This window comes from Sorex araneus, chromosome 7 (genome assembly GCF_027595985.1).
Source record: "Sorex araneus isolate mSorAra2 chromosome 7, mSorAra2.pri, whole genome shotgun sequence".
NCBI lineage: Eukaryota > Metazoa > Chordata > Mammalia > Eulipotyphla > Soricidae > Sorex > Sorex araneus.
In genome coordinates, this window is record NC_073308.1 from 34730630 (window position 1) to 34799688 (window position 69059).

Here is a 69059-nt window from a genome sequence, read left to right on the forward strand (position 1 = left end):
TACTTCTGCTGCAGCAAGTCCCTTCTGCCACTGGCCCCAGATGGGCGAGCCCCGGGGAGCCGCGGGCGCCAGGACGGCTGCGCACAGCGCCGGCCACCAGGGGGCGCCCGTCCCCGCCTGCGCCCCACATTCCCACGCCCACAGGCTGGCCGCGCCGGGACCCGCCCGAGTGGTCCAGGAAAAGGGAAAGGAACAATAGCGTGATTGAGGCCAGCGCTCCATGAAAGACAAATTGTTCCGATGGAGCGCATTCCAGGCCCCGGCCCAACGCCCAGGGTGCATGGAATTTCAAGAAAAAGCTGAGTCGATGGGGGCAGTGGGACCGGGACCCTGCGCGCGCCTCCGTGACCGGGATGGTCTTGGGCTGGGCCGGACTCTGCGGGCCAAGGGTCGGGGCCCCCGAGCTGGTGGAAGGAGGAGAGGAGCAGCCCCTGCTGCAGGGCTGGCCCCGAGAGCGCCGACGCCCACTGTCCCGCGGCCTCCGCGCGCCTGAACCCGGTGCGCCCTGAGTCAGCATCCCGCGCCCCACCTGTCCCACCCCCGACGCTGGGCTGAACGCGGGGACTTCCTCTTTCTCTCTGGGTGGCCGCGGGGAAAGCCCTCCCGCGCTTTGAACCTCTGAGTTCTCATCTGTGAAACGGTACTAATCACCCCTTCCTCGCCTACCCCCCAGCGCTGTGCGAGGATCAAATGGGAACCGTGCGGCGCGCACGGAGGCTCGGGCCTCGCTGGTTCAAAGGAGGCCACGCCTCTCGCTCCGCCAGAACCCCGCGGGCAGCCCAGCCCAGCGCCCGCCCCGCTCCAGAAACCCACCCGCGGTTCCCCTGCCCCACCCCTGGCTCCCCGGAGACCTCCAGCTGACCCCAGCTCCAGCACTGGCCCTGAGTGGGCGCTCCCGGCCTCCTCCCACCCCGATCGGAACTTCCGCGCACCCCCAAGGCCAGGAGGGCGCGCCAGGATCTGAAGCGGGCACAAGGGCGCCTTGTCCTGCTCTGCACGCTGCCACCCGCCCGCGCTGTCCCCAGGACGAGCGTCTCTGCACTATTGTCTTGTGGCTGGGGGAGGGGCCGGTCGGGACCCAGCAGTGACCGCTCACACCTCAGCCCATCACCTGGGTCCTTCCACCACCAGGCCCGGGCTCCTGGTTAGTCTCCACTAAGCCCCTGGTCCTTCCATCCCCCTTGCTAACTCCTCAGTTCCACCCTCCTTCGCAGCCTCCCTCTGCTGGGTCCCTCCTTTGTTTGTTCTGCATGACTGAATTCTCACTCTCTTTCCTTTTCCTTTTCTTCACTGGGGCGGGGGGGAGGGTTTGGGGACACCCCTGGAGATGCTAGGGCTTACTCCTGGGTCTGAACACAGGAATTAGTTCTGGCAGGGTGCAGGAGACCATATGGAATGCCCAGGATAGAACCCAGGTTGGTCATATTCAAGGCCAGTGCCCCACGTGCTGTTCTGTCACTCCTGTGCCTCGCTCTCTCTTGCACTGTGCAAACGCAGTTTAGTTACCACGAGTAACTGCGCTGGTAGAATTCACCCAGACTCTTTTTGGGTTTTTGGGGGGCAGCGGGGGCACACCTAAGGATGATTAGGGGTTACTCCTGGCCCTGTGCTCAGTAATTACTCCTGGCAGTGCTCAGGGGAATATAGGGATGCCAGGGATCGAACCCGGCTCAGCAGCATGGAGGACAAGTGCCCTCCCCCCGTACTATCACTTCAGCCCAGAATCTACCTACACTCTCCCATGGTGCCGGGACTGGAATCTGCTCTCGCTCCGCCACCACAGCACCGGAGGTGATGCTTGGTGCCACGGGCACCTTCTCCGGAGAACCGCAGACCCGCTCTCGGAGTGCATTGCGGTTAGTAACGAGCTTTATGCATGAAGACTCAGCTTCCCACCAAATGCTGCCACTGCCCCCAGTGCCACCCAAAGACAGCCAGGTCTGGCTTCTAGAACCTCTCCTCTGGACCTCCTGTCCCAGGGTCTGCTTCCTCAGGACAGCTGTGCCATGCACGCCCCCCCCCCCCCACCTCCCCGCCGCTCCAGCCTAGTGTCAATCCCACTCTCTGGATTTAGCAAATCACTTAATGGCATTCCTAGCAGGTTCTTGTTGGTTGACTTGTTAGGGTTTTGAAGGTCACACCCAGTAGTGCTCAGCGCTTGCTCCTGTCTCTGTGATCAGAAATCACTCCTGGCAAGACTCAGATGTGGTGCCAGGATAGAACCTGTATCGGCCACATCCAAGACAAATGTCCGAGTCCCTGTACAACCTCTCTGGCTCCTCAATTCATCTCCTCCCCCAACAACGGCCACACCCAGAGATGCTGAGGGCTCGCTCCTGGCTCTGCACTCAAGGACCACAGCTGGCAGGGTTCAGGGGGCCGTATGTGGTGCCAGGGATCAAACCCAGGTCAGCTGTATGCAAGGCAAGAGCCCTATCTGCTGTATGCCCTCTCAGTCTACTTTTTAAAAGTATTTTGTTGTTGTTGTTGTTGTTGTTTTGGGTCACACCCAGCGATGCTCAGGGGTTACTCCTGGCTCTGCACTCAGGAATCACTCCTGGCAGTGCTCAGGGGACCCTATGGGATGCTGGGAATCGAACCTAGGTCGGTCGCGTGCAAGGCAAATGCCCTACCCACTATGTTATCACTCTAGCCCCGACTTTTAAAAAATATTTTTATTTCCAGAGTTTGATAGTGCAGTGGAAAGGGAAGTTTTCTGGCATGCAAGTCAACTCAGGTTCAATCCCCAGCACCTCATATGGTCCCCCAAACCCCACCAGAAAGTGACCCCTGAGAACTGAGCCAGGACTAAGCTCTTAGCACAGTCAGGTCTAGCCCCAAATCTCCCCCTTCCAACTGTCTATTTCCCCTCCCCACCCCCGCCTTCTGTGGGTCATACAAGCTTGGTTGTGGAGCTTGGTCACAGAGCTGGCAAAGGCCACACTCCTCGGCTTGCCGTGTCTGCACGCATGCTCGCTGGGGGATTCCGCTTTCAACTGGGGGGCTTGCACACCTTTTTATTGGTGGGTCTCCCAAGGGCTGGCACCCAGAAGCTGCTCGCACGCACCAGGTGGCCGGAAGTCCATTTAAGCACCCAGGATCTCAGACAGCAGAGTCGCCAGGCTCCGCAGCTGCTGGGAGCATGCCTGGCACATGTTGTGTCGGGCATGTGTCGACTTCACAGGGATTGATTTCACAGCCTCACGCCTGGCAAGGCAGGTGCCCGCGCCACAGAGCCATCTGCTGACCCCGAGTCCTCCACGTCTCTGTCTGCAGGGTAAGACAGATCATCTCTGCTCCCGGCAGTGGGGCCGGGCCAAGAACAGATCACGGAGGCCCCAGGAAGTTTTATCAGCAGGCCGCACAGCAGGGCGAATGTTGCTGTGTCCACGCTCTTTCCCACACGCCTGCAAGTGTGTCAGTGCACTCGCAGCCTGCAAAGCCTCCCCTGGGCCCGGTAGCATCGCAGCAGGCCGGGCGCTGGTACTATGAAGCCTTCACCCTGCAAACCATCCTCCCTTCCGGCAGAGGAACTGGGAGGGTCCTTCGACCAGCTGGAGACTTCCGCATCATCTGGTCCTTGATGCAGAGTTTATTATCTGCCAGAGGTAAACAGAGCCCCTCCCATGACACATGCAAACACTCAGGAGAGAAGGGCGTGTGCAAACAGCCAGATTCCAACTGCCAGGCCAGCCACATGCACTCCTGGGTCCACGGCATCTCCTGTTGCCATCCGGCCTTTGGACAAAGGCCTTTTGGAGGCTGGTGATGACCCCAGGGAGTGTCAAGGGGCCCAGCAACACCCTTCCGGTCTAGTCCCTGCCAGCCTCATGCTGGGGGCTGGGGCGGGGGGGGGGGGCAGCCAGGCCCAGCCCCTTCCTGGCTTGTGACCCAAAAGACCTTTTTAAGTCCCTTGACAAACAGTACCAGGTTCATCTGCCAGCATCACACTCAGGGGCAGATGCTGCCCTGGACTCAGGCACACCAGCCCCCTGCCCTGCACGCCCAGCAGTGGTCAGCAGACCTGGAAAGGGTTAAGCGGACAGGATGTGCCTGCGCCCAGCTGTTCCCCGTGGGTGGAGGGGATTTACAGCCCCCAGCGGGCGCGCGGGCGCACACACACACACACACACACACACACACACACACACACACACACACACACACACACACACACACACACACACACACACACTGGTCGTGCTGCCGGGTAAAGATGCAAAGTCCTCATCACTCGGTGACCAGCAATCTTGTCAGGCCGCCAGCTCCTCCCACGCAGGCGCCAGCGGGCAAGTTCGGGTGGGTGGAGGCAGGAAAGAGGAGCAGGATCCGGGGCAGACAGGACCCACTCCAGACACCGGGAGGCCCGGGCTGTGCTGCCTCTCCCGGCCCGGGCCTCCCCGCATCTGCAGATGTTGTCAGTGCTGGAGAGATGGGTCCGGGAGCCCCATCTCAGGCTTCCAGGCCAGAGGAAAACAGGACGCTCTGCTCTGTGCCTCCACCCCTCCCTCAGGCCCTCTGGCAAAGGCTAGAGTGCACTGGTCGCCTGGCATGCCCACACACGCTCACACTCACACTCACGTGCTCACACAACTTACACACACACTTATACTCACACTCACGCACTCATGCACATTTATACTCATACACTTATACTCACACACTCATGCACATACACTGTCACACACTCGTGCTCATGCACACTTATAATCACACCCCCTCAGACACTTTTACTCACTCACATTCACACACATGCACACTTACACTCAACTCGCACACACTCATACACTCACATGCACAACACACACTCGCATGCATACTCATTCATGCTCATGCGTGCTCATATACTCACAGATGTGCATTCTCACACACAGGCACTCAAACACGTGCACTCATACACAGGCACTCACACTCAGGCACTCGCACACACACACAGGCACTTGCACACACAGGCACTCACACACAGGCACTCACACACACATACCCTCACACAGGCACTCTCACACACACATACCCTCACACACAGAGGCACACAGGCACACAGGCCTTCCATCACAGGCATCTTTAAAAGCAACTCTAGGCAACCCCTAGAGTGAGTCCAGCAAGGAAACTGCTGCCCCCTGCAGCCCCAGCCTAGGTCAGTGCACGCGGGGCAGCGTCCTTGGTGCCCAGAGCCCGCCCGGGAGCTCCAGAGCCACAGGGCAGATCAGCCACTGGCAGTGTGGGTGAGAGATGCTCTCACCGCAAGGCGCGGGCAGGACACACCGTGGCACTGGAAACCACGGGCAAAGCAAGATGGACTCGGGGCCTTCCGAGGTGCCCCTTGTCTTGTCATTACCCTCTCCCCAGGGTGGCTCAGCCCAGCCTGAACCCTGGTTGGACATGCCAAGGTGCGTGCCTGGGGGTGGGGCCCGCGTGCTTCTCCCTGCAGAGGGGCCATAAAGAGGGGGGACCCTGCCTCAGAGCAGAGAACTGACTCCCTCAGCCATCTATCTGTGTCTATGTTGGGGGCTACATGTGAGGGGCACGCAGAGGCTCCTCTCCGCACGGGGCTCGGGGAATGGGACTGGGGGCCCCCAGCGTGCCAACCAGGCACTTTCTCCCTCAGCGCCGCCTCCCGCCCTCAGGCTCGCCAGCTTCAACCTGCCAGCAAATAGTTCCCACCCAGCTCATGGGCCGTGAGCATTCTAAGCCAAGATCAGATCTAAGGTGTTTGAGCATCAGCGCCCTGGACGAGCATCTGGGGTGAGGACAAAGGTCGTGGGAAGGGTGGGCGGGGAGTGGGGGTGGGGGACCTCTCAGGAATCTTGCCAGGAAGGAGCTAGGTCTGGCCCTGCTGTAGATGTAGGTAGACCCTTCTGGGCTGGACCTGGGCTGGGGGGCCACCCAGACTAGAAAGCCAGCTGGCTTGCAAGAGCTTGGGAGGGGGCGTGGGCGGTGCCAAGCCCCCCCTTGGTGAGATGAGCTCAAACTCAGGAGACCGGCAGAGTCTAATTAGTGGGGCTGTTGGCCTGGGTGTCATTCTGTGCATCACCTGTCTAAGCTGAGCTCTGGGTGAGCGCGGGGGCCCTCATCCCTCTCGATGGGGTGCCAGCCAAGGGCTCCCCAGGGCTGGCCTGGGCCAGACTCCAGCTCTCTCTCTCCTGATGGTGAGTGACATGCTCTGTGAACCCAGACACATCGTGCAACTAATTCGTCTTCTCTCCCCGGCTGGGCGACGGGCCTCCCTGCGTGCAGAGGGCACTGGGTGCTGGGCCTGAGCCCAGTTAGCGGGGCCGGGAAAGATGCTCGACTTCAAACCAGGAGGTACAACTCCAGGGAGCCAGGGAGACTGGGAGGGGCCCTCACAGGGGCCTGTGGGGCTCAGCTTTCCCCTTCTCTTGGAGGGATGTTTGTCTCACCCAGAGGCGGCCAGGCCAGCGCCGGGACTGGGAACCGTAATGCGTGAAGGCTCTGGAGAGCGTTACTAATTTAAGTTGTTAATTATACGCAGCCTTCTACCCGGGGATTGGGGATTAGGCGTAGTAGCAGCAGCAGCAGCAGTGAGGTGGCTGTGAGGATTATTACACTCCTGTAATAACAAACATTTATTGTGCACTATCTCTGCGCCTTATCTACTTTACTGGCTCTCTCTCAATTAATTCTCACAATGATCCTAGGAAGTTAGCTATTACCACCCCTGTTTTAATAGGGTGCTAAATAGCCTAGCCAGAGAGCATGGACAATGAGCGAGACTACAGGAGAGACGCACACTCAGGACCGTGAGGAAGGGCCCGCTTTCCAGCGAGCTGTCCCTGAAATTTCCAAACCTCCAACTTATTCACATGAACTAATTCACAAGGACCTCCCACTTGCTCCCTAAATCCCACCGACCTCCCCAAAGCCTCCTGATTCATCTCCCGGCGGCCATGTGCTTCCTTCTCCCTGGAACCCAGCGTCCCACCTCTCCCCGCGTCCCCCCTCCAACCCCTCTCCCTCCAGCAGACCCCAGCCTTTCCTTTTACAAACTCTCCCGCAGGGATGGCTAGAGGGGCCAGGTAGATGCCCAGCAGGCCGGAGTGCAGACACTGCATGCGGGGGCTCCAGGCTTGTCCCTGGCACCACATGCTCCCCTTAGTACAGAGCCAGGAGTAGACCCCAGCACTGCTGGATGTGGCCCAAAGTCCACACATACTTAGGGAGACAATCCCTCACCTTCCTGGGGTCCCCTCCTCCCCGTCCGTCCATCGCCAGTCACCTCTCCATGCAGCCCTCAGACAGGTTTTTCTTTCTCTGTCTTCACTGAGCCACATCTTTCAACTGAGCCACATCCCCGGCCCCTCTTTCCAAGGCCAAGTTCTCACTCTCTGCCCTCTGACTCCTTTCTCCCAGCAAAACCCGTCATTCACTCAGCCAGTAAAAATGAATGCACTTGGGGACAGACACTGAATGATCTCTCTCATGTGTGGTGTATAAAGAGATACACTCAGGGAATCACACATGCCCAAAGGCAGTGGAAGCAAAGAGCAGAAGAACTGGTTTGCAGTAGGGGGCTGGGGTGGTAACTAGGTCAGGGAAGGGAACAGTATGACATTGGTGGAAAGAAGGGGTCACTCAGGAGAGTGCTAAAAGGAGGTATAAAGTGTCTGCCGTAGAGGCAGGTTGGAGGGTGGGAAGGAAACTGGGGGCATTGGTGGAGGGAAGTGAACGCTGGTCAAGGGACTGTGTTGAAACATTGTAGGCCTAAAACTCAATCGTGAGGGCCAAAGAGATAATACAGCACGTAGGGTGCTTGCCTTGCATGTGGTTGGCTGGGAGTTCAATCCCCAGCACCCCATATGGTCCCCTGAGCTCACCGGGAGTGATACCTGAGTACAGAGACAGGAGTAAGCCCTCAGCACTGCTGTGTGTGACCCCCAAAACCAACGAATGAAAGAGAGAGAGAGAAAGAAAGGGGAAAAAGGAACGAAGGAGGGAAGGAAGGGAAGGAGGGAGGGAGGGAGGGAAGAAGGAAGGAAGGAAGGAAGGAAGGAAGAAAGGAAGGAAGGAAGGAAGGAAGGAAGGAAGGAAGGAAGGAAGGAAGGAAGGAAGGAAGGAAGGAAGGAAGGAAGGAAGGAAGGAAGGAAGGGAGGGAGGAAGGAAGGAAGGAAGGAAGGAAGGAAGGGAGGGAGGGAGGGAGGGAGGGAGGGAAGGAGGAAGGAAGGAAGAAGGAAAGAAAGAGCCAATACATAACTCTGTAACTGTAATTCACAGCGATTCAATTTTTTAAAATAACAATTTTCAATTGTAAAATTATAACAAATGTACGTGGAATAAAGAACACCTACCTGGAACCCACCTGTGGAGTAGCACCGTGGCGCTCTGTAACCCCAAATAAGTCCATGGGCCTCTCTGGTCTTCAGCTTCCTCGTCCCTCCATCTTTCCTTCCTTGCCTTGCCTTGCTGGGGCTAGAACCCAGGCCTCATGCCAGCAAGGCCTATGTGGCTGAGCCACATCCCCAGCGCGCTGGGTGCTGTACTAGCATCACAGGGTGGAGGCTGGCAGGCTCCGATCATGGCACCACTCTCAGCCCAGTGCCTGGCTCAGGGAGAACTCTGCATGTCCCCTGCTTGACTGTCTCTGCTGTCCAGAATCTGTGCTAAGGGGCTGGAGTGGGTGCAGTGGGTCAGGCCGCATGCGTGAGAACGGCTGTAGTTCAATTCCCGAGAACCCCATATGGTCCCCGAGCCCCTCCAAAAGTGATCCCTGAGCACAGAGACAGGAGGAAGCCCGGGGCACCACGGGGTGCGGCCCCCAAACAAACAAACAAATAGATAAATAAAAAGGAAGCGCAAGCAGTTACTCACTGAGGGCCAATCGGCAGCGCAGGGGGGCGGGTCTCAGGGGGCAGTGAGCCAATGGGACAAAGGTGGAGGAGGGGTGGGCGGGGCCAGCCCGGAGCAGGGAGGTGGGAGAATGCGGGGAGCTGGTAGGGCCACCCCGGGAGTGGGGACTATGCAGGCAAATACAGAAAGGGCCCAGACTGGAAGATCGCCCCTGTCCACGTCCACGAGGGTTTCTCCCTCCCGCTGCAGTGGGGACGCTTCAGGAGTTGTAAGCCTGGTGATGCAGCGCATCTGGGCAGGAGTCAGACCGTCGCTCAGAGCCGCCTCTGGTCACCGAACCCAGCAGTCCGGCCAGGGCCTGGGGTTCTGCCCAGCGGGGGCACTGTCCGTGGCCCCTACTCCGCGGCTAGTCGTGGGCATCGCCAGATGTCAGGGTGAGGCCGCAGCGTACCGAGAGCCCCGGGCCACCCCCCTCCCCCCACCCCGCGCCTGCCCTGCTGGAACTGTGCCACACTCGCGTCACATTGGCTCGCTCATGCCCCCGCCAGCTCCCAGCCCCCAGCTCACCCTGACCAGGCGAGCCCAGCCCTTCTCCCCACGGCTCCCTGCCCCTGGCCTCGTCGGACTCCCAGCGGCTCGGCAGGGACTTGCCCCGCTCATATTCCCATCCGTGACTCATGTGGAGGGCGGGGAGCGAGAGGGCCCCTCCCTGGCCTGACCGCGTCCTGGGCCCAGCTGAGCAAAGAGTTTCCATCTCATGCATGTCTGTGGGCACTGTCGGGGCCTGCCTGTGCCCCCAGAAAGGCCTTGACCCCTGTCTGTGATCCAGGCCAAGACTGGCCCAGGAGCCCCTGGTTGAGGCCCAGGCTCCTAGTTCGGAATTCAGGGCCAGGAGGGAGCCCTTCAAAGCAAGATGCAGGACGCCCCTTCCCCAGCAGAAATGGTGACTCCAAAGGTTGCACACCTGTAGGAAGAGGTGTGTGTGTGTGTGTGGGGGGGGGGGGGGGTCACTGGATTGCTGGGGCGAGTGAGTGCTTGGAGCCTGCAAGCATCTCCACGTGCTCACTGACAGTGGTATAAACACATTATGGGGGCTGGGAGGGGGGGGTGCTAGGCACAGGGGCTGTGCTGGGGCCTCGAAAGGAAACACACCCCTCAGAGGGGCTAGGACTTGCCTGGCAGAGGGAGCTGCCGAGGCCAGGTTCAGGCAGGAACTAAGGCATGCTCGGAGCCAAGAAGGCGGAGCGCTCCCCATAAGAGGTTCCCCTCCACCCTGCGTCACCTCTGCCCTCGAGACACCCCCACTGATTATGCCCCCCCCAACCTTTGTAGCCACATTCCAGAACAGAGCCTGCAGAGACAGTACAGAGGGTGTTTGCTTGGTACACACCAACCTGGGTTCTATCCCGAGCACCCCTCTCGGTCCCCTGAGCCCCGGCAGGAGTGATCCCTGAGAACAGAGCCGGGACGAAGCCCTGTGCACAGCCAGGTGTGGCCCAAAACAACAACAAAATTAAAAGAAAATATAAAATTCCAGAATGATCTTCCCGGCTCTGCTCAGGCCCACACGCAGCTGGCTTGAGCGTGAAGTGCCCGGTGCTGGCCCAGCTGCTTGGGCCTGGCTCTGCAGGTCTCCACGGGGCCCATGGACACTGACTCTCCGTGTGGTGCTCCCGGGACAGGATCAGATGGAGGCCCTTTTGTGCGCACAGCACAGCCTCAGGAGAGGTGCTGGGTGGATTTGCTGCAGGGGCATGTGTGTCCCCTCCAAGATTGCCTCTTTCCACTGTCTACACCCAGATCCCCAAGCGCAAAGAGTCCATTTGAAAGTCTGAGGTGAGCCAGAAGAGAGACACGAGCTATTCCCTGACCCCAGAAACTTGCCTTGAAGAAACAGGGGCAAGGTTGGAGCGAGGGCCCAGCGGGTAGGGCAACTGCCTTGCGCGCAGTGGACCTGGGTTTGATCCCCAGCACCCCGTTTGATCTCTGGAGCCCTAACAGGTATGGTCCCTGAGTGCAGAGCCAGGAGTAACCCCTGAGCATGGCTGGGCATGGACCTCACACCAAAAAATAGAAGATAAAAGAAAGGAGGGCAAACACCATTTTTTTCTCCCCCCATCCCAAAAGTAAGTGATGCTGCCTTCCCACTGACCAATGCGCTAAAGCTCAGAGGACCCCAAACTTATTTGACCTCCCAGCCCCTTTCCAGAAAAAAATTACTCAGCACTCCTTCCTTAAGTGAATAAACAGTAATCACACACACCCCCACCTCCCCCGCCCCCCGAGTTGCATTCGAGGCTTCTACTGCCTCCTGGAATGTTCCAGATTTCCCACGGGGTATCACCCTTTCTGGGACACACTGCTCCAGAGGACCCCAGGTTTCCCTGGCACCGAGGGGCAGGGAACAGGAAGGCTTATCTGCGCAGGATGGCATTCTCCCAGGAGCGGGCACACGGCCTAATGAGATAATAAGAGCTATTTGTAAACATTCCTTCCTAATTGGTAAATTCTTTTTTTTTTCCCCCCTGGGGGCCTCCCAAGTGCTACTCAGGGGCCCCGAGAACAATTTTCAACCAAACAGGGCTGCTGGTTCAGTGAAGGGTCTGAAGCCGCAAGGCTGCGTGGGCCCTGTGGTGTTGGGATCCCTGGGCTACCCCTCCAGTGTGGGGGGCCTCCAGCAAGGTTTGGGGGACCATGTGGTTCCAGAACAGAAACCAGGCTGGGCGCATGCTAGGCAGGTGCCCTACCCATCGTGCTGTTTCCAGGCGTTTCTAACATACACTCTCAGTCATGGGCGAGACAGGGTTCCTGAGGGAGAGGCGCGAGGCCTGGGGTCTGGGACAGAGGACACGGGGGCTTAAAAGTGGGTGACAGGAGGAATCGGATGGCACACTGAGCAGGCTAGAAACACAAAGAGGGTCGTGGAGCCATGTCAAATTGCTGACACGGGCACCCAGCCTTGCCTCCTTCCAGAGCATCCGAGCCAGCCAGAGAGGGGTGCATGGCTGACCCAGATGAGGCCAGGGTGGGGGTGGCCAGATTCCTAGCTCCTGAGTAACTCCGGGCAGCTTACTCCTGCTCCCCAGGGATGCAGGCCTGCCCGCCTCGCAGCAGAGCAGAGAGGCCAGACACCTGCAGGAAGCGGGAGGCCCCAGCCATAAGGGGACTCCTCCCGTGGCAGCCACGCCCAGCCCAGCCCAGCCCAGCATCCTTCCCCAGCCCAGGCCTCCACACACCCCAAGTGGCCAGGTACGCCCTCGTCCAGACCATGTCCCCGCCCCTTCTTTCCAAGGGTCACAAAAACTTTGTTTTCTGGGGGTGGTGGCGTCTCCCCTCCCAAGCAGGCTGGTGATTTCAGGATGGGCCGGGCAGGGAGAGCGACGTCTGTCAGACAAAGAAACTCACGCAGCAAACGGTGTGGTCACTGCCCTTGGCAGGGGACTTCATTCGGGGCTAGGCATGAAATGGTAACGGCCAACCCCCACCCACCCACCTCCAGGCCTAGCACTGCAGGGGCGGGGAAGGGGGCAGGAGGCGGGGAAAGAGTGTGCAAAGACAGGGCCCGCATGGCTGGGGGTCCCAGAAAGACCGAAGCAGCAGGAGACCCCCAAATGTGGGCATGAGGCCCACCAGCTCCCCCACACCACAGTGAGTCCAGAAGGGGGTGGCGGGGGTCCCGGGGTGCTTCCTCCTCTTGCTCCCAGGCTGGCCTCCTGAGTCCCCAGGCCTCTGCCGGACATGGCACCGAGCCCGGGATGAACCACAGTCCGCAGGATAGACGGCAGCCTGCCCGGGCAAGGGCATGGGGATGCCAACTCCCTCCACGGCCCATGAGGCCAGGCCCTGAGCTGGGCACATCCCGAGAGTCTGGGAGTCGCCGGGGGCTGAATCTTCATCCTCAGCCCCTCACAGCCTTCGGCCCTTCTCTCCAGGCTCTGTCTACTCCTCCAGCTCCAGCGCCGCCTCCGCGTGTCCACAGCCTCCGCTGTGCCCGACAGTTAGGGCCCCGCGTGCCCAAGGGGACTGGAAAGCTGCAAGAAAGAGCAGCAGTGAGAGCGGGCAGTGGGAAGGAGACTCCAGCGCAAGCCCAGTGCTCGCCCATCTCCCCACCTCGGGACAAACACGGAAGAGCATTGGCCAACACATCAGTCAAGGGGGGGCGGCTTCCTCCCAAACGCCCCATGGCTTGCTCTCAAGGTGTGGGGGGGTTTCTCAGCCCAGGCCCCCTCACTCTGCCAGACAGCAGTAACTCTGGGGCTTAGGGAGGCTCTATGTGGGGGCTACTCCTTTCTCTGCTCCCCCCTCCCCGCTTTCCTCCCCTTCGTAGCCTTGCTCAGCTTTTCACACAAACGTGGGGCTTGCACACATCGGGCTGCTCTCCGGCATGGCACATTTGAGGTGCAGGACATGCGCGCGCATGCACGCATACACACACACACATGCACACACACACGTGTTCACACACACGCATGCACACACACATACACACACGCACGCATACACACATACACACACGCGCATACACACATACACACACACACACGCACACACACACACACACTGGCTCTGCCCTAGGAGTGGCACGCCCTGTGGGGTGCCAGATGTCCTTGCTGGCAGAGCTGTGGAGCCATGCTCAGTGCACATGGGCAGCACAGAGGGCTGAATCCTCTCGTGGCTGGTTCTGTCTCATTGAGGCATCTCCGGGGTGAAGGTGGGGGGAGTACAAGGCACTGCCAGGCAGGGTGGGTGAGGCAGTGTGGGAGCTGGGGGCGGGGGGGGGGCCGGCGGGTGGAGAGGTAACCCCACATGGCACAGCCCCACAGGAGGCGTGGTATTAGGGAAGAGGGCATAGGGCTGGGAGCCAGGGCTTCGAGGTTCTATTCCTGTCCCTCCCCTGGGCCTTCGTGCTCACAAATCCACCCTCTGCCCCCTGCCCTGGTACTCAGGGAGGCTGAAGGTCCCCCTAGTACCCAACCCTGACCCCCATCCTGCACCCATCCGCCCACCCCGTCAGGGCTCCAGCTCCACTGCCCACTTCTCCAGGAGGCCCAGCTGGCACTGGCTGGCACTCAGGGCCAGGCAGGCAGCCCACCTCCCTTGGCATCAGCAGCCTGGCCACTGGCCAGGCCTGACCACCCTCCAGCACCCCTGCTCTGCCAACAGCTCAGCCGAAGGCCTAAACTCACAGTGAAGAATGGACAGAGGCGCCCCTGGGCCCAGCCAAGCCCTCTGGCGGAGCCCCAGGGTGGGGGAGACAGGGGAGGGGTCTTGGTCCTATTTCCTCTCCATCCCCCCCCACCTTCCTTACCCTCCCCACCCTCCCCCGGAGCTGAGAGCAGCTGCAAATTGACTTAGTTCCAGGAGCAAAGGTCCCTAGGACAATGTCCCTCCTAGCAGGATGGCCAAGTCTCAGCCATGTTCGAGTAAGTCCAGGAGCTGGGCCCGGTGGGGGTAGAGGCCCAGACACAGGAGACCATGTGCCAGCCAGCTTCCACTGGAGTCAGAGCAGACCCACCTGGCTAGGGGAGGCCAGTCCATCCACGTACTCCCCAAGCCCGGGTCACCACAGCCTGGTACCCCAAGGGAAAGTTCTTTTCTTGGCCCTGGATCTATCCCCCAACCTGCGCCCCCCCCCCCAAGCTCAGATACCCAAAGTCTGAGTTGCTGCTGGTCCCAAGCTGGCCCGATTTTGTTCTTTTTTTTTTTTTTCGGGGGGTGCTCAGGGATTGCTCCTGGCTCTGCACTAGGGAATTACTCTACTGGGGACAGTACGTGAACCCACATCAGCCACATGCCAGGCAAGTGCCCAACCCACTGCACTATCTCTCCAGCCCCAGGTGGCCCGGATTTGAAGGAGCACATCAAGGCTGTGGGTGGCTCTGGAGGGGAAAAAAGTGGGGGGGGACTCAGGGCCCCAGCCTTACCCAATGTTGCTGGCCGCCGGGCTCATGGACCCCTGGAAGCCTAGGTCAGGAGTGAGTCTTGGCACAGGTTCTGCCGCAAGCCCACAAACCGGAGGGCTTGCTTGTTCTTGAACTTGACCAAGCCCAGGGTGATCTGGGCGTTCCAGCCCGGGTCCTCGAGGGGGCAGCGGAAGTCGATCTCGCCGCCATCCTCCGTCACCAGCGTGAAGTAGATGTGGCGTCCGGTGCTCTCCACGCATTCCACGGCCCTGATGCGCGCGAAGCTGAGCTCCTTGGGCCGGCCGCCCGTGCCCTTGGCCTCGAAGAGCTGCAGCCCGTGCTCGGTGAGCACGCAGCGCTTGCGCTTCCAGAGCTGCAGCAGCCCGCCGCTGCGCTTCTCCAGCACGCCCTCCTTGAGCACCGTGGCCGCCGTCATGGGCGCCCCGAGGTCCCGGGAACGCAGCGGCAGGCTGCCCGGGGCCGCTGCCCGTGCTAGCGGGCCCACCCGCGGCCCGCGACCCCGCTGTCCTCCGGGACCCCGCGCCCCGCCCGCTGCCCCGCTGCGCCCGCCGCTCGCTGCCCGGCGCGAGAGCCCCGCTGCCCGCTGCCCGCTCGCTCGCTCGCTGCCCTGGGCTCGGTGTGCGCGCTGGGCGGCAGCTCGCGGGATGTGCCCTTACATGTTCCGCCGCTCGCCTGCTGCGCCGCCCGCCCGCCCGCCCCGCATTCCTGCCCCGGCCGGCCCTCCCCTCCTTTCCCCTCCCCTCCCCTCCCCTCCCCTCCGCAACGCGCACCCGCCCGGGCAGGGCCCGGGAGGCGGGGCCGCGACTCGTCACCCGCTGCAGGCGCCGCGCCGCGGGCGGGGAGGCTGGCACTGCCAGGGCGCACCTTTCCCAACAGCCCCGGCCTCCTGGCCTGCCATCGGCCGCTGCTGGGAACCGCGGCGGCGGCGGCTCCTTAGGGCTCGGACGCGAGGGGGGCAGGGGAGGGGGACACCTCCTAGAAGTGGGGTGAGCTCTCCCGCGGTCGCGCTGTGCCACCCGTTAGGACTTGCACGGTGGGCTCAGAGCGCTGTTGGATGCTTCCCAGGCCACGGAAGCCCTGCCCTGCCCTCCCGGCTCTCCTCCCCCACTCCCCAAGTCTCTGCCCCTGGTTCCTAGCTCGGCCCGCTTCGCTTGGGCATTGTGCAATGTGAGAAATACTGAGGACGATATTGGAGTCAGGGCGTGGGGGAAGAAGGGGTCAAACCTCCCTGGGGTTGTTCCGCCCTGGACAGATGTCAGTGTCGGGCCCAAGAGGGGAACCACAGCCAGCTGCTCTACCCCCCATCCAGTGGGAAAGAGAAGGCGGGATCCTACGGAGGCCTGGAGATGCTCTTGGCACCACTTGCAGACACCCCTGGCTCAGGCCCAGGGCACCCGCTACCTGGAGAGTGAGCCCCTCACCGCTCCTCCTCCTGGTCCTCCCCAGACTCTGAGCCCGTGAGAAGGCAGCCCCACCCCCTTCTCTGCTTCCAGGGCCTTCCGGGAGAGGCTTCAGCTCTGCAGCACTGAGCCGACCTCAGCTCCCTCCCCCATGGCCATGCCCTGGCCACCCTGTGTAAGTTTACTCTCCTCCTCCCATCCCCTGCTTGTCCAGGGGGCCTGCAGTTTTCCTCTCTGGGAGTGACTGGGATCAAATAAGTCAAATAACTCTGGTGAGCCGGCCTGGACAGGGCCTGCCAGTACCGAGTCTCGGTGCCGGCTCCCCTCCTCCTCCACGGTGATCGTCTTTAGAGAAGAATGGGAACCCCCAGACTGAGCCGGCTCCGGACCACGGCTCTCCTAAGCCTGAATTCCGCCCCCATCATGGTCAGCTTCTTCAGGCCCACAGATTCTCAAGGGCCTATTCATGGACATGTTAATAATAGATTATTATGGGAATAATGATACGTAATAATACCAGTAATAAGACCTCTTTGTACCCACACCCTGTGTTTCCAGTCTCCTGCCCAGTGGTGCAGACAGCCTAGCGGGCACAAGAAGGGGCCTGTGTGGCCAGCAGAAGTGCCCTCCCTGCCACATGCATGAAGGACAAGGCAGCCCGCACCTCTCCCGCCAGGCCACGGGGAGCACAGACCCAAAGTGTCCCTCCAGGAGAGGGCTGGGCAGCGACGCCCAGAAGGAATCCCTGGAGCCCCACGGTGGGGAAGCTGGGTTCCACAACCCTGCTAGGGACCCCCAGGACCTTAACCTGTCTTGCTATTTATACTCTAGGCAGGACTCTCCCGGGCACCAACCAGGCACAGCCCCACTTAACCCAAAGTGCTCCATGGCAGAGGCGGGGCCTAGCCAGGCTCTACTCTTGAGTCTCTCAGCTCCTTCGTTCCTCCTCTCGCCTTCCTGCCCCTGCGTCTCCCTGCTGTCCCCTCCACTCCAGCCTCATTCCCAATTGGTCCTTAGACCCCGCAGAGCCCTGTCTGTTGGTCTGGAGTCTCAGGATAGACAGGCATGACTTATACTACTTCAGTGCTCATTTTGCTCAGGAGAAAGATGAGATCAGAGAGGTCCAGCAACATGGATGAGGTCACAGAGCCCTGTGAATGGCAAGGCTGGGATGAGCGTGCGGATGGCTAAGAGGACTCAGCATCTTTTTTTTTTTTAATTTTTTTGCTTTATTTTGAGTCATACCTGGCGAAGCACAGGGGCTACTTCTGGCTCTACACTCAGGAATTACTCCTGGCCATGCTCAGGGGACCATATGGGATGCTGGGAATCGAACCCCAGTCGGCCGCATGCAAGGCAAACGCCCTACCCGCTGTGCTATTGCTCCAGCCCCGAGGACTCAGCATTTTTTAAAAACTGTTATTATTGACCTAGAGGCACACGCAGCTGTGCCTGGGCTGGAAGCTGGGGCCTCGTGCATGTAAGATGTGAGGGGACACTCGAACCACATCCCTGCCTGCTCTGGGATCTTTAGGTGATGCCACATTGCCTCTGCAGAAGCATTTGAGCCCACAGAGGTCCTAGGAGGTGCCTCCCCAGCATCCTCTCCTCTCCGTGTTACTGGCGGGAGGGGTACCAGGCTTCTGGATCTGGCAAAAGGAAGAGAAGATGAACTGGCAAGGGAAGTGGGTGAAGAAGTCACTGGAGGAAGTCAGAAGGACAGCGTCTATTCTAGAAGAGTAAACATCTAGTTCCCAGCACCCCATCTCCCCTGTGGCCCTGGAACGGTGGCAGTTCTGGCCTTCCGTCTCATGCCCCGGGGTCCGGGGTGATGATTCATTCAGAACCTTTCCCCAGGATTGGCATCTCGCCTGGCAGCCCCATCTGGGAGAGACTTGGGCCCGGATTGAATTACTTGGGCCATCCCAGAATGCAGGGGCTGGTGCTGGCGTGACCTTCTTGCCAGGTCACCCTACACCACTCCTGGGAATGGATGTGTCCAATGTGGCCTTTTTGGGGCAATTGGCTGGGACCCTGGGGGTGCTGACTTCTCAGGGACGTGTTGACTCCACGTGGAAGGCCTGGACAGAATGTGCCCAGGGAGCAGCCTGGGGCCGGCGCCTCCCTCCCTCTCCCCAGTGGGAAGCTGAGCTGCGCTCGCTCGGTCCTTCCAAGCTCTACAGGACAGTATGCCCCAGGGGAGCACGCGCTCGCATCCCTGCTTCTGCCTCCTGCAACATATACTTAGCCCGGTGTGAAAGTCTGTTGTGTGGGCATGGAGTATCAGACTCAGTCGATAGAAAAACCGTGAGCATAGGAGATCATTTAATCACCGTCATGAAATGTATATTGACATGGCCCCCAAAAGTCTTTGAGTGGGGTCACCTCTAAGCAGTGCCTGGAGGGGAGTCAGGGCTTGCTAAGGTTCCTGTATTCCCAAGGCTACAGCCAGAGATGTGCTACTGGGAGGGCCGGAGCCCGTGTGGTGCTGGGCATCAAGCTCAGGGCCCACCACGTGTATCCTACTACTGAGGCATCTCCTCAAAATGATTTGGGGTCTTGGTTTGGGGGCCACATTCGGCACTGCTCAGAGATTACGCCTGCCTCTGCACTCAGAAATTACTCCTGGTGGGGCTGGAGCAATAGCACAGTAGGGAGGGCATTTGCCTTGCACGCGGCCGACCCGGGTTCAACTCCCAGCATCCCATATGGTCCCCTGAGCACTGCCAGGAGTAATTCCTGAGTACAGGGCCAGGAGAACCCCCTGAGCATTGCTGGATGTGACCCCCCCCCAAAAAAAAGAAATTACTCCTGGTGGAGCACCATATGGGGTGTCCAGGTTGGCCACATGCAAGGCAAGCGTCCTTCCCATTCTCCAGCCCTCCCCCAAAATGTGTAAGTTGAACAAAGGAGAAGGGTGTGGCTCCTTGGGTACGTGATGCACAGAGCCTTCACGAGTTCCTCTCAGGAAAGCGAGAGGGAGTGGGCTGCAGGCCTGCTCTTGTTTGGGGTCACATGGCTTCCCATGACTCCCCGCCACCACACCATCCTCTTTCTTCCCCCTCCCCACCTCCCACTCCTGGCCATCCCAACAATGAGGCAAAGCTCCCTCCACCGAGCCTTGCTCACCACTCAGTTCCTTCCCTCACCTCCTTCTGTGTACCTCTGCAGTCAGCTACCCGGTAAGCCCCACTCTGCCACCCTGTCTAACCCTGCCCCGTCCATCACACTCACACCTGCTGGGCCCCTTGCTCCCCTGACCTTTCACAGGGACACATCCGACTGTCTGGAATTCTTGACATACTTCTGGTCTATTCATCTCTCTCTTCTCTCGGAGGCCTCCAAGGTCCTGGCGTGGCTGCCCCAGGAGCTCCCGCAGCAGGAATGCTGCCCCACATGACACGGCGGGTCCTCCACAAATAGAGCGAAAGATGTGACTTCAATGGAAATGCAACCTTCGAAACTTGGGAGGCAGCAGCAGGCCAGGGATGCAATGTAGGTGCTCGCTCGGCAGGTAAGAGGTTCCATCTCTGGCACCCTCTGGGCTCACAGAGTTTTCTCAGAAAATATGAGAACAGGGCCGGAGCGATAGTACAATGGGTAGGATGGCTGTCTTGCTGGCAACTGACATTTCCCAGTACCCCTAACAGTCCTCCCATTGGACCCAGGAGTGAGCCCTGAGCACAGAGCCAGGAGTAAGTCCTGAGCCTGCTGAGTGTGCAGGCTCCAAAGATAAAATAAATAAATATATCTGAAAATACCTGCGTTGGCAGAGTGGCAGAGCATGTGTTTTACAGCCAGAAGGCCCTGGGTTCTATCCCCTGAACCATAACAACAAAATATGGGCAGTTAGGAAAGGATAAAGCCATCATTTTCCCGCCTTTCATTATGAGGAGTCACAATAAATGCCAGCTAGAGTTAATGGACTCATAAAGACAAGTCTGTCATTTAAAATAATAGCGAAGGGAAAAACACTGCGGTAATGATAACCATTCCGTGATCTCGGGGATCTGGGGGAGTGATGAAACGATTCTGTAACGGTGGCTGCCTGATATGATAAGGTGCATTTGTCAAGTGGTACAGAAGTAACCCCCAGCACCAGGATGGAGCTCAGACTTGGGCTGCTGGGAATCGGAAATGGGGGCCTTGCTCATTCATGGCAGCAAACGGAACCCCAGTCCTGAACACACACACATAGACACACACACAGACACACACAGACACAGAGAGACACACACACACACAGACACACAGACACACACACATACACACACACACACACACACACTCAGAGAGAGAGAGAGAGAGAACCAGGGGCTGGGAATTGCTGCAAAATTTGCTGTTTTTCTCTAAGTCCAAAACTTTCTAATAATCAAGTTTACTGACTAAAAAGCAAAATGTTATGTGAGCAGAAGTTCCTCCGGGGGAGAAAGGGAAGAGGAGACTTTCTCCTGTTCATCCTTCGTTGCGGCCTGGCTTTTGTGCTTTCCTGCCTACCTAGGCCTGTCTTGCTTTCCTTAAATATCTAGTTACGGAGCTGGGGAAATAATCCCAAGTTAAGGTACTAGCCTCGCAGCTGCTGGTTCAAATCCCAGCACCCATATGGTCCCCCATGCACTGCCAGGGTAGGCCTGGGCACCACCAAACATGGCCCCTGAGCACAAGTGGCCTCTGAGCAGAGACCCTGGTGTGGCCCCTGAGTATAGCGCCAGTCACGGTCCCTGAGAACCGTTGAGTGTGGTCCAAACGTCCTCCAAAGTATCTTTTTACATGGACACTACACAAATGTTTGACACAGCAAATCAGTTAAAATTAACAAAACGTGGGGCTGGAGCAATAGCACAGCGGGTAGGGCGTTTGCCTTGCACTCAGCTGACCTGGGTTCAAATCCCAGCATCCCACATGGTCCCCTGGGCACCGCCAGGAGTAATTCCTGAGTGCAGAGACAGGAGTAGCCCTGTGCATGGCCCGGTATGAGCCAAAAACCGGAAGTAAAAAAACAACAACGTGAGGCTGGAGCGATAGCACAGCGGGTAGGGCGTTTGCCTTGCATGTGGCCGACCCGGGTTTGATTCCCAGCATCCCATGTGGTCTCCCGAGCACCGCCAGGAGTAATTCCTGAGTGCATGAGCCAAAAGTAACTCCTGTGCATCGCTGGGTGTGACCCAGAAAGCAATAAAAACAAAAAAACAAAAAAAAAACCCACACCTACAAGTGCTACTTGAGAGAAAAGTCTAGAATAGACTGTTCAGGGGGGAAATCATTCTGGATAGTAAACACACCGTGGTGTAGAATATGCTCCTGTTGTGTTCCAGTCCACCTCCCCCTGCTCTACTGCACAGCCTCCGTCCAGAAGGAGTCATAGTAGTGTGCTGCCCAAGGAACGTTCCAGACATGGGCCCACAGTCGAAGGGGGCTTATTCCTTTGTACACCCCCTGCTACATGGTTAGGATGTTACATGCATGTCTGACATGTACTTAAAAAGATAAGACATGTATTCGCATATTTTTTAATGTAAAAAATAAACCACGGCAGAGCCTGGCAAGCTACCCGTGGCGTATTCGATATGCCAAAAACAATAACAAGTCTCACAATGGATGGAGACGTTACTGGTGCCCGCTTGAGCAAATCAATGAGCAACGGGATGACAGTGAAAAAATAAACAAGTGGGGCCAAAGAGATAACACAGTGGGGAGGGTACTTGAGTTGCATGCAGCCACCCCGGGTTTGACCCCCAGCACCCCATATGGTCCCTTGAGCCCAAGAGGAGACAGGAGAAGTCCTGAACACCACTGGGTGTGGCCCAAAAACAAAAATAGAAACAGGTTGCCTTGAGAACAAGGGTTGCATAAGAGGCGGGAGCTGTCCATTAATGACCATGCCAGTCCCAGGGGACCCCGACAAGCCTCCTGGAAAGGGGTTCGGACTCTGCAGCAATCAGCTCTGGGACTGGCCCTTCTGTGTGTTCAATCTCCTGCTACTTTTCCTGGAGGCAGAGAAGCAGCGGGTGTGTCCAAAGGTCCCTGGGCCCTGTGCCAGCCTCAACCTTGACAGTAGGGAGGCACGGAGGGGAAGGCAATGGGGTTGCCTGGACCGACCCCCAGCACAGGAGGCGGGCCCGGTGTAGCCCCACGCTTCACGGCAAACGGATGGCCCAGGAAACTTACAGACGCGGATTCTGATTCAATAGGTCTTGGGTGGGACCTGAGATTCTGCACTTCTAGAAGCTTCCATGTCACACTGGTGCCACTAAGGCATGAGACATACTTGAGCTAGCTAGGCTCAGAGCGGTGGTTCTCAGAGTGTGGGAGCAGTGTCACTAAGCCCCATGAGAGACAAGCAGACTGGAGGCACCACCTCAGACGCCCAGAGCAAGAAATTCTGGGTTTGAGCGGGGGGAGGGGGGCGTCCAGCCCTCAGAGAGCTACCGAGCCCTCCTTCGGATGATTCTGATTCACGTGAAAGATTGGAGATGAGGGAGAGGAAGGAGCACTCAACTGGGAGTCCAGGCACTGTTGTGGCACCCAGCTCCACCCCCTTGGACGCCTCACTTCCTCTCTCCCACCTCTGCACAGCTCCTGAGGGAAGCCTGAGGAGCCTGGCTCGCTGTGGGGGCGGGGGAAGCTCTCTCCGTGGCGTCTCTTTCCATCAGAGGAGAGGCCTGTTTCTCCTGCCCTTGACCTGCTCCAGTTCCCAGCGTCATCAGGCCACACAGCTCGGAGGGGACAGGAAAGGGTGCCTGGCCCTAGGTGGGTCGCACCCCCTGCCCCCACCTCGCCCGTCTGCACCCAGGCCCCAGGGTTCTCGGGCCCTCTCCTCCCCAAGGGACTGAGGACAAGGAGCTGCCCCCTCAGCTCCCCTCACCCCAAGACTCCTCCTGACCTGCCCTCTCCCCTTTGATGTACAGAGCTTTGTTCTAGGGCTTTCCTGGGCGCTCTGCTTCTCCAACCACTTGGGTTTTATGGGCCCCCGTTGCAACAGAGCCGGAGTGGGCAGCAGGCCCACCGCAGGCCGCCCACGCTCGCTCCTGGCCCTGCCCTCCCCGTGGAAATCCCCTCCCACGCACAGCCTTTAATCACTTTCCAGCCCAATAACTTTCCTGATTCACCAGGGATCCCTTTCGTCTGGGGAAGGCCCGCTGCCCCCTCGCTGACGGGGCTGCGTCTGGGCTTGAAGGCATTTGATCCTCGCTTGGGTCTGGCAGAGATGGGTTTGGGGCCCCGGGATTCACGTTGGGGCCTGCAGAATTTCCCTTTTCCCATGTTATCCTGGCCTCTGGGTGCCCATGTCGAAGAAGCAGAGGGGCTGCCCTGGTGTGACCCTCACCCTCGGGCACACCAGTGGCAGGGCACAGACATCAGAGGACCGGCCAGTGACCAGGACTAGTGACCTCTGCCTGCCTGTGGAGAATCCGTTTCGTCACTTCCTTTATCTTTCCTTTCAATGATGTGCTTTAAGTGCAGTTAATACTCCAATGCATTTTTGGTTTTTTTTTATTTTTTTAAGTTATTTATTTATTTATTAATTTTTGCTTTTGGGGTCACACCAGGCAATGCACAGGGGTCACTCCTGGCTCTGCACTCACGAATTACTCCTGGCGGTGCTCAGGGGACCATATGGGATGCTGGGAATCGAACCCGGGTCGGCTGTATGCAAGGCAAACGCTGTAACCGCTGTGCTATTGCTCCAGCCCCTCGAATGCATTTTTGTAGTAAAACCCTCAGAGCCCGAAAGGATGTGTTCATCTGCCCCTTCCCATCTACCAGGCTCAGGGAAAGCCCTTCCTTAGCTAGATCTGAGTCTTGCCAAGCGTGCATGGACACCCAGCATCACAGAAACGAAATAGCATCTCTCACTGGTCACACAAGAGGGTGGGCCAGAGTGGACAGTAGTAAGTTCCCTCTGGTCTGGACATCGCCTTTATTAGCGGCTCTTGCTTTTCCACCCGGAGAGAACGCAGCGGGGAGCAGGCTGGGGAGAACTCAGGGAGGAGAAAGAGCAGCGGGACACAGAATAGTCCTTGAGAAGAGATTATGGATGGTCTCTCTCTGCTTTTGCTGTCCCAATGCCTCACGGCGGGTCTTTTGACTTCTGAGTAGAATAAGCTATTTTATGACTTCTGGATAGAACGTGCATTACTTGGATCACTGAAATGCTCTTCGACAGAGCCCGGGGGAAGGTCAAGCGGAAAAGGAGGCAGTGAGCGGTCCAGTCTGGAACTGGGTCAAGATGAAGTCGTTATTACTATTATTTTGGTTTGGCCTCAGGGTCACATCGGTGGTGTTCAGGACAAGCTCCTGGCTCTATGTTCAGGGATCACTGAGTCACTCCAGGCAGCGTTCTGGGGTCTTGGATGTGAGGGATTGAAGCCCAGTCAGCCGCGTGTGAGGCAAGCGCTCTACCCACTGTACTATCTCTTGGGCCCCAGGATGGGCCAGGATTTGTTGCGTTAACACACCATGCCCACATCGCAAAGGCTGGGGACCACCCAGATCATCCTGGCCAAGTGGCCAGGCGGTTTCTGCTTGTGGCGGTGGCACTCAGGGGCCCGGCTGCCAGAAGCCCCCTCGGGATACACAGGATCATGTGGCAGTGGAGCGCGCGGAGCTCCTAGCTCTCGGGCTTCTCTGAGGATGGAGAGAGTTGATACACCCAAAGCTTCAGGTGCCCCCGTCCCCACCCCCCAGTGCTGGAGATGGACGCCAATGCAGGAGTAGTGACAGCGGGTCCCTGTGTTCGTCCACAGTTCCCTGGTTCTTCAATATTTCCAAGAAGGAACATTTTGAGTAATAAAGACGCTCAGAGTTAGAAAGTAGAAAAGTTTAGTCTTGCTCTTCAAACCCACGCTCTCCCCCAAATACGTATCTCACTTGCTTGTCTCAATGTTTCTTTGCTTGCCTATTTCCACGCTGGAGAAGCCTGTGCTCTCGCTTCAACACACGCCTCCATCTCTCTCTCTCCCCCCTCATATCTTTCAGAATAGTTTCAGAAAAAACTATCTTGCTTTGGGGCTGGAGTGATAGCACAGCGGGTAGGGCGTTTGCCTTGCACGCGGCCAACCCGGGTTCGAATCCCAGCATCCCATATGGTCCCCTGAGCACCGCCAGGGGTGATTCCTGAGTGCATGAGCCAGGAGTGACCCCTGTGCATCGCCGGGTGTGACCCAAAAAGAAAAAAAAAAACTATCTTGCTTCACAAAGAAGGAGGAGGAGGACAACGAGGAGGAGGAGGAGGAGGAGATAGAGAAGAAGGAGGAGGAGGAGGAGGAGGAGGAGGAGATAGAGAAGAAGGAGGAGGAGGAGGAGGAGGAGAAGAAGAAGAAGAAGAAGGAGGAGGAGGAGGAGGAGGAGGAGGAGGAGGAGGAGGAGGAGGAGGAGGAGGAGGAGGAGGAGGAGAAGGGGAAGGAGGAGAAGATGAAGAAGGAGGAGGAAGAAGAGGATGAGGAAAAGAAAAAAGAAAGAAAGAAAGAAAGAAAGAAAGAAAGAAAGAAAGAAAGGGAGAAAGAGGAAGAAAGAAAGAGAGAGAAAGAAAGGGAGAAAGAGAGAAAGAGAAAAAGAGAGAGAGAAAGAGAAAAAGAAAGAGAAAAAGAAAGAAAGAAAGAAAGAAAGAAAGAAAGAAAGAAAGAAAGAAAGAAAGAAAGAAAGAAAGAAAGAAAGAAAGAAAGAAAGAAAGAAAGAAAGAAAGAGAAAGAAAGAAAGAGAGAAACTTCTCCCCAGCCCAGAAGTAACCTAGTAGGAGACTAAGCTCAAAGGAAGGGGTGTTTGTGTAGGTCCTTTAAAATAAAAATTGGGTTCTTTGTGTTTCTTATCAAGCAATGAGATTGTTACAAGGAACAGCCTGGCTAGTTTGGGGCCTTCCCGCAGCTGTGCCTGTTTGTATTTCCATTTAGGTACCAAGGCTGTTGGGTTGCTTTCGGCCTTTCAGGCTATTTATTGGACCACCTGCCCATTATCCGTTGGTCTCCTGTGAGCCCTAGAGGTGGGGCAGAATTTATGGTGCTGAGAAAGTGTAAACCCCAGAGAGCCCAGGGATTTGCAGAGATGTCTAAAATGTAGAACGAAGTCAGTTCAAAAGGAGCCACAAGCAGCATAGGGCCCGGGGAAACTGAGGCCTCTTTCAGCACTGCCTGAGGCAGAGAGGGACCTGAAGGCCTCCACAGGGCCAGTTGTGACAGTCCCTCTGGACTCCACACAGAGGTCAGAGGTGGCCCCAGGGCCGGTCTTGATTTCTGATGGGAGAGCTGGAGCCCTGCTGCCTTGGGCCAAGAAGGGGGAATATCTGAGACTGAAAGGACTATGGTGGGGGAGGGAGGGCTGCAGTGGAATATGGGGAAGGAACTTCCTTTTCTCTAACCACGACCCCATCTCACCCCACCCTGCCCTGGACCCAGAATCAAGCTCTCAAGCTCCTGAGAGGAGTCGGGTCCAGGAAAGGTCAAGAGAGGGGCAGCGTGGAAGGCCCGGGGGCCTTGGGAAGGGCACCGGGGGCATTTGCAGGTCCAGCAATGCCCACCCACGGTGTCCAGCCCCCTCCTCTGCTTCCGGAATTCTGGTGGCCTTTGGGGTGAGTCCTTCTAGGCCCATAAACTCAGTCCGTCCGAGCAGGGCGGGTCGCCCAGAGCTCGAGTGTGGTCTCTGGGTGGGCCTTTGGTCTCCCAGGCTCAGCGCCACCGTTCCCGGGCGCGGGCGAGAGGCCAACTCACAGCCCCACCCCGCCTCCGGAATTAGCATCTGCGTTTTCACAAGATCTGCCAGCGATTCCTATGCACATGAGGGCCTGGGAAGCGCTTCTGTGAATTCATCGAGGCCAGCATCTTCATTTCACAAATGAGAGGCGCCCAGGGAGGCGGCCGGCCCAGCCACCCTGGCTCGGGGCCTTCGGGTTCCGCCCCATGGCGGGGTCTGTGAACTCGTCCCTTGGAAAGTCCCCGAGAGCCGCTGACTGGAACTCCCTCTCCGATGATACAGGAAGGGGCTGAGCGGGTCTGAGGGGGTCTCCGGACCAGGATGGGTCTGAGTCAGGAGCTCAGGAAATTCAAACCATTGCTATGGCCCCATAACAAACCCTCTCTTCTGTTTGCTCGGAGGGATCCATCCAACAGTGCTCAGGGGCTATTCCTGACTCTGAGCTCTGGGCCCCTGGTCGCTCAGATGAGCTTGCGGTGCTACGGGGCCAACGGGGGCATGGCAAGTGTCTTAGACCCTGGGGTATGGCTCCAGCTCCCTCAGAGCCCCTTCTAAAGACAGAGGGAAGAAGGTCAGCAGAGAGGTGCTGGAATGATAGCACAATGGGTAGGGCATTTGCCTTGCATGCAGCCGATCCTAGTTCGATTCCCAGCTTCCCATATGGTCCCCCGAGCACCGCCAGGAGTAATTCCTGAGTGCATGAACCAGGAGTAAACCCTGTGCATCGCCAGGTGTGACCCAAAAAGCCAAAAAAAAAAAAAAGGTCAGCAGAGAGATTGGACCCAACTGCCCTCCTGTAGCTCTAGCATTTGATCTTGAGTTTCTTCAGAGGGTCCCCAACTTATTTGGCCTATTGTCCCCTTTACTTTGGGGGAGGGTTTTGCTTTTGTTGTTGATGTTGTTGTTGTTTGCCTTCGGAGACCCACCTGGCGGTGCTCAGGGCTTACTCCTCGCTCTGCACTCGGGAAGCACTCCTGGCTGTGCTCGGGGGACCAGCGGGGATGCCAGGGATTGGCCATGTGCAAAGCATGTGCCCTACCCACTGCTTTATCTCTCTGACCCCCTTACTGTCCCCTTTATAGGGAAAACTTTTTCCTCGGTGCTCTCTGGAGATCTACTTTCCTGAGGATGGTGGCCCCGGAGGGGCCTTCGGGGCTGAATCGGTGCGTCTGCAGCCAGCGATGGCTGTGGGCAGGAACACACCCAGAGCTGGGACCCTCCAAACTGCCCCAAGAGGACGGACGGGTCGGGGTGGGGGTGTGGGGCAGTGGCCCGCAGGGGTCGGCCGCTCTCCCAGGGCACCGCCTGCCCTTGCCCCGCTGTTCCGGGCCCCTGGGCCGCTCCAGCTCCAGCTGGATTCCTGCTCTCAGCTCTTAAACCAACCCCAGGCCCTTCCCTGTGCCTCGGCCTGGACCCCAGAAAGGCCAAGACCCCGGAAGGCGAGGAGAGGCCTGGTGCGAGGAGGGGCAGTCGTGGCCAGCAGACAGCTGTCTTCAAATCCCCAGGGAGGGACTGGACCTGCTCCGGAGACGCGTGGGGACAGAAATAGGAGGCCCCGAGTGTCACAAGCGAGCACCAGCTGCTGGTGGGCATCGTGCCCCCGAGGGCTCCCTCCGTGGTACTCAGGGCAGCAGGGGCCTGGGGAGACTTTGTGGCCGGCTGCCTCAGGGAGCTGGAGCCCCAGAATCACCTGCAAGGCCCTTCAACTAGATTCCCAGCTCCCTGCCAGGCCGGTTGAATAGAATCTCTGAGGATCCATTTGATTTATTTATCTATTTTTGGCTTGGGGGCCACAGCCAGCAATGTGACGCTTCACTCAGGAATCACGCCTGGTGGTGCTCAGGGGATCATGTAACGAGGAAGACTGAGCCCAGGTCGGCCCTGTGTGAGGAGCGGCATACCTGCTGGGCTATCTCTCCGGCCCCTGGGGCTTCATTTTATTTTATTTATTTATTTTTTGTTGTTTTTGGGTCACACCCGGCGATGCACAGGGGTTACTCCTGGCTTACGCACTCAGGAATTACTCCTGGCTGTGCTCAGGGGACCATATGGGATGCTGGGATTTGAACCCGGGTCGGCCACGTGCAAGGCAAATGCCCTACCCGCTGTGCTATCTCTCCAGCCCCTGGGGATTCTTTTTTTTTTTTTTTGCTTTTTGGGTCACACCCAGCTATGCTCAGGGGTTACTCCTGGCTTTGCACTCAGGAATTACTCCTGGCGGTGCTTGGGGGACCATATGGGATGCCGGGGATCGAACCCGGGTCGGCCTCATGCAAGGCAAACGCCCTACCCGCTGTGCTATCACTCCGGCCCCCTGGGGATTCATTTTAAAAGCCTCCCGCCACCCCCTGGTTCTCATCATTGCCGGAGGTGGGGGGACGGAGACGGGGGACAACCTCACCCTGGCCCTGATGCTTCACTTACCACCAGCTCGTGTGGTTTGGCTGGGGGGGAGTGAGGCCTTTTGTGGACGTGCCCCTCCAGAGGCATCCTGCCCTGGTTCCCAGGTTACTCCCACCCGACCTCGTCCCCGTCCCCACCCTGCAATGATCCCGGGTCTCTGCCACCCGTGGCCTCTCGCCATCCAGTGAGCTGCATGCCCTCGGGGCCAGGCCTTCCTGGGTCTGGACCTGGGCCTCCCCCCAGAAGCTGCCCCAGCCACCCGCACCCTGGACCCCACACACATCATCTCCCCTCACCTCCACGGGACCCCCGGAAGCCGAGCCAAGACATCAGATGGAAAGAACAGAATCAGGAGAGGGGCCTGGAGAGAGAGAATAGTGCGCAGGCTCTGCCTGCTCCGTACAAGGCCCACTCAGGTTCGAGCCCCAGCACCCCACGTGGGCCACAGAGCCAGGAGTCAGCCCGCCGAGACATGCAAAGCCCCACGGAATACGGGATGGGAAGGCAGCTCGGGCCTGGAGTCCTGCCCCTCTCCCCTCCCCAGCCCACTCCCCTCGCCCCGCAGCACTGCATCCCTCCACAGCACCCTCGGTCTGGCCCCTACAGGGTGCCCAACAAGGGGCAGGAGAGGTGGGCAGGGCTGAGAGCACCGGCCTGGACTGCCCCAGCACTGCGGGGTCCAAGCAACACTGCGTCCCCCGGCCCCAGCATTCAACAGTCCCCTGGGCCCCGAAGGCCCTGAGAACTGCCTGGGAGGGCCCCCCAAGGCCCTGAGTGGACACAAAGACCCTCGCTCTCCTCCTCCTTTCCGTCCCTTCCACAGTTGTGTGCCCCAGGGCCCCTACTTCGTGTGGATCTCAAGAAAGAAGCTAGGGGCTGGAGCAATAGCACAGCGGGTAGGGCGTTTGCCTTGCACACGGCCGACCCGGGTTCGATTCCCAGTATCCCATATGGTTCCCCGAGCACCGCTAGGAGTAATTCCTGAGTGCTAGAGCCAGGAATAACCCCTGTGCATTGCCTGATGTGAGAAAGAAAGAGAGAAAGAGAGAAAGAAAGAGAAGAAGCTAGATCTGAGAAGGAGGCTGCCCGCCTGTTGCCCTGACCCCACAGCGCCACCTGGTGTCCTCTCATCATAGCCACAGCCATAGGCCGGTCCCGTTGTGTGTGGGGAGGGGGGAGAGGAGGGGGGGCTCCTCCCATCTACCGGGGTGTGGGAAGCTGCAGGCCGTTCCCTTCCCTCCAGCCTCGCCATCCCGCCCTTAATATCCCCAGCGTGCTTTCAGGTTTGTCGGCTCAGAGTTCAAGACTTTTGTCTTCTTCTTTTCTCCTCTTTTTTTTTTTGGTTTTTGGGTCACACCCGGCAATGCACAGGGGTTACTCCTGGCTCTGCACTCAGGAATCACTCCTGGCGGTGCTCAGGGGACCACATGGGATGCTGGGAATTGAACCCGGGTCAGCCGTATGCAAGGCAAATGCCCTACCCGCTGTGCTATTGCTCCAGCCCCTCTTTTCTCCTCTTTTTGAGTTGTGGAGTCCCCCCTGCTTGTGTTCGAGGCTTGCAGATTCCTCGCTCTGTGCTCAGGGAACTCTCTTGGCAGGTTTGGGGGACCAGATGGGGTGCTGGCGGTCGAACTGGGATCAGCCACGGGCAAGGCAAGTGCCCTACTGCTGGGCAATGGCTCCCGCCCTCTGCAGGAAGCCGAGTTTTCTCAGCTTCAGAGAAACCCGAGCTGTTTTCCACTGCCTTGTTTTAGGGCTGTTCTGGAGGCGGGGGCGGAGCATAGGGAGGGTGGGGGTGGAGCGAGCAGTGGCTGTGCTGGGGTGCCAGGGGCTTGCCCAGCTGCCAGCAGAGGGCAGCCTCCGCTGGTGGACTATATGGGCCCCCAAAGGTGGGCTTGAGCCCGAGGGACAATGCAAGGGTATAAGGTAAGGGGTAAGCCTTGCATCTGGTTAATCCTGGTTTGACTCCCCCCTGAGCACAGATCAGAACAGTCCCTATGGGTGTGGTTAGAAATTAAAGTTTGACTTCCTGAAAGGCTCTGGGGGCTGGATGGCAAATTTGTTTTTGTTTTTTTTTTCCAGAGGCTCACACATGGTGGTGCACGGGGCTGACTCCTGGCTCTGTGCTCAAGGATCACTCCTGGTAGGGCCCGTGGGATCATATGGGATGCCGGGGATCAAACTTGGGTTGGCCACTTTCAAGGCAAGCACCTTACCCGCGGTACCATCACTCCTGCCCCAGGAGACGGCACATCTGGCCCTCTCTGTTAGGGTGTCTCCTCGCTTCCCTGGGGGCGCCCCTCGATCTGTGGAGAAGGCAGCACGGTCCTGTGAGCAACAGTTCTGCCTGTTTAACTCCGTGGATGCCAGCCCCCAACTTTGCTGAGCTAAGATCTCCTCAAAAGTGTCCCAAGCCGGGGCTGGAGCGATAGCACAGCGGGTAGGGCGTTTGCCTTGCACACGGCTGACCCAGGTTTGATTCCCAGCATCCCATAGGGTCCCCTGAGCACCGCCAGGAGTAATTCCTGAGTGCAGAGCCAGGAGTAAACCCTATGTATCACCAGGTGTGACCCAAGAAGAAAAAAAAAGTGTCCCAAGCCATGGGGTTGGGTTTTGCAGGTTGACCGAATCTAAATTCCTTTTTTTTTTTTTTATGGGGGTGGGGGTAGGAGAGTTGGGGCCACACTTGGTGGTGCTCGGGATCACGCCAGGCAATGCTCAAACTTATTTGCCAAATGTATCACCTTCCCCTTATCGCTGCCCAGTGCTTGTTCGGCCCTGCCAGCCTGGAGGGCTGCGGGATGGTTTCCTTTGTGCCCCCTGAGCCGCTACAGCCCCTCCCTGCGTCCGGCGCCTCTCAGTCGTTCTGTGCATCCAGGATGGCACCTGCGGGCGTTCAGGTCCTGGCCCACACTGCCGGGGTGGGGTCTGCCTGGCCCCTGTGGGGCTGGGCAGCTGGATGGTAAGGGCGTTGCCAGCACCCACGTGCTGTTTCATTTAGTGTGAGGAGAAGCTGAGCCATGGGGCGTCCACAAGCAGGCCTCAGAGGAAGGACACTCAGAGGCGGTCACTCACCAGAAGTTCAGTCTGCCCCAGGCCTGGCTGGGGGACCCTGTCCTGGAGTAAATATTGGTGTCCCCATTCAGGTGCCGAGCTCCTAATCTCCGATGTAAATTGGTTGGGGGGACTTGGGGGGTAGCCTACGTTATAAGGGAAGGGAAAGCGACTTATCAGAGAGGTTATGACCCAAAAAGGCAAAAAAAAAAAAAAAAAAAAAAGAGGCTCACAACCGAATCCGGACTCAGCTCCGGCAGGATCACCCTCAAGCTCAGCCCTGCCTCCTGCAGCTGCATCTGCAGGCAACTGGGAACTTGATGCTGGGACAAGCTGAGAGTTCAGGCTGGGAACAGAGAGTCCAGCGGTACTGGTACAGCGAGTAGGACGCTTGCCCTGCACACAGCCAACCTGGGTTCGATCCCCCCAGCATCCCATATGGTTCCCCTGAGCTCACCAGGAGTAATTCCTGAGTGCAGAGCCAGGAATAAGCCCTGAGCACTGCTGAGTGTGGCCCAGAGAGAGAGAGAGAGAGAGAGAGAGAGAGAGAGAGAGAGAGAGAGTGTTCAGGCTATTAGGAAAGAACGAGCCTACTTTGCATGGAGACATGAATTGGGGGTGCTGGAAGGTGGGAAAAGTTACAGACTGAAAGTATTATCGCCCAATTCCCACGTGGAGGTGCCTCCTAACCCACCATGGGGAGTGAGAAGGGTGTTTTCTTGAGAGTGGTGCTGCTCTTGGATTTTATCATCATCATTATTATTATTGTTGTTGTTATTATTATTATTTTGGAGTTTGGAACCACACCTGGGATCACTTCTGGCGGCTTGGGGAACCATATGGGATGCTGGGAGATGAAGCCCATTTGGCCATGTGAAAGGCAAACACCTTACTTGCTGTACTCTCACTCTGGCCCCAGGAGATGGTGATCTTCTTAGAGAGCCCAGAAACTCTCCTGTCCTTCCCTGAATAGAGGCCACCTAGGGATTCTATCTGTGGGACCGGGGGCGGGGGAGGGGAGCAGGGGGTTGATCTTGCACTTCGCAGACCTGGCTAGGGAGAATGACCATCTGAGTTGTAGGAGACAGCGCCCCCCAGTGGACGGAGGCCACCCTAGAGGGCAGCAGGCTGAGCCGGCCCCCCTGTTGCAGAGGAAATGTTAGAGGAATATGACATGAGAAGTTCCTCTGGCTGGTTCCCCTCACATTCTGGGACTTTCCACCCCAGGGAATGTCTGAGCACAGTTGGGGGGCTTTTCTGGGCCCTTCACATTCCAAGTCGCAGTTTCCATGCCCAGACGTAGGCGTGGCGCCGGACAAGGTGGGGCGGGGGAGCTGGAGTGTGGTCTGAGGGGCCGCGGGGTGCAGGTGAGCAGACACTGGCTGGGGGACAGCGCTGGGGAAAGCGGGTCCGGGGTCCTGCCGTCAGTCCCCAAGCCCGCCCCCGCCCTGCCCTGTGCCAGGCCGACGCGCGTACTGCTCTAACGCTTTATTATTACCAGAGAGAGATGAGCGTGGAAGCAGCCCGTGTCCGCAGCCCTCCCCGCGCAAGGCCCCCCGAGTCGTCCTGCCAGCAGCGGGGAGCAGTGGCCAGTGCCCCCACCTGCTGCTCCTGATGGGGGCCGGGAAGGGATGGGGGTACGACCAGAGCAGGGCCCCTGGAGAGGAGTGAGGAGGGGAGGGGGACCTGGCCCTGTCTGGAGAGGGGTGTGGGGAAGGGCGGGGTGCTGGGAAGAGGGGGCAGCCACCACGGGACCCCTGAAAGGGGTAGAGCAAGGCCCCCATGCGGGACCCCCAAAACAGGAGTGTTTCTTTAGGGTCCCCCTCCTGCCAGGGGACTAAATGTTGGGGGGAGTCAGATGACATTCTGACTTTGGGGTCCTCAGATCTGGGTTATTTTCCTTTAACCTTTTTTGGGGGGGCGCTCACACGAGTGCTCCACAGCCTCAGAAGGCCAGGAGCCAAGAACCTGGCTCCAGTATGACCCCGCCTGTCCCCTGAACCCAGTGATTCCCTGAGCAGGGGCCCCCTCCACCACCCCCATCCCCTCCCCATACTAAGCCAGTGACAAGCCCTCCCTCCTTCCCTCAGGGCGCCTCTCTGCTGGGCTCGGGGGCCCGACTCAGCCCCCGAAGCCTGCACACCACACTGAAGCCACTGCCAGGAGCTAAGGACAGAGGTGGGGCGGGGTGGGGTGGGGAGAAGGGCCGGGCCCACCAGACTCAGAGTACTGGCATTTTTAGTTGGTGAGAGTGCAGACCCCAGGCCAGGGGAGCCCCTCCGGGACCTCCAGCTGACCCCACACCCAAGGGAGCCGGCCAGCCAGGTTCAGGCAGTTAGTGAGCGAGTGGCAGGGCGGGAGTGGGCACGCGGGGCCCGGAGGGCGCGGAGGCTGCTGGGAGGAAGCGTGGAGTCGGGGAAGTCGGCCGGGCTCACTCCGAGTGGACCAAAGCTCCAGCCCCTTGTCCAAAGCCGAAGCCCTTGGGCCCGAAGTTTTTGGCATAGCATCCTGTGGAGAAAGGGGGACGATGTGTCCAGCTGTGCCGGCCGCTCCTGCTGCACCCTCTCCCCCTCCCCAGCAGCCAGCACCCACACCTCAATAACGCCCGAAACACCCCAACAGCCAGGAGGGGCTGTCCACGGGACGCACTCGTGGTCAGCTGTCAGAGCACAGAGCCAGGGGACAGCACCCCATTCTGGCCCCAGGCTGCCCCCAAGGGGCGACATGGCTCAGCCCACTTCCCCCACACCCACCCCCACACATAGCCCCACGTTGGGGGTCTGCGTCCCCTTCTATACACTGAGGGGGTCCCACCAGAGGCCCTGGGTGCACCCCACTGCCAGAGGGGCTCAGCTTCAAAGAGGGGCTCTCCTCTCGGCCTCACGGCTGCCCCAGCCCCTCGCCCCAGCCCCGGGGGGCAAGCACCCACCTTTGCAGTAGATCTCGCCCTCCTTGTCAGCCAGGGTGGTCGACTCCAGGCTTTTGCCACACTTGGCACACCGGAAGCAGGACTTGTGCCAGGACTAAGAAGGGAAGGAACAGTTCATGAGACCGGAGTCCCGCTCCAGCCCCCACCTGGCTCAAGGACTCTGGGAGCACTCCAGTCAAGGGGCTGGGGTGGGTGGTGGTGGTGGTGATGGTGCCGGGAGGACATCCTGGTGCCCTCTGGTGGAGGGAGCAGGAACTGCATGGGCAGGCAGAGGGGTGTATCCATGACAGGTATTTGTCCCCCAGGGCGAGGCCAGACAAGCTCTCTGGAGCCTGCATGGCTCAGGCAGGGCACTCATCTTGGCACTGCCAGCCTTAGCATTTCCTCATTGGAGCCTCCCAGCCTGGCTGGAGGAACGGACCCAGAAAGTGCCATGTATGGAGCCTGGCACGGGGCACAGTTACATGCGGAGCTTCTTCGGAACCTGCCTAGCCTGGTTCGTCGACAGCCGGGTATCTGCCTAGCCCTCCTGGACAGTGGGGTGTCTCAGCGCCCCTCCTGGACAGTGGGGTGTCTCAGCGCCCCTCCTGGACAGTGGGGTGTCTCAGCGCCCCTCCCAGACAGCGGGGGTGTCTCAGCGCCCCTCCTGGACAGTGGGGTGTCTCAGCGCCCCTCCCAGACAGCGGGGTGTCTCAGCGCCCCTCCTGGACAGTGGGGTGTCTCAGCGCCCCTCCCAGACAGCGGGGTGTCTCAGCGCCCCTCCTGGACAGTGGGGTGTCTCAGCGCCCCTCCCAGACAGCGGGGTGTCTCAGTGCCCCTCCCAGGGTCTGGCCCCCAGGGTGCCCTGAGTCTGTCAAACCAGGACGACCCTGAAGGGCATAAACTTCAAGAAAGGGGCCTGGGGGGCTGTTTCCTTAGGGGCTCAGGAGGGGCCCAGCTCTGGCCACTGCCAGAGCTGAGCGGGCACAGAGGCCGCTGTGTGTGAGCTAAGCGCAGGCACCGCCCTCAGGACAAAGCAAAGCCTCCCGGCTCACTCGTTTCTCGCCTTTCATTCGTGCTCCAGTTTAAGGCTAACCTTTATGCGTTAATGGCTCTGAGACATCAAGTCACTTCACTACCCCTGAAGTGCTCGGGACCCCACACTGTCCTTCCCTCCCTCTCCTCCTCCTCCCCCCCTTCCTCCCCCGCCCCTCTCCCCGGGGGTCAGGCCCTGGACTCTTGGCACTGTTGGCCTCCGCGTTTCCTCACCGCGTTTCCTCACCGGAGCGTCCCCGCCTGGCTGACCCAAACAGACCACACAGGGTGGAAATCTCAGTTTGTCGACCCAAGGCCAAGGGGTTGTTATTGTTTGGCACTGTCTTCTTCCCTCAGACAGGACCTTTTAAGGGCAAAGCAACTTCCTCCACACAGCTGCTGGTGCCGGGGGCTGAGACACGGGCCCCCTGCCATTCGGTTAGGCTCCCCCTCCTGTGCTCCAGCGGCTGCGGGGCCTGGAGAGCAGAGAAGGGCCCAGACCCCAGTCCTGCCCCCACGGTTGCCCGGCTCTGCCATCTGCAGGGACCGCAGGCTGCCTGCCTCCCTCTGGTTCCCCGCCGGGGCCTGCCGGCCTCCTGCAACGCTCACCCTTGCTCCACCCAGCACCCACAGCTTCTCCTGCCCACGTGACTCCCCTCAGGCCAAGGCCAAAGTGGTGTGGGTGGGGGTGGGGGGCCGAGGGGCAGGGGAGGGGCCGCGTGATTCTTTCTGCCTCACTTTTTCAGTTGAAAACACACAAGGTTGTCACCCTACCCCGCGGTGGTGCACCTTTCTATTTATTTATTCTTTTAAGTTAAAACAGGTTTTATTTGGAGGTTTTTAGGAAGTGGAAGGAGGGAGAGAAAGTGTGAGAGTTAACGGGCTCAAGAGAGAACCCGGGCTTCTCCAAGGGCGGAGGGAGCCCCTATACACATCCCAGCATTAGATATGGGAGCATGAAAGTACACCTCTCAAGAGGGGAGACGCGGGCGACACACGTGCTCAGGCACCACATGTGCTCAGCCACGTGCACACGGGCGCAAGCAGCACATGGGCTCGGGAAGCATGTGCTTTTTTTTTTCCCTCTTAGCTTTTTGGGTCACACCCAGCGATGCTCAGGGGTTACTCCTGGCTCTGCACTCAGGAATTACTCCTGGTGGTGCTCAGGGGTCCTGCATGGGGAGGGCAAAGGTCAGCAGAGCCAGCGCTGGTCAGTGACAGGAGTAGCCCCAGGTCATCTAAGAACTGCTTGGGGGCACCCCCACCTTCCCAAACAAGAGAAATGGCGGAGGGGGGCACTGGTTGAACTGAGAGCCCCCAATGTCCAGACTGGCCCTTGTCCTTCACCCATCCATTCCCCCGGGCCCTTCCTTGGGACAGAAAACAGCTCTGAGGTCCCCGAGGCCAAGTCTGCAAGAGCAGCGGACGGTGTGTTGGCCTGCGGTGGGGTGGGCCTGGGCTGGGCCTGACTCTCTCAGCGCTTATCGCTGGAAGATTCTTTTTCTGCAACTCTGCAGCTGCTCTGAGCAAGGCCGCTCCCACCCTTCCTCACGGCACACTGAGACCCTCACTGGGGAGAGGGTGTGTGGCCTCCCTGGGGGTCTCTGGTGGGCCCTGAATCTGAAAATCCTCTGCCATGGAGATGCGTGGGAGTCTAGGAAGCGAACACCTGTGCTCCGTCACGCCTGGGGATGATAAATCCCCGAGAACATCTGAGGGACACTGTGGGCGTCTTCCTGGAACGAGACGTGCCCCCAGGAAACCGCGTGCCATTGCAGGAGGCTTCTGTTTTGGGTTTTTTTTGTTTTTTTTTGCTTTTTGGGTCACACCTGGCGATGCACAGGGGTCACTCCTGTCTCTGCACTCAGGAATCACCCCTGGCGGTGCTCAGGGGACCATATGGGATGCTGGGGATAGAACCTGGGTCGGCTGCGTGCAAGGCAAATGCCCTACCCGCTGTGCTATCGCTCCAGCCCTGCAGGAGGCTTCTGGGTCCTCTAAACTCCACCTAAGGACCCCCTAAGCTCTGTGATGCCCAACTCTTGAGCGCCAGGTGGATCTCTGACCCGAGCTCCTGGGGGTCTGGAGGTTCGGGGATCAACAACCCACAGCACAAGGGGGTCCTTCCCAAGAAGGCGGGAGCAAGCCCCGGTGCCCAGACTCCCCTGCGCAGACCCCACTCTGGAGGGGTCCCCGGGCCTTACCTTCCCCGCTCCAATCACCTTCTCGGCCGCATAGACCGCTTGGCTGCACCGGGGGCAGCGCTCGGCACCGCCGATCTTCTGAGCAAACTTGGATGCGTTGGGGTTGGTGGTGGGCTTATAGCCGGGGGTGCTGCATGGGGAGGGCAAAGGTCAGCAGAGCCAGCGCTGGGGACCCAGGCAGACAGGCTGGCACTGGGGGCCCCCCTCACCCAGCAGCCAGCACCGCTCTCCTGGCCAGTGCTGGGCCCCCTTCCTGGGAGAAGCAGGACCCCGCTCCTTTCTGGGAAACAGCTCTGAAACTGGGTGCCCCAGCCAGCGCTGGAATCACTTAGCACCTCATTTGCTCAGAATGTTCCCCCTCTCCCCCTCTCCCCCTCACCCCCTGCAGCCCGTCCACTCTCAAATTCTTTCCAGGAGAAATCTGCTGACCATACCTCTCCCCTGGGCCCCCCACCCCCTGGGGGCCCGGAGAGTGAGTGCTGGGGATTTGGTGATGCCAGAAAGAGAAGGGACGTCCCCTCAAGTCCAGAGCAACCAAGGACCAGCGACTGCGGTGGCAAGGGCATCTGGTCCGGGTGGGCTGGGACCCCCACAAGGCACTGAGGCAGCCCCAGGCGTCCCCTCTAAGAGAAGAGGACTTGCTGTCCATCACTAGGGCACACGGGTGCTACGCAGGGCACCCAGTGTGCAGGGGACGAAACCAGAGCCCGTAACAACCCACAGAGGCTGTGGGTTCCAAGGAGGGAAGGGCCAGGCCTCTCCCGTGGGGCCCCAGACTCTCCCGTGGTCTCAACGCCCCCGTCAACTCCCTGGGACTATTTGAGAAATCCGAGACCGGCAAGAAGTACATGCCCCTCACAGGGGCAGGAGGGCAAGGGGCGGGGCGGGCACTCACTCCTCGTGCTTGATGCCCAGGGACTCGCCCTTGTCGGTGCTCAGCGTGCCGGCGCCCTGCCCGTAGCCGTAGCCCTTGGGCCCGTACTTCTTGCCATAGCAGGACTTGCAGTAGATTTCCTCGCCGTGCACGGCCACGGTGGTGCTGTCCAGGTTCTTCTTACACACCACTGTGGAGGGAAACGGGGACGCTGATGGGGGGTGTCTGGGGGGGAGGGAGCTGGCTTCCAACAAGCCCCCGCAAAGGGTGCCAGGCTCTCTCAGGCCCTGCACACTGGACCTCCTGGCCCCCCAGGATGGGCAGGGGAGGGAAGCTGGAGAGGGCTAGGATCTGGGGGGTCTGGGTGGCCCCCCAAGCCTGTGCAGTGGGGGGTCCTCAGCACCGTCAGCCTCTGCAGGAGACAGCACACCCCCCGGGTTTATGAACCCAACTGCGCTGCCCGGCGGGCCCTGCCCAGGGGCGTCCTGTGCCCTGTGCCCTGTGCCCTGCCCCCGACAGAGACCACATGCGTGTGGCAGCCAGAGTGGAGAATGAAAGAAAGCAAGGAAGGAAGAAGGGCAGGGCTTTCCTGCCACACCCCGGTGTCCAGAGTGGACAGACTGGGAAAGGGGGGGCAGGGGAGGGGGCGGAGGTGCAGCTCGCTTCCTATTCCTCGACACCCCCCCCCCAGCACGGGCAGCTCTGAAATGAGACCACATAGGTCACGGCGCTCAGGATGTGAAGTTGTAAGGAGAAGGGAGGCGGGTGGCCGGGTAGGAAGACAGGCACGGGGTGAGGGAGGGCCCGGACGGACGGCGGGAGGCGCCTCTGGGCCCGGTTTCTCCTCTGCTGAAGCTCAGAGGCAGAGCTGGGTCCACTGTGCGGTCTGGCCGCCAAGGGTCACCTTCCAGGGCCTCTGTCCTTGGCCTTTGCGCTCCGCACTCCCCCCACCTTCCCCCAGAGAATGTTCCCCTGAAAGGGGGTGTGGAAACATAATGGAAGCCTCCTGTGGAGAAGGGCTGGGCAGCTCAGCGGGTGGTTCCTAACAGTGTTCTTTTTCTTTTCCTTTTATTTCATTTTTGTTTGGGGGTGGGGGAGGGCTACATCTGGCAGTGCTCTGGCTCTGCTCAGGGATCATTGGAGTTCATCTGGGGTGCCAGGGTTAGAACCAGGGAAAACTGTGTGCAAGACCAGTGCCCTACCCACTGTCTTATCTCTCCGGCCCTGCTCTTAATTATTTTCTATCAGGTGGGTATGCACGGGCTGGAGCGATAGCATAGCAGGTAGGGCATTTGCTTTACATGCGGCCGACCTGGGTTCGATTCCTCTGTCCCTCTGGGAGAGCCCGGCAAGCTACCGAGGGTATCCCGCCCGCATGGAAGAGCATGGCAAGCTCCCTGTGGCGTATTTGATATGCCAAAAACAGTAACAAGTCTCACAATCGAGACGTTACTGCTGCCCACTCGAGCAAATCAATGAACAATGGGATGACAGTGCTACAGTGCTATCAGGAGGTACCATGGCAGACAAGGGGAGGGGGACAGGTGCTCAAAAGACCACCTACTGGGGCTGGAGCATTAGCATAGCGGGTAGGGAGTTTGCCTTGCATGCGGCCGACCCGGGTTCGAATCCCAGCATCCCATATGGCCCCCTGAGCACCGCCAGGAGTGATTCCTGAGTGCAAAGCCAGGAGTAACCCCTGTGCATCACCGGGTGTGACCCAAAAAGCAAAAAAAAAAAAAAAAGGAAAAGAAATGGGAAAAAAAAAGACCACCTACTTCCCCCACTTCTGCCCCCACCTCTCTGGACTTCACTTCCTTGGGCCCGGGAATGGAACTTGGTTTCCTACTATTCCCAAGACATTGGGGTTCAGCGCATCCTGAGGGAGACAGCAGGGCGGTGTCTCAGCCCTGCTCCTCGTCACCTTCCACCCCCGGGCTCCCCGCCCACCGCCCTCGCTCACCCTGAGCCCCAGGCGGGAGACTCGGGACTAAATAAGGCTCCTCTTGTCCCCCCCTTGCGGATCCCCACCTCATTCCAGCACCAAATACGGAGCCTCCCGCTGCCTCCCTCCCCGGGGGGCTGGGCTCCCAGGAAGGAGAGAGAAACAACAGCAGGCCCCAGGCTCCCGCATTCCCATGTAGGGTGGGAAGTCAGGACTTGGCCTGGAATGGCTTCCGGTAAAACCCAAGCTGAACTGGAAATTCCAGGAGCAGAGGGAAGGCAGAAGGCAGAGACTGGGGTGGTGGATCTGTTTGGACGGCTCCCTGCAGTAGGCGGTCTCAGAGCTACTGGGCCCACAAGGCCCCGGCCCTGCTGACCGAGCTCGGGCTCCCGGAGGGATGAAGCCCTCCTGCTGGCTTTGCCCTGTTTAGCTTTTCCAGGGGCTGGAGCCATAGCACAGCAGGTAGGGTGTTCGCCTCTCACGTGGCCAACCCAGGTTCAAGTCCTCCACCCCTCTACCGAAAGTATCTCGCCTGCACGGCAGAGCCTGGCAAGCTCCCCGTGGCGTATTCGATATGCCAAAACCAGTAACAAGTCTCACAATGGAGATGTTACTGGTGCCCGCTCGAGCAAATCGATGAACAACAGGATGACAGTGACAGTGACAGCTTTTCCAGATGCCCCGTCCTGCCCAAGGGGGCTCAGCCCCTCTGCTGGCCTCCGCCTCTCTGTGATGGCCCAGGAATCGCAGACTCACACAGCTGCGGGCACCATCAGAGGCTCAGAGTCGAAGGAAGCCCTAAATAACACATCTACCAAGTCCTGTGAAGCCCAACAGGAGAGGCTGCGTGATGCGTGTGCGTGTGTGGGAAGACATGAACCGGGAGGGCTCCGACTGCTGTTAGGGGCAGGGGGCAGGTGACACCCAAGCTGACCCCCGAAGACAGAGGTGGATTCTACCTGGAGCAAAACCCAGGCCCACAGCCCAGTTCAGGCTCCCAGCATCAGGCAGTAGCCGAGCCAGGCCGGGCCGTGGCCGCTCCCTTTATGCCAAGCCTGGCTGTTTTCTGCCCGCCTCGGCTGCCCCCTTCCTGATGGGCCTCGCCCGCGGGGCGGGGGGGGGGGGGAACCGCAGGAAACGCCGGAAAGGCTGGTGTGGGCGGGCGCATGGGGTACTGGGAGCTCTGTGGAGTGACCCAGGTTAGGCCTGAGTGGCTCTGCCCTCCTGGGCCGGCGCTCCCTCCCCCACGCCTGCCCACAGAGGGAGGAAGTTGGTTACGGCTCAGAGACGGGCACAGAGCCTGGCCTCAGGACTCAGTGATCCCGCCTAATGGGGACCTACCGAGACCACCCCGCATCCGCTCTGGCTCAAGAGCCGAGCCCAGGGCCAAGGCTGTCCCCCCCTCCCCCCCACGGAGACTATCTCACATCCGCCCTGGCTCGAGGCCAAGCCCAGGGTGGAGACTGCCGCCCGCTCTGCCCCCACCTGGGTCTCCATGGGTCCCAGGCCTTCCTGGGGGAGCTACAGCGACTCCAGAGCCGAGGCCTAGTCAGAGGATTCTCCAGGGCCAGCTGGCTGGGCATGCCGACCCCCAGTGCATCCAGGCCCAAGTCTGCGGTTCACTCTCCCCCCAGGGGAAAGTCTCCTGCTTCTGGGGGTGGTTCTGAATTGCAACATGCAAACTGCTCTGTTTCAGTTTGGGTGGGGAGGGGGGTTACTTGGGGAGAGGGTTGTTTGTGTGTGTGTGTTACTGGGAGTAACACACCCAGTAGTGCTCGGGGAGTTACTCCTGGCTCTGCACTCAGGGATCACAGCTGGTGGTGCTCGGAGGACCATATGGGATGCTGGGGATTGAACCCGGGCCGGCCACGTGCAAGGCAAACGCCCTCCCCACTGTGCTATCGCTCTGTCCCAAACTGGTCACCGGTGTGCCAGCACCCTTCATCCTTCAGAAACGCCTCCTCTGAGCCTGCGACTTGCCCGCCATGGGTCGAGGCACTGGGGGGACGGGGCAGGCTGAGGGGAGGTGTCCTAGGGCAGGGGCCACCTGCAGGGCTGATGCCCGGAGCTGGGCTGGCCCCAGAGGCCCTGAGAATAGTCTGGTCCTGTGGCCCTGTGGCCGCTGGTGTCCCAACACCCGCCCCCACCCCTGCTCTCACTCCAGCCTGACTCTCCAACTGTTTCTAATCCTCAGCACCCCACCCCCCACCCCCGGCCCTGGGCCAGGCCTGCGCCCCCCCTCCCCAGCCGGGGCCAGCAGCAGGCCGCCTCTTGCCCACAGCTGGGCCCTCTCCCTCGAGGTTGAGCAACACTGGAGCACGGAGAGAGGCACCCTGGACCCCCTTCCTGGCCTGCACCGAGCTCCCCCTGGTAAGTAAGGGGTCATCTGAGGGGCCGGAGCGGTAGTACAGCCTGTGCACGTGGCTGCCCCGGATTCGATCCCCGGCATCCCCACGCCCCACCAGGAGTGATCCCTGAGAGCAGAGCCAGGAGTAAGCCCTGAGCACCACCAGGTGTGACCCCAAACCCAAAATAAATAAATAAATGTTAGAAAATGCCAAAGGGCCATGTCGAGGCTGCAGCTGGGCGGATGCCCGGAGCCACCCACAGGGCACCCACCTACTCACCAGGGCAGCCGGCGCAGCGCCCCGGGGCACTGTCTGCTACAGGCCAGACAGCAGGCCGAGGTCAGGTGGACTTTGTCCCTCCTGGTCACTGGGCACAAAGCCTCCCTTCCTGGAACTTCAAACCATCATGATTTTTTTTTTTTTCTTTTTGGGTCACACCTGGCGATGCACAGGGGTTACTCCTGGCTCTGCACTCAGGAATTACCCCTGGCGGTGCTCAGGGGACCATATGGGATGCTGGGATTTGAACCCGGGTCGGCCGCGTGCAAGGCAAACGCCCTACCCGCTGTGCTATCTCTCCAGCCCCAAACCATCATGATTTTGGACTACTCAGAGCTGTGTGTGTGTGAGGGTGTGTGTGTGTAGATGTGGGGAGCGTACAGGGTAGTTTATGTGTACATGGTAGAGGGTGGTACAGAAAGCATTTGTGTGAGGGTGTGGAGTGTGTTTGTGTGTTAAGTGCATGTGTATGAGAGCTGTGTGTGGTACAGAGTGGTTGTATATACATGAGATGTGTGTGGGAAGTATATGTGTGGAGTGTGATGTCTGTGTGCGTGTGGTACAGGGTGTGACCTATGTGTGTACGACATGAGATGTGGATGGTAGTGTATGTGAGGTGGGGGGTACATGGGTTGGTGGCATATGTGTGCCTGATAAGTGAGCAGTGCGTGTGCTACGGGGTAGTGGTATAGTGTGTGGAGGTGTGTAAGTGTGGTACAGGTTCTGGTATATGTGAGTGGTTGGGAGGTATGGGTGTGGTACAGGGTGAGTATGCGTGTGTATGATGCATGAAGGGTATGTGTGGATGGTAATACGTGTGTGGTGTGTGTGTGGAAAATGGAGAGGTGGCAAATGTGTGCCTGATATGGGAGGGGTGTGCATGTGTGTGGTACAGGGTGTTGGTATATGTGTGTGTTGTGTGAGGGGGGATGTGTTTGTGTGTGTAGTGTGTGTGTGTATGTGGCAGTGGTATATATGTTTGAGGTTGTGTGTGTGAAATGGGGTAGTGGTAAATGTGTGTCTGATAAGTGAGGGGTGTGGTATAGGTCGCGGTATATTTCTAACGTTGTGTGTATGTTGTACATGTGTGTGGTATATGAGGGGTGTGGGGGCATGTGGTATGTGGACAGGGAAAATGGTGTGCAGGTGTGTGGGATGTGTGAGTGTGTGTGTGTGTGTGTGTGTGTGTGTGTGTGTGTGTGGTATATGTGAGGTGCGTGTGTCAGAGGGAGCTGTCGTCAGTGACACCCCCAGTTGCCCTAAGGACTCTTATCTCACACACTCCTTTACTTCCGTTCTCACACGGCCCTGTCAGGTCAAGTGACCGCCCTGGGCCTGGAGAAACCTACAGGAGCAAGAGCTGCTTGTCCTTCTCCCACAGACACTCAACAGAATTCAGTCACCCCCTCAAGGCCGCTGGGAGGCCCTGGGCCCACTCAGCTGCCTGCTGCCCCCTCCCACCGGCCCCCAGGAGGCGGCAGCTGCTTGTGCACCCAGACGGGCTGTGCTGATCGCAGGGCCCAGATCCTCTCAGAGTCTGGGGGGCGAACGCTCCGCCCAGGGGTGCCCTCCTGAGGCAGGGGCTGGGCCCAGGATCTCTGGGTTCTTGTGTGGGGCAGCCTCAGCCTCAGCCAGGGTGTGGGGTGGCCGGCAGGGGGCTACAGGAGAGGAAGCGGCTGCCCCTCCCGGCCCACCTCTCTCCAGGTGAGGCCTTTCAAGGGAGTCTAACGGCTGAACCTTGGTGCTCCCACTGCCTCCCCCGAAGACCAAAGGAAAAGAAGTCAGTGGAAAGTTTCCCTGCCTCGTCTCGGCCCCGCGCCAGCCGGTTCCTCCCCCTTCAAGAGCAGCTTCTGGGGCCAACAAAGACCCTGAAGTGTTGCCCTCCCCAGCTGCGCCTCAGCCAAATGTCAGGCTGTTTACAATCTCCAGGGACCAGTTCCTGGGGTGTTGACAGCCCGCCCAGGGCGGCACAGGCCCAGGTCCTGGTCCCCAGGGCAACCGCAGGCCAGGGCACTCACTGCACAGGAAGCAGGACTTGTGGAAGCTGTTCCCTTCGCACTGCACCTCTTCAGCAAAGTAGACTGTCTTCTGGCACACCCCGCACTTCTTGCCTCCTCCCCAGTTCGGCATTCTGGAAAGAGACGCAGAACCGGGCGTTGGTTCTCCAGGGAGGGAGTCGTGAAGGACAGCCGCGGGCAGGGTGGGCAGTGTGGGCAGTTTCTACACTTCCACTGCTCCCCGCAGATCCCCCCAAGCGTCCTCCTCACCCCCCGTCAAGCTCTCCACACCCTGTGAAGAGCCACAGACCCAGCCTCCCGCTGCAGGCACGGGGCGCCACGGAGGCAGTGAGTGGGGCTCCCAGAAACCGGGGTCTCTGTAAGGTTCATGACAAGGGAAGTCCACACCGTTGAGGCCCCGGGGCGAGAGGGAGAAGTCAGGGCGAAAGCAGCCGATGTTCATGACAAAGTCCGCTCCACATCTGTTATCGCTCAGGGAAGGGGCCCCCATCCCACCAGGGGCTGCTGAGGCAGCGTGACCTGCTCTGTCTTCCTGTGGGGGGCGTCTCGGGGACAGCCTGTATAGCGACCCTCTGAGCTCCAGCCATGGGTTTCCCCTGCTCGTGTGTTTGTGTGTGTGTGTGTGTGTGTGTGTGTGTGTGTGTGTGTGTGATGCATGAAAGGTATGTGTGGATGGTAATATATGTGCAGTGTGTGTGTGGAAAATGGGGAGGTGGCAAATGTGTGTGTGTGTGTGTGTGTGTGTGTGTGTGTGTGTGTGTGTGTGTGTGTGTGTGTGTAAGCCAGAGTTCACCCAGGACACACCTTGGGTCTGTTTGGATCCGGGGGGCTGGTGAAGGCCGGATGTTCCAGCCCCCACCCCCAGACTGAGTCGCCCTCAGGAGAAATTTTTAGTGAGCACCTTAGAGAATCCAAAGCCAACGGCCCGAGGAGAAGTTGAGGTCTCAGTTCTGTTTCTTGGGGGGTTTTTTTTGTTTTTTTTGGGTCACACCGGGTGATTCACAGGGGTTACTCCTGGCTCTGCACTCAGGAATTACCCCTGGCAGTGCTCAGGGGACCATATGGGATGCTGGGAATCGAACCCGGGTCGGCCGCGTGCAAGGCGAACGCCCTACCCGCTGTGCTATTGCTCCAACCCCCCGAGCTCTCAGTTCTGAGCCAGGATCTGCTCCTCACCCTGCGTGGCCAGTGCCACGGCAAGGCCTTTGGTCCATCTAAACCATGATGGGGGCATCTGGACAGTGGGGAGACAGACAGGGGCACTTTGTGGGCTAGACCTGAGTGTGGCAGAGGGGTGGCACTGAGCCTGGCATCTCAATGGAAAGAAGGGTCCTCCGGTGTGGCAGAGACGGTGTCACAGCCCGGCTGCAGGGTCAGGGTGGCACGGGGGCTGAGGGCGAGGGCGGCTGGGAGCAGAGACCCCTGCAGCTGACCAGACCTGCTTCTCACCTTGCATTTCCATCAGAACCTCCGCAAGCCCAAGACGGAGCCTGGAAACAGGCCCTTCTGGGCCTTGCCACAGAACCACATGGGCCCAGGCAACTGTGGGGACAAGTGGGTGCCGAGACAGGCCAGGGACGGAGCCAAGGGGTGTCTGAGGGGTGTTGCTTTCGGAGGCAAAGGAGCCGAAGGAGGAAGTTCACCTGGTCACGTGTCCCGGAAACACTGACCAAGGGGAGGTCAAGCCTACCCCTTCCTGGGCTCGGGGCTGTGCCAGCAGCTGGGCGGCCCTGGCCAGCACAGAGAGAGGCCCAGCCCGACGGCTAAGGGCATCCCAGCCAACTGAGGGTGGACACGGGCCTCAGCCCACAAAGAGGGTGTCCAGGCTCAAGAGGGGAGCCCAGGCCCCAGAGCACCTGGTTGGTCAGTTCGCACAGGTGTTGAATCCATATTTAGAGGAAGGCGCTGGAGCGATAGTACAGCAGGTCGGGCGTCCTGCCTTGCACGCGACCCACCCAGGTTCAATCCCTGGCACCCCGTTATCGTCCTCAAGCATCGCCAGGAGTGAGCCCCGAGCACTGTGGGGTGTGGCCCCAAAACAAAACTTACTTGGAAATGAGCAGGGATGTGGGTCCAGGGGTAGAGTGAACACTTTGCAGGTGTGAGGCCTGGGTGTGGCCCTGGTGGCCCCTGACCGGCGTCCAGTGTGGCCCCCCCAAAACAGCAGTGTAGGGGGCCCTGATGCTGGAGGCCCCGTGCAGGCTTGGGGCAGGCTGTGAGCAGTGTGCAGTGGCTGCGAGCGACACCCCCAGCCCGAAATCTCAGTCTTCACCGAGGCCTCGTCAGAGCCCAGGTCTTGTCTGCTCCCTCCCTGGGTCCCTCTGTGCTAAGGTTGCTGCAGCCCAGGGCTTCCAGGCCCCCACCCCCGTGCCCCAGAAATGCAACCCCAGCGGGGACTCCCACTTTATCCTCCATCTCTCTGGGTGCCACCTCCTGGTCGGTCCCCTGGGAGTCTAAGCCCTGTCCCCCAGCCGCACTCACGGAGGCACCCCGTGCCCCTCACCCCCCACAGGGTGCCCAGCCCTTCCTGGCACTCTGCCCGCCACCCTCCAGGCCTGCCCTCGAGGGAACACGTGTGCCACATCCACCTTCCAGGCGCCCTCTCCCTGCCCCCCTGCCTGGACCTGCGCTGCTGGCGCAGAGACCGGCCTGTTACATAATCCCAGCCCACGGGGCCCCGGGCGGGGGTTCTGGGGAGTCCTGGAGACAAAAAAGGTTGAAACCCTCCTGATCCCCTGGGAGAGTTTTCTGTCAACGGGCCCCGGGAGACTGAAATCAAAGTGAAAATCAGACAAGGGTTTTATTCGATCCTCCGAGGACCCCAGGGACAGGCTGGCGGGGCTGACAGAGCTGAGGGCCTGTGGCACGTGTGAGGGAGATGACAGGCTTTCACGAGAAGGCACCAAAGCCCGTGTCACGCCAGCACCCACGGCATGCGCCACGACCCCGGGATCAAAGGAGAAGTGTCCATCCCTGGCTGAGTGCGGGGATTTTCCTGACTGTCCTGACCTTGAGCTCTGTGACCCCACAGGGGAGGGTGTGGGTGTAGGGGGGCTTTTCTCCTCATTCTCCGGCTGCTCCCGGCTCCTCCTGGACCCACCATGCACGCGGTGGGCACCAGTGGGCAGAGGTACACGCCCGGCAGCTCTGCCCCTCGGCTTTCTGTCAGTCCCTCAGAGGAGGGACATGATGGTCCCCAAGTAAAAGTGCAGTCGTCACCCTCCTGGCCCCTGAGTGAGGAGAGGGGAGGCACGGGGAGTCGGGGCCTCCAAGGGGGACGCCCCAGTCCCAGCTGATAGCGAGTCGGGAGAAACTGTGCTGACATCACTCAGCTGCTGAATTAAGCCAAACCTAAAAGTCGGCCTCCTGAATTTTCCAGTCAAACACCCACACTCCCCCCCCCCCGCCCTACACCACCACCCCCGCCACCCCCCTTCCCTTAATTGCTCCAGCCTGTCACTTTGCAGCTGGATGCTTCCCAGAGAGAGAAGCAATCAGGGCCAGACCACGTCTGGAATCCGCTTCCAGCCCATCCCCCTCTCGCTGCCTCACCTCCCTCCAGGAGCCTCCCCAGGCCCCCACAGCCTCCACCACTCCCACTGCTGGGGACTTGGCAGCACCCCCACAAATCTCATTCACAGCCGTCTTACTCCAGAACCTTCCAGCTGCTTCCTGCGAGGCGCCTCACACATCATCGTGGTGGGCTGATGGCACCCGGCAAGAGAGGCATGGGAGAAAGAACCCCGCTGATGCCCACATGATGCTGGGAGGCTGTTCGGGCGGGGGGGGGGGGGTGTCTCCTCGAGGGTCTGTGGCCAGGAGTCCCCTGCCCTGCCGTGTCCAGCCAGGTCGGCCCCTCGTGCCCCCTTCAGAGTCTCTAGATGTGACATCTCAGTCCCCTTCCTCCGGGAACCAGCTCCTAGAAGCCCCCAGGCCCCGGTTCCAGCCTGGTGGGGAGCATAGAGCTCAGAGCTGCCCGGTTAGAGAGCACCCAGGGCCTCCTAAGGAGGACCACGGCAGCAGCCGTGCCCCCCACGCTGCAGAGGCCCTGGTCCCCAGCTCTCAGGGCAGGTCCTCACCCACCCCTGGCCATGGCGCAGACAGGAGGAATTGCATGTTCCGGGGGAATGTGCTCCTTCAGAGATGACCACGTGTGACCTGGAAGCCCCCCTAGCCCCCTCCCAGACACCCCTGCCTGGCCCCTACAGCCTGTAGGCACCGCCTCCTCTCTCTCTCCCACCTGCACCAGGAGCTGTACCCACTGCACAGAATGGAAAACAAGGTTCGGGCCAGGTCAAGCCCTGCAGTGGCCGCCGACGCAGGACAGGGACCTGGGGCAGGCACGGCCAACGCTGAGCCTCTGTCCCCCCGCATGGCCACGCTGCCCACCCACCCCCCACCAGCCCTATTTCAGGCACACAGTCCATCCACTCCCAGCCCCACCAGCGGGGCCCCGCTCCGTGCCCCTAGGGCTCCCCTGAAGGGAAGAAAGTTCCCCCAACCTCGTGGTCAGACTCTGTTCCAAGCCATGTTTTGTTCCCAGACACAAAAGCCCTTCTGGATCTGGGGGAGCCCCAGAGCTCCATAAAGGCCGCCCTGTTCTCCCTGGCTCCGAGTCAGGGCCCCGTCCAGCCGGGGGAAACAGAAACACGGGCGGCGGGTGAGGGGCTCTGCTCAGGGTGCTCCTGTTAGACCATCCTGTGAGAGGGCTCCTGGGACCCCCGGCGACCACACAGCCCAGGCAGAGGGCCTCTCCCTCCTCTCCACCTCCAGGGGACCCCTCCAGGACACCCCAGCTGTGGGGGGGGGGCGGCAGCTTCTCTCCCCATCTTCCTCCCAACCCTTCCTTTCTGCCAAATCCAAGAGCCAAATTCCCGCTGTCCTGGGGAGGCGGGATGGCCTTAAAAGGAGACCTGGCTCCCTGGCTCCTTCCCAACCGCCCTCCCAGTGCTGGGGACAGAGGCTGGGGTGGGGGGGAGCGTGAAGGGGGGTCCCCGAGGTGGGAGAGTTCCAGCGGGGAAGAAGCAGCGCCTGGAGCCCCCCCCCCCCTTTCCCCGCCCACTAGACCAGAATGTGACTTTCCTCGCCGCCCTTCAGCTTGCTCTTCTCCAGTGACTCGCTGGACCCCCGATGGCTGTGCTCTGAGGGTCTGACACAGCATGGAGCGCAGAGGCCACATGCGGAGACGGCTTTCTGACCTCCCTCCTGGCTAGCCCGCATCTGGAGGGCACATGCCAGCAGCCCCCCTCGGATGTGTGGGCCTGGGGGTGGAGCGGTACACACCAGGCCTGTCCTGCCGTGGGGTCTGTGGGCTGCTCTGTGGACAGCGCCGTCCCTTGGGGACTGTCCTGACCTGGGTCTCTCTCACTGTGTGGAGTGGCTGGACAGGGGACAGAGCCTGGACTTTCTGCAAAGGGCCGCAGTAGCTGATCAGCTAATTCCTTGACAAAAGAGGACCCTTGGGGCTGGCAGGAAGCTAAATGCCCAGACTGACCTCTCTCTCTCTCTCTCTCTCTCTCTCTCTCTCTCTCTCTCTCTCTCTCTCTCTGCTTCTTGGGTCACACCCGGCGATGCACAGGGGTCACTCCTGGCTCTGCACTCAGAAATTACTCCTGGCAGTGCTCTGGGGACCATATGGGATGCTGGGAATCGAACTTGGGTTGGCTGCGTGCAAGGCAAATGCCCTACCTGCTGTGCTGTCGCTCCAGCCCCAAGACTGGCCCCTCTGAAGGACAGACACAGAATGAGCTCTCTCATGTGTGGCATATAAAGACATAGTGGGAGAATGACACACGCCCAAAGGCAATGGAAGCAAAGAGCAAGCTCCCAGCAGGAAGTTGCCACGGGGGGGGGGGGGGGGCTGGGGGGTAAACAGGTCAGGGAAGGGAACAAGATGGCCCTCGTGGAGGGACGAGGTCAATCTGGATGAGAGCGGAGTGCTGAGAGGAGGCAAAAAGCACCGCCATAGAGGCAGGCTGGGGGGCGGAGGGAAACTGGGGACATTGGTTGAGGGAAGTGGACACCGGAAAAGGGACTGGTGCTGGGACACTGCGTGCCTGAAACTCAATCATGAGTAGTCCTATAATTTTGTAATTCACGATGATCCAATTAAAGAACAATTTTTAAAAGACTGGTCTGGGGCTGGAGCGATAGCACAGCGGGTAAGGCATTTGCCTTGCACGTGGCTCCAATTGACTTGGGTTCGATTCCCAGCATCCCATATGGTCCCCTAAGCACCTTCAGGAGTAATTCCTGAGCACAGAGCCAGGAGTAACACCTGTGCATCGCCCGGTGTGACCCAAAAAGCAAATTTAAAAAAAAAACCCAAAACTGGTCTTTTTGAAGACCAATTAGAGTCTGCAGCCCACCCCTGACCCCTGAGTGGCCACTCCAAGAGCCAAAGTGTGTGTGTGGGTCAGTGAAGGAGCACCTAGCTGGACGAGGCCCTGGGTCGATTCAGTACCGCTGAGGGAAGAATCGCCAGACCCTGTCTCCAGAGGACCAAGATAACAGCTCACACAGCCCCGAGGGAGCCCCGAGACCCAGATTCCTACATTGCCCCCAAATCTTCTGGCAGTGAGGCCGAAACCCAGGTCCAAAGTGGCCAGGATCAGGTTTAAGAACCGACTGAAATGGGCCGGAGTGATAGTACAGCGGGTAGGGCTCTTGCCTTGCACACAGCTGACCTGGGTTGGATCTACAGCACCCAGCATGGTCCCCGGAGCCTGCCAGGAGTGATCCCTCAGAGCAGAGCCAGGAGCATCGCCAGGTGTGTCCCCCGCCAAAAAAAAAAACAAACATTTAGAGATTTACAACTCTTATCCGACCGCTGGCGCCCCAGAAGTCCCTGACAGGACACACAGGTGGAAAATTCCCTCTGGGCCGCTAGGGACTCCAATTCCTGAGGGCCCAAGGGCGTCTTCTGGACCCAGAGCCGGGCCCCACCCTCCCATGCAGGGAGCCCGGCCAGGCTCCGGAGAGAACGTGCTGCTCACCTGACCTGGGTCAGGTGGTACCTGGGCAGCTACAAAGGACCACACCTTCCTTCCCACCCCCTGGCTCCACGCGCCGCCCCGAGCGGGCAGCCAAGGGGCAAGGGCAAGGGCGAGAGGCCCATTGGTCAGTGCTCAGAGCCCACGTCCTGGAGGTGAAGCTGAAAGCTCAGGAAACGGACCCGCTGCCGGTGAGAGGACCCAGTGGTCCTGAGACCTCTGAGCCTACCCTTGATGGCTTCAGCCCCCAGCTGTGACTGCTACCTCAGGGGCTCCACGGGGCCCAGGTCAGGCTGGCCACTGGGTCACCGCGCACCCCAGGCCTGACTGTCCTCTGGCTCTGCTCGCTCCCTCTCTGGGGAAGCTTTACGGCCCTGGCTGGCTTCCCCCCACTCCCCCTGCACATCCCGCCCGAGAGCTTTGACAGCAGAACCTTCCGCTCAGAGGTGGGGCTCCGAAACCTAAAGGTCGGCCCAGGTCGAAACAGGGGTCCCTGGTTCCTTTGAGTGGTGCAGAAGGAGGAGAGGAAATCGTACAGGAGATTAACTGCTCCCGGGCTAATGAGCAGATCCGATTGCTTCGCTTTGATCTGGAATGATGTCAACTTGGACTGGTAACAATCGGCTATTTCAGGCTGAAAAGGCCTGAGTGACCTCACTGTGAATGAGTTTCTAAAGGCAAGAACAGGGGCTGGGGAGATAGCCCAGCAGGTAGGGTGTTTGCCTTGCACACAGCCCGCTTGGATTTGGTCCCCAGCATCCCATATGGTCCCCTGGGCTCTGCCAGGAGTGATTCCTGAGTGCAGAGTTAGGAGTAAGCCCTGAGCATTGCTGGGGCATGGCCCCAAAACAAAACAAAACAAAACAAAACTTTTTTTTTTTTAAATCTAAAAATAAAAGCAAGAACAAATTTGCACTCAGACATTATAAATATGGCTTGCTGGCAGTTGGGGGCTCCGGAAACTCCTCCCACACTGTGGCTAGCAGGCAGAGGAGACGGGGTGCCTTCAAGGGGTGAAGAGTCGGGGTCCATCCATGAGCCTTCTATTTCTCCCTCCTTTGTCATTGTGGAGGAATCAGACGCTGCCTTCTGGTCCCTGGGAGGCCCTGGAGAGGCCAGCGTCTGGAAATGCTCGCTGCCTCGGTATTTACACGCTTTACCATACATGGGCATTACTCCAGGCTGACGTCAGGCAAATTCCTAGGCAGCTGCGTAGTACAGCCTTGTCAGTACCTTCGAGATTCCTGACAACTTAAGTGCAGGTTCCTGTCTGGTCGGTTCTCAAGACGCCCCCTCCTGACCCCACTCCCCCAGTCCACGTGTATGTGTGTGTGTGTGTGTGTGTGTGTGTGTCTGTCTGTCTGTCTGTCTGTCTGTCTGTCTGTGTGTCTGCCTGTCTGTCCAGGTGCAAACCTATTCTTCAACCTCAAACACATCACACCTAGTGAAAGATTTCCCACTGGGACCTGGGACCTGACTGCCGGGGCTCCCCCCTCCTCCCTGTCCAGGCATCGCTGTGAAACCCACAGGCTGAGTTCGACCTCTGCCTGCCCACATTCACTGTCTTACTGATAAAAGTCTGTCCACCAACTCCAAGCACTTTATAGAGCCAAAAGCTAGCAGGTCCTTGCGGGAGTGGATCTAGAATAAAATCAGAGACCAGTAATAATTTTCCTGGCTGGGCATGAGCTGGGAAAGCCATGGACCATGGTTCCCTTGGCCACTCCTGCTCCAATGTTGAGCCTCTGGGCCTCAGTTTCTTCATCTGTCCAATGGACAGCAGTATGCCTCCCTCACCGTGTCCAGGACAAAATGTAGGAAGGGTTCAGACCAGTTTCTGGCGAGCAACAGACTCATGACTGTTCCCTTCCATGTCTCTCCTGGTGTCTACCAGGACAGTCCACAGAGGGTACATGATTGGCATGAAGGAAAAGGTCTGTTTAGGCTCCCTGGGCACCTCTTTGGCCTTTCCAGATATCAACCCCGGGAAACAGAGCAAGACCCATGAGCTCTGGCTGGTTCTCAGCACCCCTGCCCCGGGGGAAGCTGCCTGGTCACCCTGTCTGGCCATCTGCAAGGTTAAGAGTGCCCGGTAGGCGCCACGCTGGGAGCCCAGTACTGAGTATCTACTGCACGCTACTGGTGCACAGCACCATGGGGCGTCCTGGCTGCAAGGGCAGGGAGAGGTTGGCGATGAGGCGGGTGCCAGGAGGAAGGGCACGGGCAGCCCAGAGGCGTGGGTCTGCCACCGCTGACCAGCCTTTCTCTCCAGTAGCCTCCCCAGCCCCAAGGTCTGCCTCACGGGCTTCCCCCACTCCGGCCACGCCCTCTGTAGGATAAACTTCCTTCCCTGCCCAACAGGTCCCCCCACACCGGATACCGGCCTGAGACACAGGGTCAGTCCTGGAGGGGCAGGACCCGGCTGGCTTCCGTTAGGATGGGCTGAAAGCAGTGGATGGCAAGAGGGTGACCGGGCCTGAGCCAGCTCGGGGCTGGACAATGAGAAGGCAGCAGTGGGGGGAGCCCAGGGGACCCAAAGACTGTCCCCTCACCCATCTGCCCTCTGAGGACACGGGGAAGGGGAGCAGGCAGCACCGGGAAGAGTCAACAAGCTCCCTTGAATGTCAGGTCTGTGACATGTCCCCAAAAAACACCCCAAGAGAAACTGAGCATTGAGAGGTTGCTGGCCCCAGGGACAAACCAAACTGAGCATTGAGAACCAGTGTAAAGGTGTCCCCAAAACTGAGCGTTGAGAAGTTATTAGTCCAAAGGTTCCCCAAAACTGAGCATTGGGAATCAGTCCAAGGGTACCCCCAAAAGTGAGCATTGAGAAGTCATTACTTCAGGGGCTTTCCAAAACTGAGCATTGAGAACCAGTCCAAGGGCACCCCCAAACTGAGCACTGAGAAGTTATGAGCCCAAGGGTCCCCCAAAACTCAGCATGGTAAAGCCGCATGTACCCCAAGAGTACATTTGAAATAAAGTCAGTCAAGACCCAGTTGTCTGTCCTCCAACTGTCTTCGGAATACAGAGCTCAAGGGTGTCCCAGCTGCCTCTCTGACGGCACCCCAATTCTGGTGGTGCTCCCAGGGAGTGGATGCTTCCTTCCCCCTGGGAGCCCCTGCCTGGACCCAACTCTCACTTGGGGTCCTGCGTGGATCATAGCCCAGGACCCGCCCGGAGCCAGGCGGGGTGTGGGGGGGGTACAGCTGGACACCTGCCTGCAGGGCCCTGTGCGTGGCTGTTCCTACCAGAGGGCGCCGTCCCACCCCCCCCCACCCCCAGCTGAAGGACAGTCCACTCAGCCCCGCGGGCTCTTCCAGGCCCCAGCTGGCTCCCCACCTGGCTCCCAGATGTGGGATGCGGGGAGGTGAGCCCCTCAGATCCACATCCCGGACACTCCCGGCACCTGCGCTGGGGCACAGCTGCGGCCTCCAGATGTTCCCCGCGCCCGGGTCGGGGTGGCGCGGGTGCCCTCATCCCCGGCCCCACAAAGCGCGACAGTGCCGCCCAGAATCGCCGATTGTTCTGCGAGGGCCCCGCGCGCGGTGGGGGCGCCCGGGGCGCGGGCGGGGCGGGAGCTCGCGGCCGCGGGACGGAGACGCGCCCCTGCTCCCGACTCCCGGCGGCCGGCGCCCCCCGCCCGCCGCCCCCAGCCTCCTTCCAACTTTCCTGGAGCGGCCCGCGGGTGGCACGGCGCCGGGGCCGCACTCACCTGGCAGCGGGCTCGGTCCGGGCGGCGCGGGCGGGAAGCGCTCTCGGAAGCGGCGGCAGCGCGCGCCCCGCCTGCGCCCCGTTTTGTTCCGCGGGCGGGAAGGCGTGTCCGGACCACGCCAACCAGCGCGCTTTGCACACCGCACCACGCAGGGCTGATGTCACGGCCCGGCCCGGACGCCGCTCCTGGCGCCCCCGCGGGCCTACTGCGCGCCGCCCCGACGGGCAGGACCTCGGGGTTCCTGGTAGGCAGGCGGGAGCCGCAGATCAGCCCTTTTAAAAGAGGGAGGCGGCCTGGGCCTGGGGCCCGTTCTCTGCGCCCCTATCCACCCCTGGCCCTCACCTCCTTGGCACCCTGCGGACCCCGAGCCCCGCCAGCCAGCCCAGCAGCGAGGCATTCAGGCTGACACATCTCTGAGAGTGGACCCCAGATTCCCTCCGCGCTGGGGGAGGCCCCTATAAGAAGAGTGGGGGCAAGAGAAAGGGGTCTCACATTTGGTGGCAAGGTGTAAAGAATGGCGAGGTCAGGTCGCTTCACCTCTGATCCGGCCTCTTCCTCTTCCTAAAAGGTTCCTCGGTCAGACTCAGCCACCAACTCCCAACTTCTGTCCTGGGAAAGCCAAAGGAGGGCGGAGAGAATACAGCAGGGAGAGTGTTTACCTAGCCGGGGGTAAACGCTACAGACCGGGGTTCCACCCAGTTCCAATTACAGGCACCCCACGTGGTCAGGAGTGATCCTGAGTACCACTAGGTGTGGACCCCAAATCAAAGACCAAAAAAAGGAAGAAAGAAAAAGGAAAGAGAAAAAAGTAGAAATAAAGTGTATTCATAAAAAAGAAAAGAGGGCCTGGAGTGATATAGCACCGTGGGTAGGGTGTTTGCCTTGCACCCGGCCGACCTGGGTTTGAATCCCAGCATCCCATATGGTCCCCTGAGCACTGCCAGGGGTGGTTCCTGAGTGCACAGCCAGGAGTAATCCCTGTGTATAGCCAGGTGCGACCCAAAAAGCAAAAATTAATTAATTAATTAATCAATTAATTAAATAAAAAAGAAAAGAGAGAAAGAAAGAAGGAAAGAAAGAAAGAAAGAAAGAAAGAAAGAAAGAAAGAAAGAAAGAAAGAAAGAAAGAAAGAAAGAAAGAAAGAAAGAAAGAAAGAAAGAAAGAAAAGAAAGAAAGAAAGAGGGGCTGGAGAGATAGCACAGCGGGTAGGGCGTTTGCCTTGCACGCGGCCGACCCAGGTTCAAATCCCAGCATCCCATATGGTCCCCTGAGCATGGCCAGGGGTAATTCCTGAGTGCAGAGCCAGGAGTAACCCCTGTGCATTGCCAGGTGTGACCCAAAAAGAAAAAAAAATAAACAAATAAAGAGACAACATAGAAAGAAAGAAAGAAAGAAAGAAAGAAAGAAAGAAAGAAAGAAAGAAAGAAAGAAAGAAAGAAAGAAAGAAAGAAAGAAAGAAAGAAAGAAAGAAAGAAAGAAAGAAAGAAAGAAAGGGAACTTAAGAAAAGATAAAGTCATGCAATTTGCTGCAACATATCTGGATCTGGAGAGTGTCCTGTTATGAGTCAGAGGGGGAGCACAGACCCAGAATGAGTTCTCTTCTCTGTAGGACAGAGAAATCTGGCAGAGGAATAGGTGCTCAGTAGGAAGCTTGGCACTCCTGCAGGGGTGAAGAGGATAATTTAGGGAAGGGAACACCAGGACCATGGGGGAGGGGAAAGTGCCTGTCACAGAGGGAGGTTGAGGGGGGTGTGGGTGGGAAATTGGGAGCGCTGGTGGAGGGTAGTGGGCACTGGTGAAGGGATTGGTGTTGGAGCAATGTACACCTGAAACTCAATCATAAGTATCTTTTTTTTTTTTTCCACTGGCGAATGCTTCCTAACATTTTTTTTTTAATTTATTTATTTTTAATTAGAGAATCACCGTGAGGGTACAGTTACAGATTTATACACTTTTGTGCTTATACTTCCCTCATACAAAGTTTGGAACCCATCCCTTCACCAGTGCCCATTCTCCACCACCCGTAAACCCAGTGTCCCTCCCACCCTCCCCAATCCCATCTCCCCCCCACCCCACCCTGCCACTGTGGCAAGGCATTCCCTTCTGTTTTCTCTCTCTAATTAGCTGTTGTGGTTTGCAATAAAGGTGTTGAGTGGCCGCTGTGCTCAGTCTCTAGCCCTCATTCAGCCCGCAACTCCCTTCCCCCACATGGCCTTCGACTACAATGTAGTTGGTGATCGCTTCTCTGAGTTGACCTTTCCCCGGAACGTGAGGCCAGCCTCGAAGCCATGGAGTCAACCTCCTGGTACTTATTTCTACAGTTCTTGGGTGTTAGTCTCCCACTCTGTTATTCTATATACCATAGATGAGTGCAATCTTTCTATGTCTGTCTCTCTCTTTCTGACTCATTTCACTCAGCATGAAACTTTTCATGCCCATCCACTTGACTACAAAATTCTTGACCTCCTTTTTTCTAACAGCTGCATAGTATTCCATTGTATAGATGTACCAAAGTTTCCTCAACCAGTCATCCGTTCTGGGGCATTCGGGTTTTTTCCAGATTCTGGCTATTGTAAACAGTGCTGCGATGAACATACAATCATAAGTATCTTGGTAACTTTGTAAAGGAGGTAAAGGACCTTGCCTTGCTGAGGCCACTTGAATCCTATCCTGGTTCAGTCCCCAGCACTAGGTATGTTCCCCTGAACACTACCAGGGGGCACTCCTGAGCAAAAGGCAGGAGTCTGAACCAGGCACAGTACCTGAACACTGCTGGGGGTGGGATGTGTCCCCCTGAACCAAATTAAAGTTTAAAAAGAACCTGTAATGGGGCCAGAGCCATAGCACAGCAGGTAGGGCGTTTGCCTTGCACATGGCTGACCCAGGTTCGATCCCTGGCACCCCATATGGTTCCCTGAGTGCCACCAGGAGTGATCCCTGAATTCAGAGCCAGGAGTAAGCTGTGAGCACAGCTGGGTGTGGCCCTCAAACCAACATAATTCAAATGGGAATTAAAAAGAACCCACAAGCTTCCACAGGGGGCCGTGGAGCCGGGTAGGTGTGCCACCCTCACCCTGGTGCCACCAGTCATCTTCGCTCTCCAGGGAGCAGGGGCTGCCCGGCAGCTCAGTGCTCTGTGCAGAGAAAGGGTCCCCAGGGCTGTCTCCCCTGGAGAAAGAGCCCAGCATGGAGTGCAAAGGGTGCCAGCCTTTGCTTTCTACTTTTCTTTTCTTTTTTTTTTTTTGCTTTTTGGGTCACACCTGGCGATGCACAGAGGCTACTCCTGGCTCTGCACTCAGGAATTACTCCTGATGGTGCTCAGGGCACCATGTGGGATGCTGGGAATCGAACCCGGGTCGGCCGCGTGCAAGGCAAACGCCCTACCCGCTGTGCTATCGCTCCAGCCCCATCATTTATTTATTTTTGGGGGGGTCACACCCGGCGATGCACAGGGGTTATTCCTGGCTCTGCACTCAGGGATTATCCCTGGCGGTGCTCAGAGGACCATATGGGATGCTGGGAATCGAACCTGGGTCAGCCGCGTGCAAGGCAAGCACCCTACCCGCTGTGCTATCACTCCAGCCCCCTGCTTTCTACTTTTTAAACATCATTTTAGTTGAGGTTACATGGTTACGACACTCTCATTGTTCATGTTTTTGATACAAAACTTACTGACCCTCCACCACCACCTAAGTACGAGCCATCCCGCCATTGTCTCCAGGTTTCTTTGACTTTTACTTATTATTGTCATGCTGGTTCCAGTATCATCTTAGACTTGTCCCGCTGCCATGCTTTGCCCCCCCTTCAACTGCCAGGATCCGTCCCCCATGACGCCAGGTCCCTTCCCACTCCCTTGGCACTCTCAAGCCACAGATCTACTGACCTTATGGCTGGGTTTCTTCCCACCGAGAGCTGCCTAAGCCTCTGCTTTGCTTCTCACAGCACTCATGTGTGAGAGCAGGTGGTATCTGTCCTTTCTTTCTCCTTTGGTTTTAGGGACACACCTGGTAAAGCTCAGGGCTTATCAGGAATTACTCCCAGCACTGTGTTCAGGGATCACTCCTGGTGGGCTCAGGGGACCATGGGGTCCTGGAAATCAAGCCTGAGTCAGTCACTTGCAAGGCAAGGCAAGTGCCCTACCCACTATACTATCTGTTCGGCCCCTCTTTCTTTCTCCTTTAGATTTTTTTTTTCTTTTTGGGTCACACCCGGCGATGCTCAGGGGTTATTCCTGGTTCTACACTCAGGAATTACTCCTGGCGGTGCTCAGGGGACCATATGGGATGCTGGGATTCGAACCCGGGTCAGCCGCGTGCAAGGCAAACGCCCTACCCGCTGTGCTATCACTCCAGCCCCTCCTTTAGATTTTTTATTTTAATCACTGGAATTCACAATTCTGCGATGCTGTCCACGATCGTCCTTCTCTGTCTCAGCTCACTTAGCAAGAATTTCTCCAATTTCGTCCAGTAAACCGAGGCACTCCTGCTTCCTCTGGCTGAGCGCTATTCCGTTCTCTGTGGACGATGGTTCAGGACCTGCTTGCCTGGCCTCGAGCACTTGGCTTATTTCCAGACCACGAGCCCTGGACTTTACAAGAAGGTATTTGCTCCCCACCCGAGTCCAGCCCCTCCCTGGTCCTCCCCTGTCCCCTCCCCCCACATAAGAGCAGCCTTTGGGGGAACTCCTGGGCTTGGTTTGAAGGAACATGAAACACCTGATACCCAGCACAGAAGCAAAACCCTCTTAAAGGCAAAGCACAAACTTCACGTTCACAAGTTTTCCAATTATTCACTACGTTTTTTTTTTTGTTTTTTGTTTTTTGTCTTTTGACCAAGGGGGAAGTAAAGGTCAGGGCATTTGGTTTTGCTTCCCACTTCTTCTCAGTGGCGGCGCTGGTAGATGGATCGCATCCCTTTGTGGTGCTTTTCCAGCGTGACGGTTTGTGAGGCGGGAGACCGAGCCTGGGGGACTCGGATGGCACAGACTGGGCTCAGAGCGGAGCGGCTGGGGTCCCGAGGCTGGGGTCCGGCCTGGTGGGCGTGGCCAGACGGGGTTTGGGAGAGGGGAATTAACTTGGGACCATTTGCATGTAAGGAAAGCCAGGCTCTGTGCTCAGGGCTTGCTACTAGCGGTCCTCGGAGACCAGGCAGTGCTGGGAGTCAGACCTGGGCCTCCTTCGTGCTCACTAGCTTTTGGAGCCTCCTCAAATTTTTGTTTTGGGGGGCTGGAGTGATAGCACAGTGGGCAGGGCGTTTGCCTTGCACGCGGCCGACCCAAGTTCGATTCCCAGCATCCCATATGGTCGCCTGAGCATGGCCAGGGGTAATTTCTGAGTGCAGAGCCAAGAGTGACCCCTGTGCATCGCTGGGTGTGACCCAAAAAGCAAAAAACAAAAAAAAAACAAAAAAAAATTTTTTGTTTTGGTCTCTGAGCCACACTGGGTGGTGCTCAGGACTAATTCCTGGCTCTGCACTCAGGGATCACTCCTGGAGGGCTTGGGGAGCATACGGGGTGCCAGGCGTCGAACCCAGGTCAACTGCACGTGCGTAAACACCTTACCCACTGTGCTGTCTCTCCGGCCCATCCCCTCGGGCTTTCTGTCTGAGAATCTCTCTTCCCGAGCTCCAGGCGCTCTCTGGGGTCAAACTGCCTCATTCCCTCTGGCACCGCATTGGCTCAGAGGCAGGTTTAGGATGGTTTACACCTGGGCACCCCTTTGCCTGCACAGTCCACACATGTGGTACCACATCTTCCAGTCTGGACTGTGCCTAGGCCTCGGATGCCCTTAGACTCCGTTTCAGCCACAGGCAGCTGGGGACTGAGGGGTAGCACAGTGGGGAGGGTGCCTGCCGTGCACGCAGCCAACTCGGGTTCAATCTCTGGTTTCCCATATGGTGGTGCCCAGGAGTGATCCCTGGGCACGGACCCAGGAGGAAACCCTGGGCACTGCTGGGTATGGCCCCCCCAAATAAAACCAGCAAATGTCAGGGGGGTTGAAGAGCGTTTTTCCAAGAATAAAGCCGTGAGGTTGAAGAGATGGCTCCGAGGGCCCGAGTGTAGGTGTTTTTCTGTTGGTTTTGGCTTTGGTTTCGTTGGGGGCCTCACCCGGTGATGCTCAGGGCTTACTCCCGGCTCTGCACTCAAGAGTCACTGTTGGCAGTGCTCAGGGAACCAGATGGGATGTTGGAGATCAAGCCTGGGTCGGCCGCATACAAAGCAAGTTCTCTCCCTGCCGTGGGAGCTGCAGTGTGCACTTTGCATGTGGGGGCCCCAGGCTTGGCCCCTGGCATTGTATGGCAGCCCAGGCCCCATCAGAAATAACCCCTGAGCACCACCAGGGGTGGCCCCAAAATGGAACAAACAAAACATATGAAGAGTCTGCAGGGAGGACGGTTGTGTCCAGCCCCGCGGGGCCTCCCTGCTCAGCCGCTATGAACGGGTCAGTGACAGCAGCCGGAGGCCACCTGTGCTGGTCTCCAGGAGCGTCTGCCTGTCCTGGGGACACGGAGCCTCCCTCGGTGCTCTCCTGCCTCTGCTCTCCGCTGGCTCATGGGCCTAACAAAGGCTCGGGGAGCTGGGGGAGACGTGGGGGTCTCTGGGCTCAGCAGCCGGGCCCAGAGGCCTGTACTCCCCACCTTGGCTTTTAAATGGAATCACGATGAGATACATAGTTGCAAAGTTGTTCAGGGTTTTAAGTCTCAGTTATGCAACGTTCTAGCACCGGTTCCTTCACCAGCACACACTCCCCACCACCAAAGCCCCCCATAGCCCTCCTGCCAAGTCCCCACTCCCCTGAACTCGCTTTTGAGATGAGTCTCAGGTCAGTCTACTCATGCGGTCAGTTTGGAGGCCAGGACCTTGGGTAGACAGAGTGTTGCTCATTCCCGCACCGGGACTGCCCAGGCTGGCGCCACCCAGCCAGGAGCTAGCCGCTATGCAGAGCCAGTGAGCGGGTTCCAGGACCCCCCCCCCCCATTCCTGCCCCCACGCCTCCAAGGGGTTGAAGGAGTCAGACACAGGAGGCTCTGGGCTCTGGGAAAGGTCTGGACTTCACCTTCTCCGAGATAGTCTGTGCCAGGGCCTCTGGGCTGACCCCCCCCCCCGGCCCAAGAGGAAGTGGGGTTCACTGCAGGTAGAGCAGCTCCCCCCAACTCCCTCTCCTCTGTCCTCTCTGACCAGCGCCCCAAGGTCAGGCCTGCTTTCTCGCTTCCTGTGGGGAGCAGTGCTTGTTCCTCTGGCCCCCAGCCAAGCTGTGCCCACACCCCAGATCTCTGACGTCTCCCATTTGTCCGTCCTTCCTGCCCCACGGCAGGGACTCCTGGGGGAACAGAGCAGCTGGGGGACACGTGAATGAAGAGTCCCAAATAGGCAGTGGCTGGGGTCAGGCTTTCGTCCTCACAGCTGAAGCTAATAGTTTTGTTGTTGTTATTGTTGGGTCACACTGGGTGGGAGGGGGGGGTGCTCAGGGCTGACTCCTGGTTTTGTGCTCAGGGATCACTCCTGGTGGGGTTCGGGGGACCATCTAGGGTGCTGGGGATCGAACCTAGGTCTGCTGCATGCAAGGCAAGCGCCTTACCCGCTGTACTATCACTCTGGCCCCTGAAGCTGATAGTCTTGTAGCACCAGCCCCTGGAGGCTCCAGGAACGTGTGACTTGCTCTTCTATGAGTTCGTTGGTGAAGCTGAGACATGGGGCCTCCTGGGACAGCTTACACCCTTCATTCATGGGAGTGGAGCCTGTACTTGGCGTGGGGGAGCCTGGATCAATCCTCGTCATCACATGGTCCCCGAGCTCCCCTGGGAGCAGCCCCCAGGATCAGGGCAGGAGTAACCCCTGAACACTCACCCCGAAAAGCCAAAAGGGAAAGAAAAAAATGGGGACAACGAAGGCCCAAGGAGGAAGGTGTTCACTGCACCTATTTTAATTATTTTTGTAAGGCACTGGCCTTGGGGTATTCAGAGACATTTCAGAGCTGAAAGACACTTAGAAAAAGTCAGGTCCCTAACTAGGACCTGGGTCTTTTGGGGTGGGGGGAGAAGGAGCTGCTGGGGTGAGCCTAAGGCCTGGTACATGGGGGACATTATCTCTGCCCTCCTTACATCCTTAACCTAAGAATCACTCCTGGTGATGCTGGGGATTGAGCCCAGGGTCCCACGTGTGCAAGGCAAGTATTCCACCGTGGAACCACATCTCCAGCTTAAACCTGCCTTTATAGGGTCCAGGACAAAAGTGCCAGCTGTGTGATCCAGAACTAAAATATTCACACAAGTCATCCCGCAGAATGGCTGGGCACTAGCTGCATGCCAGGACCTGGGACTCAGTGGCTGAGGCTGTTGACACCTTTCCTACCTGTTTTGCATGTGAGGGGACCCAGGCTTAGAGCCGGAACCTTGTTCAGTGCCTGTGTGACCCTGATCTGGACCTCGCTGGCCTCGTGGGAATGAGATGTTGCATGGCCTCAGGGCTCACAAGGTCCCCTTCTAGCAAAGGGGAGGGGGGACATGTCTGGCCTCTGGGGCTTGAAGTCAGGCTTTCTCTTAAACGTTGGTTTAAATACTCCAGCACACACGCATGTGGGGACTGGCCAAGAAAGGGAACAGTGCCCCCTGTGGCACCAGGGTCCCTGACAGTGTTCGAAGAATCTGGGCACTATGAATAGACACCCCCAAGTGGGGCGGGGTGGTCTTTATGGAGTTTTCTGGACATGCTCTGCAGTTCTACTTCATAACAGAAGAATCAAAGGGGGACCCTGACTCGATCTCCACACCCACGTTTCTGAGGCGCCTGGGCCCTCTCTGAGGCTGCAGGAGAAACAAGCCCAGTGGTTAAAGGCAAGAGAAAGACCTGGGAAGGTTGGGAAATAAAAAAACGCACGGGGCAAGAAACCCCAGCGATGGGAAATCTCTGTTGATTCCCTGGGGCCACTGACAGCATGGCCTAACAGAGAACATTCCAGCAAATCCTGGAAGGTGACAGAGAAAGTCACTCTGGAGGTTTCAAGGTTAGTCTTCTAGAATGTTCTAGAATAGGCCAGGCCACTTCTAGGTGCACCTCCTCTCCCCCGGACGCCCATCAGGGCTTCAGGCCCACTCTGCCCCTGCGCCCCAGCCTCCTCCTGTGCCCGCTGTCCACAGCAGAGCTGGCTGTGGTGCCCTCCCAGTGCCAGGGGTCAGGAGCCCGGGAGAGGCCCTGGCCTGGGCCCGTCGGCCTGGTGCACAGCACAGAAACAAGCTTCTCCGACGGGGGCTGGAGCAATAGCACAATGGGTAGGGCGTTTGCCTTGCACGTGGCCGACCTGGGTTCGATTCCCAGCATCCCATATGGTCCCCCAAGCACTGCCAGGAGTGATTCCTGAGTGCAGAGCCAGGAGTAACTCCTGTGCATCGCCAGGTGTGACCCAAAAACAAAAACAAAAAAACAACAAGCTTCTCCAACAGACCCCCAGGCGGTCATCCCAACTCCCCTCTGCCTCCCACCCCCACACAAACTCATGCCCACCCTGAGGACCGTCCACCTTCACAGTGGCCCTTTCTTGATGGCCGCCTGGCCGATAGCCGTGGCTGAAGGCCTTGAAGGATGGAGACTTGTGACGTCTCAGTCCATCAGAGTCCACAGGATGAAACAGACTTCAAGACGGAAGAAAGGCCTGGATGAGTTCAGAACTGGCCACCACCCCATGGGCTCAAGAGGCAGAATCTTCTAGAAGGAAGGTCTCGGAGGGCAGGGCCCAAGCTCATTCCTTTGCTTACAGGCCTTACAAGGAGCAAACAGCTCCTGGGACTAAGGCCTCTCTTAACAAGGGACGCGCCGGGAGGAAGGCTGCCACCTGCTGGTCATGTTGTGAAAGACAGCTCCCAGGAGCTGCGGGGGGGGGGGGGGGGGGGGGCCGGGGAACAACTTGGAATTTTATTTCTACCCCTGGATCTTTTGATATTTAATTTGAGCGGGATGGAGAGGTGGGAGAGGGGTGGACAGGATGGAACCCCGGACTCACATATGTGAGGCTCCACCACAGAGCTGCATTCCTGGCCCACAAAATGCAAGACTTTTGACTCTCATTCTTAAATATTTTCGGAATGTACTGAGCACCAAAACCAAAAAAATATGCTGGGACACTGGGCAGAGAAAGAAAGGCCTTTGAAGGTAGTGGAGGCTGCTTTCCAGCTTGCATTCTCTTCCCCACATGGGCAAATGTTCTCTCCCCACCGCCCTTTCTCCTCCGTGGGGAGGCCACTCCCCACTGTGACGCCCTCAGAATTCAAGGGAGAAGTGTGCCCCCCGCTGCTCTGGGAGGGCGCTGGGAAATATGGGGGGCTTCCTGGGGGGCTTCCTGGGGGCACGGGAGTGACTGGGGTGATCATAAGCAGTGACAGGGATGGAAGCCCCTGCTGCCCAGACAAGGCTCGTTTGATGACCTCTTGCTCTCAGGGTGTCTGAGCTCAGCTCAGAGACTCATGCTCGGACCCCAGCCTGGACTGTAGCCAGAGTCCGGCTGGCTGTGGTCCTCGGACACGTCCTTTCTCGCTTGGCTAGCCATGCCCCAGGACCCCTTTCTGAAGCCCCCACCTGAGGCCCCCCTCCCCGTCCGTGCTCTGGCTCCTGGGTGAGCCAGCAGCAGCCGAAGGCTCCTTCTTAAATCCAGCAGCAGAGGCAGAGGAAAGAAAAGCTCCCCGGAGTTCCGCAGGGAAAGCCCCCAAAGATTAGGCAAGAACAACTGTCCTTCACATCATAAAACACAAACTACCCATTCTCCATAATTACCACACCACGTTTGATGGGGGTTCAGATGGTAGGCAACAGATCATAGAGGGAAATATATATCTATATGCATATATACATATTTTCAGATATATATACCAAAGCTCACATCACCCAAACTTGAACATGTTAGTGATACCCTACAGAATGTCTTAATGGCTCCTGCCAAAATAGAACAATCTTCACACTGTTTCCTATGTGAACACTTTTTTGTAAGCATGTTCAGCAGTTCTTCATAACAGGCAATACGAAATATACTATTTCGATTGTGTTTTAGGACAGGGCTTGGGGCTTGGGATGGAAACATCCCGAATTTGGTGGAGGGAAAGTGTAATGAGGTGGGATTGGTGTTATTGAAGGTTAATCACACATTGTGAACTAACTTATGAAATTAAAAAAAAAATTAAGTAATGTGGAGTTCATGCCCAATTCAATTAGCTTAATCAATGGCTGAATAAACAGCAGAGCTCCTACATTAAAAAAAAAAAAGAACAACTGTCCTTGCCCCAAAGTCTGGTTTGTCCTCAGTTTACCCTTCCCCCAAAACCTAATCCTTCCCTTTGTTTAACTTTGCAGATAAGATTGCTCTGAGCAAAATTTTATTGTTCCGACAGCAGCCGGTCTGTCGCTCACTCTTTCTTCCCATATTTGCCCCTTTGTTTGGGGGCCACACCCTGCAGTGTCCGGGTGCCGGGATCCAATCTGAGCCGCTGACGGCTGGCACCTCACCCGCTGTTCGCTCTCTCCAGACTTTCTTCTCCATCCTAGAAAAAAGCCCTTCTCAGGCCCCGCAAGGAGCCGGTGTGTGGAGTCCACCCCCTCCAGCCCGCCCACATGTTGTCAATGAAGCGCTTTCTCACTCACCGCCTTGTCTCTCGCATCAGAACAGAACCCCTCCCCCCCACCCAGCGCCAACAGCTCCTGCCCCTCCATGGGAACTGGCCAGAGAGCCTGAGTCCAGTTCCTGACCACAGAGCAGCCGTAGGCAGGTTTCTGCAGGATGAGTCTGCATGGGGAACACAGGTGGGGTCCCAGCCGTTGACCAGGGGCTCTGAGCAAGGGACCCTCAGAGAAGCAGGGCCCTAAAGCAGGAAGCAACACTAACTGACGGCTAAGTGTCGGGGAGATAAGGTGTGCAGGCAGGAACTCCAATCAGTGCTGGAGCCAGGAGGCACCCCGCAGCCTGGGGCGGTCCGAGATAAGACACAGCCGTGGCTCTCGTGGTGGCTCGGTAGGCTAGGCGGCTCCCGGCTGTACCTGTCTTCCTCCCCAAGGCTGGTACCTGTCTTCCAAGCCTGAGGCCTCCAGTTCAATGCCCAGGCCCGCTCTCGTGCACTGGGTCTGGGGGGTCTGCTCTCTGAGACAGCACTGACCTGCTCTGTGGTCATCTGCTATGTGTCCACTCTCCTTGCACGGCCAGTGTGAGCAACCACAGCAAGAGTCGGCTAAAAAGAGCTGTGCCCATCCCCATGCCAGGAGTGCCAGCCATCCTCCTCCACTGGCAGCACCCACAGCTGAGCCCCCCGATGGGAGGGTTTCTGGTAAAATGCACTTTGGGGAAATAATTAAACTTCCTTATGTTTTGGTATTCTATTTTTTTTGGGGGGGTGTCAGTGGGCACACCTGGCGTTGCCCAGGAGTCACTCCTGCCTCTGCACTCGGGAATCACTCCCAGGGAGCCTGGGGGCCCACATGGGTGCGGCCTCTGCAG

General features: G+C 58.5%; 2 protein-coding genes across 2 annotated transcripts; both read right to left on the reverse strand.

Annotated features, from left to right (window-relative positions):
- Nucleotides 1-12223: 12223 nt before the first annotated feature.
- On the reverse strand, nt 12224-15438 carry PHLDA3 (pleckstrin homology like domain family A member 3). The gene is made up of 2 exons (XM_004610023.2): nt 14730-15438; nt 12224-12836 (listed from the first exon to the last, which is right to left on the reverse strand). Exon 1 carries the CDS (start codon nt 15142-15144, stop codon nt 14770-14772), a length of 375 nt encoding a protein of 124 aa, XP_004610080.1. The 5' UTR covers nt 15145-15438; the 3' UTR covers nt 12224-12836; nt 14730-14769.
- Nucleotides 15439-33745: 18307 nt separating this feature from the next.
- CSRP1 (cysteine and glycine rich protein 1) lies at nt 33746-56744 on the reverse strand. Its single transcript, XM_055144843.1, has 6 exons — nt 56591-56744; nt 45884-45996; nt 39315-39483; nt 38420-38549; nt 35202-35295; nt 33746-34780 (listed from the first exon to the last, which is right to left on the reverse strand). The coding sequence occupies exons 2-6, from the start codon at nt 45993-45995 to the stop codon at nt 34704-34706; spliced, it is 582 nt and encodes a 193-aa protein (XP_055000818.1). The 5' UTR covers nt 45996; nt 56591-56744; the 3' UTR covers nt 33746-34703.
- Between the last annotated feature and the right edge of the window lie 12315 nt (nt 56745-69059).

What these genes read in the sequence shown, in the direction of transcription:
- PHLDA3 (XM_004610023.2), bottom strand. Translation starts at nt 15,144, where the DNA reads ATGACGGCGGCCACGGTGCTCAAGGAGGGCGTGCTGGAGAAGCGCAGC.
- CSRP1 (XM_055144843.1), bottom strand. Translation starts at nt 45,995, where the DNA reads ATGCCGAACTGGGGAGGAGGCAAGAAGTGCGGGGTGTGCCAGAAGACA. An exon ending in CTGGGCATCAAGCACGAGGA is followed by an intron (nt 38,550 to 39,314) that starts GTGAGTGCCCGC and finishes CTCCCCATGCAG; the next exon opens with CACCCCCGGCTATAAGCCCA. An exon ending in AGGTGATTGGAGCGGGGAAG is followed by an intron (nt 35,296 to 38,419) that starts GTAAGGCCCGGG and finishes TTCCCTTCTTAG; the next exon opens with TCCTGGCACAAGTCCTGCTT.